Genomic DNA, 71,563 nt, shown 5'->3' with positions numbered 1-71,563 from the left:
ATTAATTAATTCACTGACTAATTACACAATATCTGACTAATAAGTTTACACAAAGTATGCAACAGAACAATGTTTCCCTGCCACACAGAAGCCTTTTTAAAATATATGATTTTTTTTGTTAGGAGTTGTAATACGTTGAGAATCTATCAGTCTCCTTCACTCACCTTTAATTAGTTCATGACGGATGGTCTGGCAGGCAAGGCCTTCAAAGTGCAATGGGCACAGGCATATGCAATTGCCATCTACCTGGGCCACAGTGCCACCATTCTGGCATGGCTGGCACTTACACACACTGTACTCTGCCATGTATTCATTCAAGGCCCTCTGCAAGTTCTCCCTCCTTGGTTGGGCATCAGGGAAGTTCAGAGGGATCGCATTGTAGATGGGCTCAGGCTGCAACAGAGAATTATAGTCAGATCAAATGTACATATATAATAATTAGATGAATAAGTTGTATCATCTATGTACAATTTGGGAAGAAATGTAAATGGTGCTCTGCAGACATGTGCACATTTTAAACATAGGGATGAATTTGCAAATTACTTGCCGTGCATCATACAGAATCACATTTGTGTATATGTATTTATGTAAGTGTATTTTACAAAAAATAAATAAATAAAACAAAAAAGCTCATCTATTCACCCCCCCCCAAAAAAAAAAACAAAAAAAAAACAATACAAGCCGAAAGACTTATTAATCTAAAATAATATAAAATGCAATTTAAAAAATTTAAACTCCTACAAAGTATGAAAGTTAACAGTGGCACATAAGACCCAGCAAAGACTGTTTTCCAATCAAGGAGTGTGTTTACGTCACTGTGGATGAGCGCAGGCAGGTCTGAGAGTGTCGCTGCCCACTCCACATAATGACTCCAGTCTAGCACAATGTCTTTACTGAGCCCAGACTTCATGGCCGCTGCTGATTTTGGGGAGCCTCCCTTCACTGCACTGATCACCTTATCAATCAGTGGCTCACTTTCATCTGCCACTGTTGGACAGAGACAGAAGATTTGATTGAATTTGTGTTTTTTTTAAAAAAAATTACTTTTTAGAGAAGACCCAATGGCATTCAACAATTTTATATAATACAGGTTATAGTTTATTTATGCAGATAGAGACGCATACCTGTGTAATCATGTTTCAGCTCTGTACATTTGTCTGAATTGACTGTGCCTGGATCTAGACCTCCAGTGACCTGGAAATTTAGGTTAATCCCAATTTTCAAGCAGTCCTTCAGCAAAGATTCTGTCTTCTCTGCAAGCCCAAAGAGAAGCAGCACTAAAATTAACTTCTCTGTGATATGCCACCTTTATAGTGGTGCTTGAAAGTTTGTGACCCCTTTAAAATTTTCTATATTTCTGCATAAACATGACACAGAACAAAATCAGATTTTCACACAAGTCCTAAAAGTACACAACGAGAACCCAATTAAACAAATCAGACAAAAACATTATACTTGGTCATTTATTTATTGTGTGAGTGAGCACCCTATTTTATTTAAAGAACAGGGATCTATCAAAGTCTTATCTTCACAACACATTTGTGGAAGTGTATCATGGCATGAACAAAGGAGATTTCTGAGGACTTCAGAAAAAGAGTTGTTAATGCTCATCAGGATGGAAAAGGTTACAAAACCATCTCTAAAGAGTGTGGACTCCACTAATCAACAGTCACACAAATTGTGTACAAATTGAGGAAATTCAAGGCCATTGTTACCCTCAGGACTGGTCGACCAACAAAGAGCAAGACATGTAAGGTCATGACCATGAGGTCATAAAGGAACCCAGGGTAACTTCTAAGCAACTAAAGGCCTCTCTTATATTAGCTCATGTTAATGTTCATGAGTCCACCATCAGGATCACACTGAACAACAATGGTGTACATGGCAAGGTTGCAAGGAGAAAGTCATTGCTCTCCAAAAAGAACTTACTCTTGTCTGTGATTGCTTTATTATTGAGGACGTATACAAGTTCATATTCTCCCCCAACTCTTCCATTCTTGGTGTAATGAGTCCCGTAATCCTCCAAGAAGCCAAAATACTGTCCCTTCTCATATTCTAAAGGCAGTGCATCTACGTCATCCAAGAATAACTGAGAGACCTCCAGACCTCGAGACCTCATTCTATATGTGCCTAGTTGCACTTTGCCCTTCACTCTGAAGAAGGACTTTTCCTGCAAAAGGACATGGTGTAGAAAACAAAAAGACAGATCATGGTAGTTTAAAACAGAATGTTAGTACTGTGTATCTGCGTACAGGTTAAAAAAAAGTTACAACTACATTAATTAATCCATAGAAAACCTTCAAATCCCTGCAGGACAATCCATGCATGATAGCCTGCTATTTGTTTATATGGACATCATGGGGAAAAGAAAGTACACCCTTCTTCATATATATTTTAGTTATAAGCCTAAATAACAGTTGTGTGGTTCTCAACAACTTCTATAAACAAACAAACCAAAATATTTCAATATGTAGTCATTTTTTCCCCAAAAAGTAAACCAACACTCAGAAGTAGACTTTTTCTGTAGGAGTTTATCAATCAATTTGAAGAAATTTGGAGCCACTCTTATTTAGAACTTTGCCTCAGTTCATTGATGTTTGAGGGCATTTGTTTATGCACAGTTCGCTTAAGATCCCACTACAGCATCTCAATGTTGGTCAAAGGTCTGGACTTTGACTTGGCCATTCCAACACTTTGATTTTTGTCTTCTTTCACCATTCAGATGTCAATTTGCTTATGGACAAGTACTTGTGGCATCTCATAGAGCAGGAACGAGCCTGATATGACCATTTACTCGGAAGAAAGAAACATTTGTGTGGGGGGAAAAAAAACAATTTAAATTTTTTTTTTTTTTTTTTTTTTTTTTTTTTAGAACTTTTCTCTAAATATATTGCCCCTAGATGGCTAGGTAAAAAACAGAAATACTTATGAAAAACTGCTAATTATTAAAGCCTTGAGTGTCTACTTTCATATGAGCCATTAACCACTACTGTGGAGTGTGACATCTCAAATAAATTCAATGCTGAACACAGGTACCCCCCAAAACAGATGAAAATTCCATTTTTTGGCTAATGGTAAAAAGAGTTAATTAAACAGTTAATAGCTCTGAATGTCTACCCTTGGTTTGAACACTGGGATTGCATTTGTTGTTAAAAAGGATAAACCAACATGAAGACCAGAGAGCTTAAAATATAGCTCAAGGTGCAGACTTTCAGCTTTAATTTCTGGGTATTTCTGGGTCACCAATCAAGAGAAGCCTTTAGCAGAGTAAATACAGAGGGTTTACCCAGGGGCAGGTTTACCATTTTGGGGGCCGTAAGCAAAGTCAGGACATGAGGCCCAAATCTTCTCTCTCCTGAGGCAACATTGATATTCAATGTCAACAGTAAATACAAGGCAATGATTAAGTTTTCAAAAGGTCCAAGAGGTTCTCCTTGTAGATATAATCTAACATCTCTGCAGATGTAGATATGTGATCTGGAAAAACAGAGCTTCCATTACTTCAAGAATTATGTACTAACTGTCAAAGTCTCTCAATGCTCCAGTTTCTTACATGATTCATCCAGGGTGCTCTCTTGAACTGCATTCTTCATGTTATCAGCCGTATACAGAAATCCAAACAGAGAAAACAACACAAAGAACAAACTGCCAGGATGTCAGATCCTTATACAGATTCTGTGCCAAACACAATGTCTCTCCATCCTTCTTTTCTGATGCATGTTCACAAAGTACAGTTGAGGCCTCTACCATCTCAGACAACTGGTGACATAGTGCTTTTATACTGTCAATGCAACATTCCCATCTTGTTGTTGAAAATTTTTGGCAGTGAGTTTCGCATGGCTTTGCAGGATTGATCAGTATTGTACTGATCCCAAAAAATGTCACAGAAAGCACAAATGACTTAGCAGCATCAGCCACAACCAAGTTCAGTGAATGACTGCTACAGAGAACACACAGAGACTTGTTGCTGATCTCAAGCAGTCTTTTCTGGACTCCCTGCTTGTATCCCATCATGTTACTCCCATTATTGTAGGACTGACCACAACAATCTGAAATGTTCAATTTGAAACTGTTAAGCTGCTTAGTTACGGTATTAAACAAACCTTACCCTATGGTATCATTCACAATGACAAATCCAACAAAGTGCTGTGCAATGTTTGCTACCACCAACGACTCACAATTCATAATGCGAAGCACCAAGGTAAGTTGTTCATTGTGACTAATATCTGGGTATGCAATATGCAGTACATTATCACAGAAAAGTACTATGCCTTTTTGGCTTTCTGAAGAATTGCATACTTTGTTTTCTCTCCAACTAATGCAATGAGCTCGTTTTGGATGATATTATTGAAATAGTGATCTTTGATCTTCTATTTCTCAATTCTTCTAAGGTGTTCACTCATTATACTCCTTATATTATTATATTCCTTTCTACTTATCCAGACTGGTAATAAATGAGGTCAAAAGGAGTCATCAATTGAGTTAACCGCTTGTGGCCAGCAAGGGCCCCCCCAAGCCTGCAGGGCCCCATGCATTTGCGTGGTTTGCATGGTGGTTAACACCACTACTGAGTTTATGACAAGATGTACAACATTGTTAAGCTTCAAAAACATGATTAGTTCACCAAAATCATATTTAAAAACCTGTACTGTTGAGACAAAGATCACCAGATAGTAGCAGAATGATGGGAGGACGAAAATATAGAAAAGGGAAGGAACAAAGTATAAAACCTCAACAATAAAGCATGTAGTGTTATGGCATGGCCATGTATGGCTGCCGATGGAATTGGTTCCCTTGTATTTATTGATGATGTGACTGCTGACAAAAGCAGCAGGATGAATTCTGAAGTGTATAAGGCTATAGTATCTGCTCAGAGTCAGCGAAATGCTTCAAAACTCATTTGACAGTGCTTTACAGTGCAGATAGACAATGATCCGAAACATACTTTGAGCAAACCAAGAGTTTTTTTAATAAGTGAAATGTTCTGCAATGGGCAATTCGGCCACTTGACCGGAATTCGATTAATTAGGAATTTCACTCGCTGAAGGCAAAACACCAACAAGCAGGAACTGAAGACAGCTGCAGTAAAGCTCTGGCAGAGCATCACCAGGGAAGAAACCCAGCATCTCATATGGGTTCCATACTTCAGGCAGTCATTGACTGCAAATGACTTTTTGCAACCAAGTATTAAAAGTGACACTTGTAATTACCCTCCAATTAAAACTGAAAGTCTTCACTTTGTGCTCATATTATTTATTTGATTACAACTTGTATATACTGTAGTACACAACTGAAATAACAAGAACTTTGTCAATGTCCACACATTTCTGTACCTGAATTTATTATGATAGGAGCAGCACAATGCATAAAATCATGCAGATACAGGTCACCAACAACCAAGCTACTGTCAATGCATTGTGCTGCTACCATGATTGGCTAATCGGATAATTGCATTAATGGACAGGTGTACAGCCATTCCAATGACATTTGATATATATGATTAGAATTATATTTAATTATTATAATTTAGTTATTAAATATATAAATAAATTATAATATAATTATAATTTCATTGTTTAGAATTATAAAGATATTTTGTATAAATTCAGCTCTAAATCTGTATAATTGGGGAATGTGTATAACAGATTTTTTCAAATAATTATTTTTACTGTAAGATTCAATGAGAACAGCTTTGGTAAAACTTACTCTCATGTATGTCTCATCCAAGAACATTCAGAGTGTAACTGTTGCAGTTTTGAAATACTGTTATATAGTTAAATGTTAATAAATGTTTATTGACAGTGCAGCAATTATCATTTCATTTTAAGTAAGTTTCAACAGTGTAATTTTCTTTTCAGTACAAGGAACGGAATTCATGGAATTCTTACATGGTAATCACACATACATACATGCTTATATTGAAATCTTACTGATTTATAAGTCAATTTGGATAAAAGTTTTTGCTACATGATTAACTAAGAATGTAAGAAGCATTTTACTTACCTTAGTGGTGCTGTGTTCTGTGATAGTTTTGATCATTTCTCTCTTTTCAGTCCCTCTGTCAAATCCAGCTGTGACACTCACAGGTTGTGTTAAATTATTCTGAGCAGATGAGTCAGTAGGTGTGAACTTGAAGGATAATCCTATGCTTGTTTTGGAAGTGATATCTTGGGTGATTTCACTCAGCAGTGAGTGAGTGTCTTTGTAGACCTCTTTAGAAGTAGTCTCTTCTACTAATGTCTGGAGGTAAAAGAACCAGTATCAGCATAAATGTTTCACATTTACTGAGATGGGTTATGTTGGACTGTTTGTCTGTGTCTGTTGGTTTCAATGTGCTGTGTATTTATTTATATAAATACACAGGGCATTTTAAAGGTTACATCTGATTCTTTTTAAAGGAATAATAATTCAGTGAAAAATCGAATTTTCCTGGTTGTTATCTATATAAAGCATGTGAACTTTAGCTTCAGTGTAAAGCTAAAGTTCATGTGTGTTAGCTTCAGACTGAAGCAGGGTCATATGAAACTTAGCTTCAGTGTGAAGGCTTACAGTTTGCCCTGTCACTTGTGTAGGTTCTGAATCTTTTATATCATGAATGATTACTGTGTATGAGCCTGCTTTGTCTTGTCTATTCTCTGTTTTGTTCTGTCCTTTTGGAATTAATGCTATCTTTGATTACTGACTCTGCCTGCCTTTTTGACTTTTGTTTTCAGATTGCATATCATATGAAATTTATTGGTATTTGACCTGGAACATTCTAACTCTGCCTTTTGTCATAATAACCTCCTGCATATGGGTTCTTATAACACGCCTGAGAGCCCTTTGTTAAAGAAGGCTTCACCTAACACTGGCTCCAGCAGATGTAAGTGATCTGCCATCTGCTGTCGCTTTCCAAAGTCACAGCTCCAGCAGTTATCCTCAGACTTTGAAGAATTAATCTGGGTTGTTAGAGAGGAACAGGGAGCACCCCAAAGTTAACATCTGGGAATGCATGTGAGTAACACAGTTACTTCCGCTAACCTGGATGTTTTTCAACATCATATCCTTGTCGCTCTACCAAGTATAATGGTTTACCTGGAAAATGTAAAGGCTTTCTAATGCAGTGTGCCAATCTTATATGCAAACTCACCCTTCCTGAGATGTGGATAAAATCCCTATAGTGCTTACCTTGCTAAATGGGTTACCATAACCGCTGACCTGATGAATCTCAAACAAACCTATGCCGAAAGAGTTTTTTTTAATCACTCCAAGTGTGAAAAGGATACTCCCACTAAAGTCAGGTAAACATTCTACTGCTGATTTTGTGCTAAAGTTTTGCACCCTCGCATGGATTCAATGAGCCAGTGGATTCAATGAGCCAGTATGAAAACCATGTTCAAACAAGTCCTCACCGACCCACTCTAAATGGAATTAGCCTGAAGAGGTGGATTTTGCTCTTATAATCAGATTATTCAACTCGCCATTTGGACTGATGATAATCTGCTCAATGTCATGAGGGAGAGTCCAGGGAGAGGGATGCACAGAACTTCTTTATTACTGACAACACACAGAGGAAACAGACTCAAGGAATAGTAAACACGAAGGAACCAGGACAACCAGAAACTAGTGATGGGTACTTTCAAAACTTCATGAACCTTCCAAAGGTTTGCGAATATTTTGTTTCGAATCAGTGGTTCAGCATGTGTATCAAATTGAGCAAGTCACGTGATTTCAGCAAACGAGGCTTTGTTACGTCGTTACTGTTTCGAAATGTCCATATTTCGTCACTAGGGGGTGTTGATCTCCAGGTAAACCAATGAACCAGTGTTTAATATATAATTTGAACTGTCCTCTGGTCAGTTTTATTATGAAGGTTTATAAAACTGAAATGATTCAATAGTGTTTGTACTGATCCATGGTCAGTGCTCGCCTCAGGATGCCTTGTTAATCATCTGACAAAATCCCACCAAATTTCCTGTGGGTTATTACGTAGGCGAGAGAGAATTTGGACAGCTTCACATTTATTAATCTTCATTTTTCATGACCAAAACAACCTATAGTTATTCACAATGAGGAGCCTACAGGTTACAAAACCAAGCTCAAGTAGTTGTCAGACAGATGTTAAAAACACAGCACATTAAAAAACAACAACAACACAACAATAAAATCAAAATAAAAAAACCCCCCTATTTTTAAATGGCACTTATAACAATGTGGACAGGGACCCAGAATGTGAACCCAAGACAGCAGCATGCCAGTTGAGAACACTGTCGGCTCCCCGACATACTTCCTTGTTTGACACAAACAACATGTAGGTTATAATTTGTCAACGCTTGTCTGAATCGTTGTCAAGGATGTTTCGGATCAACACATGCAAGTGACCACTAGGTGTCACCGTGGAGAGAGTTGTCAGATTGTTTCGAAGCTTCGACACTATATGGCACATTTGCATCAACTGCTTCATTGTTCCACGAAGCCTCGGTCTGCCCACCACTACCAGAAACTACTACAAAAACTCAGAAGCACAAACATAACCTAACTTGATGCAATGCTGCAACAACTGAGGAGGAAAAACCTGAACTTATATAGAGCACCAATCAAGCAGGGAAAATAAAACATGGGTATGGTTAGACAGGAAATGAGGGAGACTACAGAAGAAGTTGTTCTGCAAGGACAGTCAGTGTGCCCTCTGGTGGCCAATGGTGGAATTGTCCCTAGGGGGCCATGACACTCAGGGCAAGGAAATAATGCTCACAACTCTCAGCCCCAGGTCATCCACTGTCATGGCAGAAGTCAAAAAGATGGGAATTTCACAGGTGAATCTATTTGCTGAAGAGAGGGGCACCATCGAGCAATGTGCACACTGATACTCCAAAATAAGGAACAAAGCCAGGTTAGCAAACTTGTTACTCCAATGATAAATGCATTACCCTGACCATAAAGCTATCATTTACATTTATGACTTTTGGCAGATGCCCTTATCCAGAGTGACTTACAATTATGTAATGTTACTAATTTATACATTTGAGGGTCAAGGGCCTTGCTCAAGGGTCGAGTAGTGGCATCAGATGTCCAATGCCTTAACCACTGAGCTACCACTACCCCTATTTCCCTGCTCTTGTTGACTATGGGGCTGCAGGGAATTTTATGGATGAAAATGTGGCAAAAATATTGAATTAACCTCTTGTCCCTCTCACAGGTCCCAGACTGTCAAGGCTCTTGATGGAACACCATTATGCATGGGAAAGTTTTCTAAGTGCACCATTGCCCTTCAAATACAGATGGAAATCATTGAGACGTTCATATCATTATCATGTTGAGACGTTCATTCATTATCCCTAAATCACCTAATACACCTTAGATTTACCCTGGTTATCAGATCTCCTGGAAATCTGATGAGTTGAATGAAGGAAATGAAGATGAGTTAACCGTCTGGAGTCAAACATGTTATACCAACTGCCTTTCTTTCAGGTTTTCATCAAGGATGTCTCTGTACATTGCTGCATTCATCTTTCCCTCAATCCTGACTAGTCTCCCAGTTCCTGCTGCTGAAAAACATCCCCACAGCATGATGCTGCCACCACCATGCGTCACTGTAGGGATGTTATTGACCAGGTGATGAGTGGTGCCTGGTTTCCTCCAGACATGACGCTTGCCATTCAGGCCAAAGAGTTCAATCTTTGTTTCATCAGACCAGAGAATTTTGTTTCTCATGGTCTGAGAGTCCTTCAGGTGCCTTTTGGCAAACTCCAGGTGGGCTGTCATGTGCCTTTTACTGAGGAGTGGCTTCTGTCTGGCCATTCTACCACACAGGCTTGATTGGTGGAGGGCTGCAGAGATGGTTGTTCTTCTGGAAGGTTCTCCTCTCTCCACAGAGACACGCTGGAGGTCTATCAGAGTGACCATCGGGTTTTTGGTCACCTTCCTGACTAAGGCCCTTCTCCGCCGATCGCTCAGTTTGGCCGGGCGGCCAGCTCTAGGAAGAGTCCTGCTGGTTCCAAACTCCTTCCATTTACAGATGATGGAGGCCACTGTGCTCATTGGGACCTTCAATGCTGCAGAAATGTTTCTGTACCCTTCCCCAGTTCTGTGCCTCGATACAATCCTGTCTCGGAGGTCTACAGACAATTCCTTGGACTTCATGGCTTGGTATGTGCTCTGATATGCATTGTTAACTGTGGGACCTTATATAGACAGGTGTGTGCCTTTCCAAATCATGTCCATCTATCCATCCATCTTCTATACCGCTTTATCCTTTTCAGGGTCACGGGGAAACCTGGAGCCTATCCCAGGGAGCATCGGGCACAAGGCGTCATACACCCTGGACAAGGTGCCAATCCATCGCAGGGCACACACACATACGCATTCACACACCCATTCATACACTACGGAGACTTTGGACCTGCCAATCAGCCTACCATGCATGTCTTTGGACTGGGGAAGGAAACCGGAGTACCTGGAGGAAACCCCTGCTGCACGGGGAGAGCATGCAAACTCCGCACACACAGGGCCCCAAATCATGTTCAGTCAACTGAATTTACCACAGGTGGACTCTAATCAAGTTGTAGAAACATCTCAAGGATGGTCAGTGGAAACAGGATGCACCTGAGCTCAATTTTGAGTGTCATGGCAAAGGCTGTGAATACTTATGTACATGTGCTTTTTTTTGTTTTTTATTTTTAATAAATTTGCAAAGATTTCAAACAAACTTCTTTCACGTTGTCATTATGGGGTATTGTTTATAGAAAAGTTGACGAAAATAATGAATTTAATCCATTTTAGAATAAGGCTGTAACATAACAAAATGTGGAAAAAGTGAAGCGTTGTGAAAACTTTCCGGATGCACTGTACATTTATGGGGTGCTGGCACAGGCCTACATTTGCCCATCAGTGTCACCTGCTGCAGCTGGTTTCTTCTTCTTTCTCATGGAAAAGAAGGATTATGGGTGTAGAATCATGGTGTGGGAGAGTGTGGAGATAGACTCAGCCAGAATCTTACCTGAGCACACTTTCAAAGCACAACAGAAAACAACAAAAACTTGTGGCATTCACTCTGTCAGGATAAGTAAGTGCACATCTCTCCCAGTTTTGGACATACAGGAATTCACTGAACCCAGAGGTTAGTGGAGAATCAATTCTGGTGGAGGACTCTGAAGCATAATGTACAACAGTGTGTCAAAACTTGTGCAGTCTGTGTCCAGACCTGGACCTCCCACCAACTACCCATCAGACTTCTTGAACCCCTTCCATTACCCCAATGATCCTGGTCACACGTTGTCATTGACTTCATTGGTGACCTCCCGACATCTCAAGGTAACATGACCTTATTTACTTAGGTACTTACTTACAATACTTACTATTATTGACTGCTTTTCCAAGGCATGTCACCTCATTTCTCTGCCTAAACTCCCCACTGCTATGGAAACTGCAGAAGTAATGCTCAAGGAAATCTTCAGATTCTATGGCTTCCCAGAGGATGTTGTCTCTGACAGGGGGTTCAATTTATGTCCCGTGTTTGGCATGTTTTTTGTAAACAACTGAACATTACTATCAGTTTCACCTCAAGCTACCAACTACAATACAGTGATCAGACCGAGAGGCTGAATCAAGAGATTTGGAGGTTTCTTTGGAGGTTTCTTCCTAATGTGCTAAGAACCAGCAGGACTGGAGCTGATACCTGCCATGGGTGGAATATGCACAGAACTCCCAGGTCCATTTCTTGACAGGCCTCAGTGCCTTTCAGTGTGTCTTGTGTACTTGTCTTGTGTTCTATGTACAGAAGCATCTAGCAGGACGTCATCAGCTCATTGGACCTTCACTAGACCTTCAAAGTCCTTAGAGGCTCTAATATACTTCGTTTTTTCATGCATATGTCGTATGCATAGCCTTTCAAAGTATACTCCATTTGACATGTACGTGTACAGATACGGTTGATGCATGCACATTACAACAACTTGCACTACCCCTCCTGGCCTGGAGTCAGTAAATAGCATTAAAGTAGGTCTTTTGTTGTGAAGGATGACAACAAAGAAGAATCACAACAACACAAAGAAAAATTTTTTTAAATCAGTAAATATGTTTCCTATGAGGTTATTCACATGAAATTTTCAACAGACATCAGTTTTAACTCAAGAAATCTCGTCTACACTCAGACTACACTCTCCCAGTATTTCATAGGCTTGTCCAAATGAGTTGTAGCAAACTTTAAACAAGCTTTGACATGCCTTTTCTTTAGTAATGGAGTCTTGCGGGGTGAGCATTAGCAGTGGAGTGCATTGCCTATTGTTTTCTCTGTGACGATGGTACCTGCTGCCTCCAAGCGTTTCTGGAGCTCTTTCTGAGTGGTTCTTGGCTCTTGGGCTACTCTTCTGACTATTCTTCTGACTCCCTGGTCAGGAATCTTGTGAGGAGCTCCTGTGTGTGGCTGTTTGATGACAGAGTGATGCTGTTTCCACTTGTGGATAATGTTCCCAATGGTGCTTACTGGAGGATTCAGAAGATTTTAAATACGTCTGTATTCGATTCCATCAATATTCGATTCCATATGTTTTGCAACAATAAGGTTGTGAAGGTCTTGGGAGAGCTCTTTGCTTTTATCCATCATGAGATGTTTCTTGTGTGACACCTTGGTAACGAAAAACCTTTTTATAGACCATCAATTTACTAACCCAGCTGATATTAATTTGCACAGATAGAGGGTATAATTACTTATGGATTTCAGCTGCTTCCTTGCCTTACCTTGCCTTTGAGAACTGTTTATTCTTAGCCTGCTTTTTTCCTGTCATTCCACTTTATTACATATAACTTTATTTATGGACTTTAATGTTGTGAATTCTTTATATTTCCGGATTTCTTGAGTTAATACTGATGTCTGGTAAAAATTTAATGTGAATAGCCTCATATGCTGTACAAATCCTTATACACTTTAAGGCTAGAATTATACAAATGCGGGTACTTTCTAATCCGCACTCGTTTTGTTTCTGTCTTTTCCATTTATTCTAGGGTTTTTTTCAACTACCTTGACAATCAATGGCCCTGGGTCACTGTTGCCACTTTGTGGAACAACTAAATAGTGCAAAAGAATTAATGCACATGTGCGATCTGCACATACAAAGTACGTGCGGTTAGAAAAATCAGGTGGCGCACATACAGTATGTGCGAAATTTGCGTCGCATGCTTTTGAAGCATGCTTTCTACTTAAAAGTGAACCCAATATCGACAAAGTAGAACTCCCACCATATTACCATAGTGAACCAACTTTCCATATCTCACTACTCAAACCCTGTCGCTCTGTACCATCTCACCAGGTACCCAGAGTTAAACATATTGGAGGTTGAGGGAGCACCTGCATACAGTGGCAGAAAACTCCTCAACTCCAAGTTCTAGGGTAACACAATGCACTAACTGGTTGCCTGCGAGGGACACAGGCCTAAGGAACTATCATGGATCCCTGCTAAGGACATTCATGGGCCCTCCCCAGATCTCAGACTTATACTTCCAGAACATCGTGATCATCCTGCCCCTAGACGCAAATGAAGACCCCACTGCAGGTTTGGCTCAGCTTCAAGAGCCACCTGTAACATCCAGTCTAAATAAATTCCTGGCAGACTGCCAGAGGGTGCCCTCTCCCAGTTTTGAATGTTTTATATATTACACATTTACATTTGATTTTTCACAAAATCATTCCTTTAGAACGAATGTACCTCATAGTTAATGACAGCAACATTCCAGGGCAGCCTGTTGTAGCTCAATGTGGATGGCTCCTTGACACGGTCACATATTCCTTTATATACTTTGTTATTAAATGGGTTCATGCGAGGGCCTGTGCCTAGAATGTTGATGCTGTTGGGTGAAAGCAGAGATCTATTTAGCACATTTACAGTATGTGTAGGACATGTGATCAACAAGTAATATAATTCTAGCCTATCATGTTGTACATATTTTTCAATGGGTTTTGATGTTTTTGTTCTTCGTTCTATTCTGAGAGCAAAAAAAAACACTTTCAATTGTAAGAGCATATTTGGTATGTATGCTGTCACATTTCTGTTATATTCTGCTGGATTCTGATTCATATTGCTTGTTGTTTCCACCCTGGTGTATGTCCTACTTATGTTCTAAATACAGTTGTCATATGTTCTACTGTTATTTGCTGCTTACCCGTATCCTGCATCCAGACCGATGTCTGACTCAGACACGGCCACATTGCCACATGGAGAGCGGATCTTATCACACTCATCCTCATCAGTTGAGTCATCACAGTCATTGTCCCCATTGCAGACCAGCCGCTTTTTAATACAGAAGCCTGTGTGTTGAGACAGTGAGAGAGGATAAGGAATCAAGCATGCCTTAAGCTGATCAATCTTCTAGGCTGGATAATTAAAAGAATACTCTGCTGTTTATTTCAACCTAAATTGTATCTACTTCACCCGTAGCATCTTTGCAATTAACACAGACAAGTATTTTGATACAGTTGCCTGTACTGAAAAAAGAACACAAAAATTGCTTACTCAGAACTCACTCATAATAGAAAAATGAGGTCTTTGTACTTAGGGTTTGTCACGATCTCGCCAGCAGAGGGCACTGCGGCGATGACATGCACGAGCAGCTGGAGAGCGCGTGCACGTGCTTGAAGTGCGCATGGACGCTAATACTGTGTTTACAATGGACATGTGCACTTGTTTTGGTTCCTGTCCTGTCTATGGCATAAACACTCATTTAACTATGGCAGGAACACTCTTCTAACTAGAGCATGAACCTAGGAACAGGAAACTAGACAGAGCATGGACACATTACCGCCTGGCACCATTATACATTCCGTCTTTCCTTTAATCCGTCATTAATCTACGCTAATACTGCCCGTCGTGCGCAGCAACGCGAGGGGTTTAAATAACCAGTCACAATTACCTTGCTGACATCTGGTAACATTTCACAACACAATCCTGTCCCGTTAGAAGAGTGTTCCTGCCATAGTCAAATGAGTGTTTATGCCTGAGTTAAAGGAGGGTTCATGCCTGAGTCAAACGAGTGTTTCATGTCCGAGTTAAATGAGTAGTTAATGCCTGAGTGAAACAAGTGTTTCATGTCCGAGTTAAATGAGTAGTTAATGCCTGAGTGAAACAAGTGTTTCATGTCACAGTTGTGTTCTAAGTGCAGTGCTTTATTCCTAGTTAAAGGATAAGTAAGTGTTTAAGTTTCATGTCCTTTGCTTAAGTCTAAATAAAGACGTCACTCCTGCGCTTACTTCCTGTTTTGAGTCCTGTTTCGTAACAGGGTTGGGCAATAATGCAATTTATGAATGAGTATTGATTGCGATTTAGATTTTTAAAAAAAAATTATTCTTACATAATGCAATTGAAAAATAATGCAATGTATTTGAAACAAAGTTTTTTTTTAATTAGAATTAAATGTAGATGTGCAAAAATAGTAACAGCACTATCTATAACAACTGGTTCAAACAATGGTTCTTATAAATGAACAATATTTAAATAAAGAATATTTAAAAGAACCATTGTTTGAACCAGTTGTTATAGATAGTGCTGTTACTATTTTTGCACATCTACATTTAATTCTAATTCATTTAATTCCTGGGAGAAAGAAATTATTAATGTGGTGGAATTATCATATTCATGTCACAAAAAACATGGTGCCCATTTACTCCATCAAGAAAGAAGGGCTCGTTAAGTTGTGCAAACAATGGTTCTTTTAAATATTCTTTATTTAAATATTGTTCATTTATAAGAACCATTGTTTGCACAACTTAACAAGCCCTTCTTTCTTGATGGAGTAAATGGGCACCATGTTTTTTGTGACATGAATATGATAATTCCACCACATTAATAATTTCTTTCTCCCAGGGGCTCTTGTCATTTGGAACAGAGTTAGAAAATGTTTCAGCTAATGGTGCATTTGACTAGAGGTCACAATTTGTAATTCCCAAACTCCAACCAGTAAAAGTCAAAGAAAACGCCCACCCAATTCCTAGTCATCAACTTGGGGTAGTCTCTCAAATACAAGTTTCTTCCATGTTGACGGTGTGATGTCAAATCAATATGGATTTGACGGAGGTCAGTCAAATGTAGTATTATATTTTACATGAACTTATTCAGCTGTCTTTTCAAATTCATACCATTTGCATGTCTTTCAAGTGATATTTCCACCTTTCTTTGCTATGAGCTTATTCCTCAGCAAAGTGCTGCCTGTTCATCTAACCGTTTTTTTGTCTACTTGCGCGCAGTATCGCAGGCTGTAATATGCGTTTATCATATTTATAATATTGCTTTGTATTGGTTTAAAATTTTGATTAGCATTTATAGATTTTTTTTTTCAAAAATTAAATAGGTATATGTAAACATGTACAATCTCTATTAGAACATTCTGAAAATCGTGTTAAAACATTATTAGAATTAACGTAAAACATATACGTGAAAATTGCCCAGCAATAGCTGTACTACACAATTTATATTTCTATTCTTCATTAAAACTGATCACAATCACACCGTAAACAAAATTTGGTCAATATATAGTATTCCCTCCCACTAATCAGGCAAGAAATATTATTCTGATCGGCCTGGTATTTTTCCTTGATTACTTGGATTCAGCCAAACAAACAAAGCAAACATTTCAAAAACAGTGCTGAGCTAATCTGTATAAAATGCAAAACCTACTTTTGTGAACTAGTCCAAGGATGTTTGGACTTTCTTCATAAAATTGATGCCAAAATACTCAGGAGACTCTCACACTTTAACTATCAAAAACATGTAGAGATTTGTAAACATAATGGCTGTCACATGCTGATCAATTTAGGTTACTCAGATTGCTATATCTCATGTATTGTATGGGTTTCAAAGTCATACCAGGTTGCATGAAACCTGAAACTCATGTTCAAGACAAGATTGTGAGGTAGCAAGTAAAGCTTTAAGTGTGGTTCTACATAGGCTAGGGGGGTAGGTTCAAATAGCTGTTTCTCAGGAACTCTAGGTCTGATCAAGCTTGTACAGATCTGTAAGTGGATTTTTAATGATGACAGGATTACTTAAAAAACATGGCTGCCATCAAATTTCAGCAGGTATTTTACAGGCTTAGCATTGAGCTAAGAACATATGGAACATATGACCACATCACACCTATCTTATCCACCCTCCACTGGATCCCAATCAAATTTTGTATTGATTATAAAATATTACTATTGACCTATAAAGTACTTAATGGTCTTGCACTGCAATACCTGAGCTAACTTTTGGTATTTTATGATAAAGGTGCAGGCTGTTTGTTGGTACATCAAATAGTGAAGGCTACAGAAGGGGCAGAGCTTTCCACAAGAGCCTTCCAATTAGTGTTTGGGACTCAGACACAGACTCAGTGTTTAAGTCTAAGCTGAAAACATATTTGTTTAGTCAAGCCTTTTGTGAATATTTGTTTCTTAGGTAAAGCAGCATATCTAGAGGTTTTGTCATTTGATCAATGACTCATTTCTGTGCTCAAGAGCAGACTATGATTCAGCCACATCAGCTATACTCTTGCCAGTAATAACCTGATTCGCAGAGGAACTCATTTGTGGAGCAAACAGGTAGTGGATCTTCCACACATTGAGTCGTTGGTTTGCAGGGTTTTTTTTCTCCAATGGGTTGTATACATCTTTGACCTCCAAACTGCCCAAATATTTCAATACCCCTGGAACGATGCTAAAACAAACATGGGAAAAAACAAACAAACACACAATTTACATCTGTAAAACTGATTCCTCTCGTCATCCTTCTCATGACGCTTTTTAAGGCATTGTAAAAAAGCATTGTAATGCTTTTTAAGGCATTACAATCAAGATGATAAATTATTTCTGATAAAAAATTCATTCTGTATGTAATTCACAGTACTGTTTAATATTTTATTAGTGTGTGTGTGTGTGTGTGTTACCTTACCATGGTTTTAGTGCAAGGGTCACAGGGCGCCCACACAGTCCAAGCTGTCATTTTACAGTCAATAGGTATTGGTTCTCTTACCTCCCTTGCTTCTCTTTTGGACCCTTGCCTTAACGGGAAAACAATATATTTATAAAGAGAATTTCAAATCCTGATAATCCATTCAAATGAATCAAATGTTAAACTTTACCATTCTCCAATCTGAAACACATTTGCAAAAGTATTTTAACCTACTGCAGCCTATATGTAATCTAATCTTTGTAAATGTGAATCTCATATTGGGATAAACAGTGAACCATGATACTTGGATAGACGGTTATCATGATATACCTCCCCACTCCTACTATATATTACAGCATACATGTATTTGACAGTTTGTATAAGAGAAGGCATACATACATGAAATCACCCACGCTCATTCCAGCAGTTAGCTGCAGGAAGCAGTATGTAAATAGAGCTGTTAACATCAACATCCTCATTGTGAGACTTCAGCCAGGACTGGTAGACTGGTGTCTGTTCGTGTGTGGGGGGTCTTTAGTACATCTGGAGATTGGACTTAGTGTTAATAATTTACCAAAGTAATGCAGAGTTACTGGATAAAATGTAGGCATGCTGACTTTAGTATTATTGCCTAATTTCATGATTTCCCAATCTCTATGCAGTTATTTTTCCAAAGGTTATGGGAACATGAGCAAGTACTAAGTACTAAGTGCTAAGAATTAAGTATATTACTGTGAGTTTTAAACATTTTAAGTAATGTGTTTAGTAAAACAATTTCAAGAATCAGTTAATTTAATTGCCAAATAAAATTTAAAAAATAGATAAATAAAAAATAAATAAAAAATAAATCAATAAAAAAATAGTTTTGAGAGAACTTACCTACCTACCTACCTACCTACCTACCTAGTCTTCCACCCACCCACACTATATGGCCAAAAGTATGTGGACACCTGATAATCACACTGATATGTGCTTCTTGAATATTCCATTCCAACACCATGGACATTAATTATCAGGTCAGTACAAAAAAACAAACAAACAAACAAAAAAAAAAACATTTTAGATTTCCAAACAAAATTAACTGTTACAGAAAAATGTATGTCAGTAAAGAACTTAATATATTTTATAGTCAACTTTTCAGACAAAAAAAATAATGCTGGCTGTCAAAATTTACCAGCCAAATTCCTTATAAATCAGCACAAAATGAAGGTTAAAAACATGTCTTTGTGGCTCAGAATTTTGCACAGTACTGTATATACTATATACACTTAAAGTATGTATATCTAGACTTTTGCGTGCTTGAGTTGTTTCTACTGCTGCACCAATGCTGCATGTTTGGTTTTGTCTTTGCCCAGTAATGACAGTGATGTGACATCTGGGACTGGGGAAGGGTTTAAGGACAAAAATGACAACAAAAAACATTATATGTACAATATACTGCATGTATGTATCTATTACACACACACACACACACACACACACACTCATATTGTATATGTGTAACAATTTTTGTCCTTAAACCCTTCCCCAGTACCCAGATGTCCCCATCACTGTCATTTTTGGGAAAAGACAAAACCAAACACACAACATTGGCGTAACACACAAAAGTCCAAAAGTCATTGAACTATTAGGTTGCCCAATCTTATCAGGGGCTTCTGTCTGCATGTGTTGTTTGTTTAATTTTCTTTTTTTAAACACCCTTTTTAAGTTTGAGATTTTGAGTTTAATTATTTCCTTATGATTATCAATGGTGATACAGATCTGTCAGAACTACGCCTATTTCCTGTACAAAGATAATCAGGTTGAGTGACTGTAGAAAAGAGTAATAATATCATGTAAAGGTAAATGTATACTTAAACAATATTACTGTCAGTATCATATCTAAACAAACATGGACATGTGTGATGAGGAGAGAATTTCAGGGAGAATTTCAAAAGCATCTAAAACAAAAGAAATTTCTTCACAGTATTACATGACCACTGACGATCCAAACTGACTTATGTATGCATAATATGGTAGTGCAAATGCCTATGTTAACACGTAAATAGAATTTTTATGTGATAGCAAACAAATACTTTAGATGTTAAAATGGCAATTGCCAATAGAACACAGTCAATCCATATCTGTAATCTGAATTCATCTGCTTTTAACTTCAAATAATTAAAAAAAAAATAACACCAGAATACACTCACAGTTCCAAAGAATCATATCATATGGTCACATCTCCTTCAGGAGCACTCCATGAGTTTCATGTTTGCTGAACCTAAAATTAATATTACTTAATTAATCAACCTTAATGACAATTAACCAAATCTCAACTATCAGAAGCCCCTTATTGTCATGTATATCAGAGAAGGAACTCTGAACTACAGTTCCCAGCAGCCACTGCACCTCACCACATGTTCATAGCTTCTTTTGTTATTAAACTCTTTATCAGCACTTGCATCTGTCTCCCTCTCCGAATCGTGACAGAATGTAAGACCTCAACATGGATGTAGCAGAATTTTCAAGAGTCCAAAAGGCCCTATATGAAAAGGAAAACCGAGGTGGGAGAAGGAGGGAAAATACTCCCTAATTAAAAACAATGGCTTGACGTGATGTACTCCATTATGGGGTATGTCAAAGGGGAGCCTTCCACCAGGCTGGAACCATCTCCTACCCCCCCCCCCCCCCCACACTATGGATCTGGTTCAGCTTGCAGAGTCGACGGACAACGTTGCTCAGTCTCCCTGCTTATCTGAGGATGCCGCTCAGTATCCCTGTTCAGCTGAGGACGCCGGTCAGCATCCCTGTTCAGCTGAGGACGCCGCTCAGCATCCCTGTTCTGCTGAGGACGATGCTCAGCATCCCTGTTCTGCTGAGGACGACGCTCAGCATCCCTGTTCTGCTGAGGACGACGCTCAGCATCCCTGTTCAGCTGAGGACGACGCTCAGCATCCCTGTTCTGCTGAGGACGACGCTCAGCATCCCTGTTCTGCTGAGGACGCCGCTCAGCATCCCTGTTCTGCTGAGGACGCCGCTCAGCATCCCTGTTCTGCTGAGGACGCCGCTCAGCATCCCTGTTCAGCTGAGGACGCCGCTCAGCATCACTGTTCAGCTGAGGACGCCGCTCAGCATCCCTGTTCTGCTGAGGACGCCACTCAGCATCCCTGTTGTTCCACCTCCCAGTGCAGCCAAGAGCTCTACTTTTCTTTCCTGCTCTGCCTTGGACGTCACTAAGCCAGGCTCCGCTTCAGACGTCGCTCCACCTTCCTATTCGGCTGAGGATGTCGCTCCTCCTTCCTGCTCGGCTGAGGATGTCGCTCCCCCTTCCTGCTCGGCTGAGGATGTCACTCCCCCTTCCTGCTCGGCTGAGGATGTCACTCCTCCTTCCTGCTCGGCTGAGGATGTCGCTCCGCTTTCCTGCTTGGCTGAGGATGTTGCTCCCCCTTTCTGCTACATGGATGACATCGCTCCCCCCTCTAGCCTCGCGAAGAACCTTGCTCCCCCCTCTGGCCTCGTGGAGAACATCGCTCCCCCCCTCTAGTTTCATGGGGAACGTCACTTCCCCCTCAGGCTCCACCTTGAGCTTCGTTCCTCCCGCTGGCTGTGAAGTAGCCATCGTTCCGTATTCAAGACAGGCCAGGGATATCATGTTATCTCTCTGTGGTGCGGAAGAGACCGCTCCACACCTGAACCAGTTCCTGTCTGAAGTCGACGTCACGGCTGACCAAGTTCTGTTCACGCCAGAGTCTGCTGAAACGGCCGACCGAAGTTTTGCTTCCCTGTTCCGCTGAGGACCTCGCTCTGCCTTCTTGCCCTACTGAAACTGAAGACCCAGCTTCCCACACCTGGGTGCTGTCTAGCGACCCTGGCAAGCCTGCCTCAACCTCAGGCCTGCCCTGCGGCTCCTTGAGGAGCCTGCTATCTGTTGGACAATGCCTGACACAAGATCCTGTGAAGACATTTTGCCCAGATGGCCAGGACTGCCAAGGGAGGGGGTGTTTTCTGGTGCTCCGGGAGTAGCACCTTTTTGTATATGTGTGTGTGTGGGGGGGGGGGGGGTTGCTTCTGTCATGTATGTCAGAGAAGGAACTCTGACAGTTCCTAGCAGCCACTGCACCTCACTGCATCAGTCACATGTCCACTTTCACCTGAATCTTTCTTGTTAATGAGCACTCATGTGTATATAGCCACAGTTTGCACTGCACTCCTTGTCTTACATTTGTTTTTCTTTGCCATTGTCTCTGTTGCTGTGTTTATGGTCTTTGTTTCACGATTAGTTTTTGCCTTGATGTTTTGCTACATGTTCATAACTTCTTTTGTGTTTGTTTTCATTGTTATTAAACTCTTTTTATCTGGACTTGCATCTGTCTCCATCTCCAAATAGTGACACTTATAACTTTTCTACAGTAAATGTATAAACTGCAGCATTTAAAGCTTAGTTTACAAACACAAATGATCAGACTTTTAGGGTGCTTAGCATGACATGCAAACATGCAATGCACTAGCTGGTTTTCATTATGGTAGTTGAATGATTACAGTTATTTTCCCAAAACACCACAATGGTAATCTCTTTAAATAAACACAAAAAAATGCTACTTTTATGAAAAATGCTTTCTGAAAAATCGCTCTATTTTTTAGGTTTGCAAATCATGGTCTTTTCGAATTTGATTGATAAATGTTCATTAACTGCAATAACTCTTTCTGATACCTAATTACAAGTGTTTTTGTACTTTGACTCCAATAGAAATATAAAAAGAAAACCTCTAATTGTATTTAGGTACAATACTTTTTGCATTTTGTTAGATTCTGAACTTATAGCATAGAAATGTGACTACAGGAGCTACTGTTATGAACAGACATAACGTAAGCTAGCCAATCTTATGGTTATTTCCAAGAACAAACAACTCCTGAAATAATGTAATACTTGTCTGCATCAGCTAATGTTTAGGGAACACCATTGGACTATCGAACAACTAATCATAGTAATATTTAACTTTGTTTACAATCAGTTGAACTTACATTTGTGCTGCTATCCTCCTGCCATAATGGCACCGCTGAGTACAACATCAGCATCTAAAACCCCTCTGTAGGGCTTATTTTTTACAGAGAAGTGAAAAGAACAAACGTATGGTTGCATCTGTGGTTTTTTTAAAACTCAAAGCTTTTAATCAAAGCCAAATGAAGAGTTTCTAGGAGGTGGTGGAGATCCTATGGCATCTTACATCCACACTCAACTCTGGTCCACAGTTTATGGTCAAAACACATTTGCTCTAAGGAACCTTTTGTTTGTTCCATTTGTTATGACAACCCCCAAATGCAGTTGGCCGGGTCAGCAGCTGTAGACCTCATGTCAGATGAGGAAGATGGAAGTAAAGATGAATAGTCAGTGTCTATCACTGATGAGTCCAGAGTTATCTGCACTGTTCCTCAAGCTGCAGTAAAGACTGAAGGTTGCATCATGTTGGCCTGTTACGTTTCAAGGTTGGAGTTCGGAAGCAAATCACAGATTTTCAAAATAGTTTATTAAACGAACAACAAAACAAAGACACTAAGACAACTTGGAATAATACTGTGGCAAAACTAAACATAAACTAACAAGATAAAGAAACATGGTAACATGGAACACGGAAGTCTACGACAAATGAAAGACAGAAACAGTGCAGACAATGGCTATATACACAAGTGTGCTCATTAACATACGGGAATCAGGTGCAGGTGGTCATGTGACATGTAGTGCAGTGGCTGATGGGAACTGAAGTCCAGAGTTACCTCCTTGATATATGACATGGCCAAAATAAGTGTGCAACATACAAGTTCATTTATTGTTTTCAGACTTTTTGAAGCCCCAGGGTGCTTCTCCTGGAGAGCCCAAAAATACACACCCTCCATCTGGTGGTCCTGGCCCCCTGGGCAAAATGTCCCCAGCAAAACTAGGAGGCTGAGCGGCATCCACAGTGGAGCAGGGAGGCAGAGGGACATCCTCGGCGGGGCAGGAAAGCAGAGTGATGTCGGTGGGGCAGGACAGCCTCCTCAGCAGGACAGGAGAGGGGAGCGAAGTTCTCTGCGAGGCCCGAGGGAAGCTCCAAGATTTCCGCGAGGCCATAGAGGTGAGCGAGGTTCTCCGTGAGGCCAAAGGGAGGAACGATGCTCTCCACGGAGCATGAAGGGGGAATGATGTCCTCTGTGGAGCAGGAAGGGGGAGTGACATATGGTGCGCAGCAAAGAGGAACGACATCTTCAGCGGAACACGGAGGCAGAGTGATGTCCTCCGCGAAGCAGGAAGGCAGAGCGAGGACCTCAGCCGAGCAGGAAGGCAGAGCGACGACCTCAGCTGAGCAGGAAGGCAGAGCGGCGTACTCAGCGATGCAAGAAGGCAGAGCGACGACCTCTGCTGAGCAGGAAGGCAGAGCGACGACCTCAGCTGAACTGGCAAGCACAGCGGCGTTGAGTGAGGGGTTGTTGAACAGAGGGGTTGTTGAACAGAGGGGAGTACTTGGGTATGTCAGGACACGGAGCAACGTCTTCAGCCAACCCGGGTGACTGAGCGGCATCCTCAGCTGAACTGAAAAGCTGAGCGGCGTCCTCAGACAAGCAGGGACGCTGACTTTCGTTCTCTGCTGACTCTGTTTGCCAAACTAGAGCCATTATAGGGGAGGGAGGGTGGGAGATAGTACTAACCCCAACCACAGACTCCCCCTTGTACCCGGACTCCTCCTCCTGTTGGCGTGGCGTAGTCCTCTGTGAACATAGGAGGTAAGTTGAAGCCCAGATAATTCCTGGCAATGTGCTGCTTTCGTAGCACCGCTTGGTAATCCTCCGCCTGTTGGCGTAGCGTAGCAAAGTATTCCACAATCATCGGTGGCATCCTGACGCCCCAGTTCTCCATCCTGGTGATCTGCTGCTTCCAATTGTAGGTCTTTCGTTCGGTCACGTTTAAAGGTTGGAGTTCGGAAGCAATCGCAGATTTTCAAAATAATTTATTAAACGAACAACAAAACAAAGCCACTAAGACAACTTGGCATAATACTGTGGCATAACATGGTAGTCTAAGACAAACAAAAGACAGAGAAACAGTGCAGACAATGGCTATATATAAGTTTGCTCATTAACAAACGTGAATCAGGTGCAGGTGGTCATGTGACATGTAGTGCAGTGCAGTGGCTGACGGGAACTGAAGTCCAGAGTTACCTCCTTGATATATGACACGGCCAAAATAAGTGTGCAACATATGAGTTCATTTATTGTTTTCAGCCTTTTTGTTTTTTTTTTCTCACTTCTTATGTTATTACAGTGTATTTTTATCCCTAATAAAAGAAAAGATTACATTTTATACAACCAATCAAATGTATGGCCTTTGCCAGACACCCTTATCCAAAGCAACTTACATTTATCTCATTTATTCAATTGGGCAGTTGAGGGTTAATAGCCTTGCTTAAGGTCCCAACAGTGGCAGTTTGGCAGTGCTGTGATTTGAATTCATGACCCTTTGATCAGTAGTCCAACATCTTAACCACTGAGCTAAGACTGCCCATTGCTGTCATCTGAAAGTAATGAGTGGCCCCATAAAAAGCTGTTGAGTAGAGGTGGGTTAAACTTGAAGGTATCCGATCCAGGATGAGAGAAAGGACCAATAAGGGAAACTCTTTAATCAGCAGGGTATCACAAAGGTGAGTAAAGCAATTGTATCTCAGGTGTCAAAATGCCAAGGCAGAATACCACAGGGGATTACTCACTATGGTAACCAGTGCTGTTACATGGGAGTTTCCTCTTCAGTATATGTCCTTCTGTAAGTGGTATATAAGACCTATCTAGAGCTTTGCAGACCCATGGAATTAAGAGTTTCTGGGCTACAAATGCCTGGACAGCACTGTAATTTAGCATTTACAGGTCCAGAAACACCCCTTTTCATGCAGTGCTCCAAATAATATACCAAATAATATATTTCCTAAATATACTTAAAATTTGGCAAAGAATTGCAAGTACAGTAACATCTGTAGAAAAGCATTTATGCATTTAAAAAAAAGAATTTCTCTAAGTCATGAATTTTTGGGATTTCTTTGTTTTTTTTAAACCAAAACCACTGATATAAAATGTACAAGACTAGTATCCACTTGAGCACACTGTATCAGTGATTAATATCAGAGACACCAAATGTAAATGTTTTATTTTGAATTTTAATACAGTTATTGGTATTATTTGTTACTCCACATGATGAGAACATGCATAGTTTAAAAAAAAAAACTATGAACAACTACCCACATATGGCAGCTATATAACTTAAGTAGATAAAAGTTCTAAGAAATGAACAAAAATCGACATGCTTACAAACAATTTTAGAGGTTTCCAATGTTCTAGAACTTTTTCTGTTGAATTATTTGCAATATAAAAGTCTCAAAATAGTTGCACTAGAAGATGTCATAAAATGAGCACCTTTTGTTAGTGTATTATGAAATAACTATAAATGCAAATGCTTGGCAGTTTTGGTCACTAATTAAAAATACTTTTGAAATGATAACAAATATGGCAAAAATAAAATGATTTGGAGCAATTCTTGTTAGAATCACAGAAATGGTTGGATATTTGTGCTCATTTGTGCAATTATCTAATCAGCTAATCATATACTGCGACATGCAAATGGTAGGGCCAGAATAATGTCAACATCATAAATCCATGGACATCAACTTGTTCAGGCTGCTGCTGGTGGTGTAATGGTATGAGAAATGTTTTCTTGGTACACATGGGGGCACCTTAATGCCAACTGAGAATCAATTACACACTGATCCCTTTATGGTCACAATTTACCCATCTTATCATTGCTACTTTCAGCATGATAATGCACCACGTCACAAAGCACAAGTCATCTCAAACTGGTGCTATGAGCATAACAATGCGTTCAGTGTACTTTAATGACCTCTCCAGTCACCACATCTGAATCCAAGAGAGCCCATTTTGGAGGTGGTAGAACAAGACATTCAAAGTGCAACTGACAAATCTGCAGCAATTATGTGATGCAATTTTGCTAACATGTATACCAGAATATAAGAGGGATGTTTCCAACACTTTGTGGAATCCATGCCATGAAGAATTGACACTGTTCTAATGCAAAGGTCGGTCCTACTCATAATTCATAAGGTGTTCATAATAAAGTGGTTGGTGAGGATACAAGTGATGTGTATTGTGTTTTATTACACAATTTATTATTTTTTAAAATATCTATTATATTCTATTAGTACTCTTGCCTTTTTTTTCCTGGCTTAGACTGTTCTCTTTAAAGCTGCTGCCCTCACCAGCACTTCCTTTCTGCAAGGTCAGCATTTCAAGTAGAAACACAGCCAAACAAAATGACTCTGACACAGTTGAAGATTGGGGTCAAAGAAGAGGATCGGTCTGCTCTAGCTGAGGCCCATGGACAGAGATCATGTCATTTATACATCTACCTTGTGCTGAGGACACCACTTTTTGATTTGAGCCACTTCCCTTCAGGAAATGTGAAAGGAAACAAGCTGCCCTGGACCAGTTGTACTCCAAAGATAAGTTTCCTGTTTTTCTAATATTTAGGAATGCTCTTTAGACACCTCTTCACTGTTCTCACCCACACATGGCTATTTGTTTGTTAATCTGCAGCTATTTGTAACTGCTTTCAGATATTATATGTAGTTTCAACCCTCTCTTCTTTACCATGGATTTCACCATGTAAACAGTCATCTTCTGTAGAACTGGGACTGCTTTGTGTATCTGCAGTGTTGTAAGGGCAGTTTTTATTGCTGAGTCAGGTATTTAAATTGCAATTTGAGTGATTTGACATCACATGAAGTTCTATTTTTTTAACTAATCACTGCATATTACAGTAAAATACAATCAAATCCATAACAAAACCCAGTTTCACAATTCAATCAAAAATCAATTTCTGTATAACTAACAACCACACAAAAGGTATTGCTATGGCTCTTTCCTTTTATCTTATAGTTTAAATCCCCATGGTTAAATTTTAATAGAGACCTACTCTATAATAATCATGAATTTTGACTAAATCCTATATAATACGATATTTTCCTCTTTAATATTCTCTTTACCATTCCTGGCATTTCCTGACCCCTCCCCTGACAACTAGGATGTGTAGTCAGCATATCAGCAGAAACTGGACAGGAAGGATAGGAAGGATGGACAGCGCACAGATAGAGGAAGAGAAAATTTTTTCACCCACCACGAACAAACTGAATTGCATGCATTATGTTTTTATATTCTATAGACTAACAATAATAATTAATAAGCTGAGAAATCTCCAAAACTTAACTTATGCTGAGGTTTTTGATACTTAAGAATAAACATATTTATGAAAATATAGGTACAAATTAACTACAACTACAACTACATTATGGGTATTCTGTGGGGTACATTATTTGTACATTAGCACAGTGTTTGGACGCAATGTTGCAGTGCATTGTGGGACTTAATAAGGACGTGGTATGATTGTACAATATCGTGTAGTCTACTTACATAAAACGACTAAAATGTGTCCTTGAGCTCGTTGATAGCCTATCATTTAGACTGCTTGTACTCATTATTTATAGAATTTCTCATGGTTTAAAATTGATCATAGAAAGCTTTTTTTTCCCCAGGAACAAATTTCTGTCGATTAATTTGTTATAGATCTGATGCATTCAATCCAAATCTGGCAACCAAACAACTAGCCCTATCGCAGCCCTATAAGTACGACACCTGTGGGGGGAGGTGTCGAGTCTTCAAATCAGTGCATCTGGAGGTGTGGGTCAGTTGGGCAAGGCGTCCTGATCTGTGGAAGGTGGTCGTTTTTGGGGGTTTGGGTCGTAAACCAGTAATTATTCCATCTGGGTTTGTGTAGCAGCCATCCATTATCATCAGTGTTATATGGAAGTCGGCAACGCCTAAAACTCAACAGGTAAATGGTGTTGCAGCACCTCTGCTACCTTCTTGTAACTGTTTATTTTATAAGCGTTAAATTGAATTTTGTTAAGTGTTGGACGTATCATGTGTCAGGGATGTCTTAAACTTTTGCAATGCCACAGTTCAACATGAGTGATTTAAAGGGGTCCAGAGTGCTTAAGGACTCCTACATTTAAACCAAAGTCAAATTTCTTTTTGTTTTTTGCTCGCCTGAATTCAAGGTTTCATTAATTCATTACTAATTTCCTCCGGGTATCTCTAACATGCGGGTTTTACTTCACTTTGTACTTCACATTTAGTGTCTTCCTGATAAACTACAGCTGACTTCACTCAGTAGCTCATTAACACCCCCTGAAGGTATTACTGAAGAGAAAATGCGGTGCATATGGAGTTAAGGAGTAAGAATTGGGGACAGTGTAATAGAAACCACTGCGCAATGGAGAATATTACAATATCCTCCACAGTAGTATCCTGTATGATCAAGTTTATACCTGGAAACTGTATTAAAGTTAACTAATCCGGTCTGTTGGCTCACTCAAATAGCCTGTAATCATATTTAATGTCAAACGATCACCTTCCTATCTCCCATCGTATTTAAAAAAAAGAAGAAAAAAATTGAATGGAAGATTTTTGGAAATCTAAGTTTATTGTGCCGGTGTTCTCAGGCAGCTTACTCTACAAGAGCCACCTTTCTTCATGACTGCTGATATTGAGTCTAATTTGCCCTCATAAACTTTTACCATACTGTTTTTAATGGCAGTGTTTCTCCCTTTGTTTTGCAGATTTTCATTCCACTTGTCCATGTATTATCTTTTAATAGTTTTGAGTTGTTTTTATCTACTTGCAGTGGTGATGTAACAAGTGGCTTTGAGTTCTTCACACTGGCCTTTCTGTATTATTGGCTCCAAAAGTATGCTGTGGTCTTCAATAACATGTATTTCTTCTGTTTTGAAGCATTTGTGATCTCCACTACTTTATCTATACTTCTAAAACATCTTGTATGCTTACCACTTTTAAAATTGATGGCGGCAGGAGCAATTTCAACATTCGTAAATCTGTTAACATGTAACGTTCTTGGGTAAACATTTCTGTTTAGCCTGCTGATGCAGAACTGTGGGGTGGTGTTTTATGAACACTTTTAAACTTTTGCTGACTGCTGCAATTTAATGGAACTGAACTGGTACACATTGTTCATCTTTGTTACTGAACAGCCAGAATGATGAGCCAAGCAGAATATGCACAGATCTTTACTGTGCTGTCAACTGGTTAAACAAATTAATTATTATTGTCATCAATATACTGTACGTGATTGTAGTGGGATAAAATGTTGAGCATACCATTCAGGCTAAAGTACAATAGTAAAGCAAGTGTCCAAACTAAAGTTCTGGTAAAAACAGTGCAGTGCAATAAATGCAGAGCCTGTGCGTTATGTATAACTTTGCTACCAGCACCCACTGTTTGCATAATATTAAAATACTAAAAGGAGACTTGGACATATGTGGATAAGCAAATGTTATGCATTCTAATAGTTACATTGTTAAAATGGTTCTTGATTTTATTTGTTAGAAATGTATAGCTATTGTGATTTAGAGCAGTTTGTATTTCACAAATGTGGTTATTAATTAGCTGGCTGCTATCTAAAGATACTATGTGTAACTATATGTAATATGTAACCTCTGATGGACTCAGTCCACACTGAAGAACATGTAATATTTTAGCTATGGTTGCTACTTGCCATCAGATTAATCCACAACTGATGTTAGCAAGTGTATGTACTTTACAGGAGTATTGAAGTAGCACCTAAGGTTGTAACCTGATGCTTATTTTGACCTAAATTTTAGGCTTTCCAGTGTACTGCAAGAATTTTTTTTTTTTTTTTTTTTTTTTTTGTTTTGTTGCTCTACTGGGTTAATCCTGTTGCTACTTCTAATGTATAATGGAAAAATAAATATGTACTGAGGTTTTAAGTTTGTTTTTGTGCCTGACCTATGAAATTTTTGTATGTACTTGCGGTGTGTGTGGCTGGAATAGCTCTGTCAGGGAACATGTTATGTAGTAATGTTTGGTATACAAGTTATTGGGGATATTAATAACAATGTTCTGATTGAATAAAGCTAATGGAAAGTGCCCTGCTATTTCCTTCTGAGCTTAATGTTAACATAAGTTCCCTAGTTAGCGTGACACTGATGAATGGTGGTGCTCATGTGATGGAGCAGAAGCCTGGGTTAATGTTAAAGCCACAGCAAATAAACATCACAAGATTTAGACATGTTCAGGTTATTTTATGGACCTGTGTATACGTGTTCACCTGCTATTGCTTACTCCTTATGTTGCCTTTTAATGATCAGTTGAAGTACATGCATCACATGCAATGTGCTAGTATTTGTGTACAAAGTAATTATCCCTGGACAATTCATAGCCCAATGTACTGTAGTAGTCTAGCAGGAAGATACTGACGAATGCAATTGAACTTATCAGCTAGTGACTGTCAATAGACTGATTTTGATGAGGCTGAGAATCGGAAGGCAAGTAGTTGGAATAAGATTAACTGGATTTAATTGGCCAACCTTTGACCATGGACAACCTTTGACCATGAAATTCTTAACACTTCTCAATACACTGAACAGCCAAGCACATCATCTAAAGGTAGGTCTTAAATGCTTTTTTTCCCCCCTTTCTAACAGTTACAAAGTTGGATACATGTTTGATTGTGTATATGTACTGTACATATTACTAGTGTGTGTGTGTGTGTGTGTGTGTATATATTATAGATTTCTAGTCCTTACATGGATTGAGGTTTAACTGACTAGAATTTAATTTATTATTCCATTGTAGCTGGAAATTGTGAAACATTTTATTTATTTTTTAAATCAATAGATGGCATTTAAAGATTCATGACTTAATATTCACCTGGCTCCTATCTAAAATGTATTTTTATCAGTACTGGTCAAAGCAGTATTAAAAGGCTCTGTGATGCTTTTGTTGAACTTCTGTGGAAGGCGGTTGTAATTTTACTGTTTATAAGGGGTTAAACAGGAAGAGACTGTCAGCTTTTCCACACATCGATTCTTTGAATCATATGGGATTTTTTTTTTTTTCTTCCTTTGCCGAAAAAAGCAGGAAACCTTTTCTTGCTGACTCTAGAAATGAGCATGAACTGCCTGATTTCATGCTCACACTTACAAGTCCCATTGCTAAGTGCTTTAGTGTGTGGGGGGGGTGTGTGGTGGGTTTTCAAGTCGTCAAATTATTCAACACCGTCCTCTGTTCACATCACTACATGCACTACTATAATTAACTTTGTTCTAGGCCCAGTGCTGTGGATGTGTGGTTTAACTGCATGTGTTCCTTTGTTTTGAGGAGCCTTGTGCCTTTTTTCTTCCTTACTCTGAGGTGCCCCTACCATGTCAACAGAAGTACAGCCTGTGCCTGTAGCCCCTGTAGGACCCACCGCTGAGCCTACACTGCCAGCTGTGGTCAATGAAACCAGCACAGTGGTAACTGAAAACCCTACGGCCACAACCGCAGCTTCAACACCAATCGCAAGCAAATTTTTCTCAAGAGAGAAGAAGAGAGGTACACTTAGCTTTGTTTCTTTTAATATCTCATGCAGGAGTCTCTTAAGCTTTAGTTTTACAAAGCGCTCTGTGGAATCTAGGCACTCATCTGGGTGACTGCCTTCTCACCCTAAATGTTTCAGTTTTTTTCACTCACTATGCATTGTTAAAGATCTTCACATTGATCTTTCTCTCCTCAGCTCCAGAGAAGACAGATGAGTACCTGCTGGCCAGGTTTCAAGGTGATGGTGTTCGATACAAGGCCAAACTGATTGGCATTGATGATGTGCCTGAAGCCAGAGGGGACAAAATGAGTCAGGACTCCATGATGAAACTGAAGGTACAGATCCAAAATGGCTGACCTAAAATTCTAGCCCTATAACTTAGATCTAGAATTGAGACTTGGCATCCCAAAGCCAGCAACTTTGCTTTCCATATCAGCATAGTACATATGGACCTCTTTAACCCTTCAGTTAATTAAGTGTACGTTTGTGTAATTGTATGTAGAATTTCTGTGGCATTGTGGTTTTTGAGACTGCTTGGGGTGTGGGGTGTTTTTTTTTTTTTTTTTGTGTGTGTTTGTAGGGCATGGCTGTAGCTGCTCGTTCCCAAGGCAAACACAAGCAAAGAATTTGGGTGAACATCTCTCTAGAGGGAATTAAGATAACTGATGAAAAGACTGGGGTAAGAAGCACAATGGAGTTTTGTCACTGAATTGTTCCTGATATCCACAACTGTGTTTTTGTGACTGCTCCTGTTGCTGAGGATTTTTTAAATTTATTTTTGTTTTGTTCTTTCTGCAGGTGATTGAACATGAGCATACAGTGAACAAGATCTCCTTCATTGCTCGTGACATCACAGATAATCGGGCATTTGGATATGTGTGTGGGGCAGAGGGCCAACATCAGTTCTTTGCTATCAAGACAACTCAGCAGGTTTCTGATGGCCCATAAGCTGTTGCATGACCTCCTATTTTATTTTTTATTTATTTAATATTTTTTAAAGGATTGTTCAATCTCTGTAGTGGAATGTGACCTTAAAACAAAAGTTTGGGCAAACTAAATGGAAAACTCCCAATTTCCTCAAAGGTGTTTGGGTTTTAGTTTTGTACCAACACTAGAAGGATATTAAAGCTAAAGGAAGCTTTTAGCTGCCAGTTTAGCAGTATATCAAATGGCACATTTGCCACAAACTACATTGGCTTTTATAAACTCAAATGGAATTGCTTATGTGGGTTTTTAAACTTGTATGACATTCTTGGCTTGGAGCAGAAATCACATTTTTCCCAAATGCTAGCATCAGCCTCCAGTTGTACCAAAGTTAAAATGCTGTTCCCATTTGATTTAAAATAAATAATTTTTTTTTATAATACATCAGCCATAACGTCACAACTGCTGAGGTGAAGTGAATAACCTTGATTCTCATTACACCTGTAAATGGGGTGGGATATATTAGGCAGAAAATGAAGTCAGTTCTTGAATTGATGTTTTGGAAGCAAGAAAAATTGGCAAGCGTAAGGATCTGAGCAAATTTGATGAGGGCCAAATTGTGATTGCTTGATGACTGGGTCAGAGCGTCTCTAAAATTGCAGATCCTACAGGGTGTTCCTGGTATGCAGTAGTTGGTACCTACCAAAAGTGGTCCAAGGAAGGACAAATGGTGAACTGGTGACAGGGTCATGGGCACCCATGGCTCATTGTGTATGGGGATTGAAGGCTTAATGCTGGCTATGAGAGGTTTCAGAACACGCAGTGCATGGCAGCTTGCTGTGTAGCTGTAGAACGTTCAGAATGCCCATGCTGACCCTGGTCCACCACTGAAAGCATGTGCCATGGGCACGTGAGCATCGGAACTGTACCATGGTACAAAGTGGCCTGGTCTGATGAATCGCATTTTCTTTTGTATCATGTGGCTTGCTGGCTGTGTATGCATTGCTTGCTTGGGGAAGTGATGGAACCAGAATGCACTATAGGAGAGAGTGAGAAACCTTGGGTCCTGGCATTCATGTGGATGTTACTTTGACATGTACCACCCACCTAAACGCTGTTAAACACTTTCAGACCAATTACACCCCTTCATGGAAACGGTATTCCCTAATGGCAATTGCCTACTTCAGCAGGATAATGCACCCTGCTGCACTGCAAAATTTGTTGAAGGTGTTGACTTGGCCTCAGGTTGAGGTGTTGTGGGATGTGCTGGACAGAAGTCCGATACATGGAGGCCCCACCTCACAATTTGCAGGACTTGAAGGATCTGCTGCTAACGTCTTGGTGCCAGATACCACAGCGCAACTTCAGATGTCTTGAGTCCATGCCTTGATGGGTCAGAGCTGTTTTGGCGGCATAAATGACCACCTCAATATTATGCAGGTGGTTTTAATGTTGTGGCTGATGTGTGTGTATATACAAATTATGTCTTGAGGTGATGTTAAACTTGTGGCTATAAGCTTCCCTTACTCATTAGCAACTTTATTCTAGTGACTCCTGTGGGAAAACTGAAACTTATCTGCAGCTTATCACCTACAATTTAGTCAAGGAATAAACAATTTAAGTCTCCAAATTACACCTTCCTGTAGTTTTATTAAAACACTAGATGCATCTCTTGCTGCTTTTCTTCAACGCTTCAGGCACAACCACTGGTCATGGATCTGAAGGATCTATTCCAGGTGATCTTCAACACAAAGAAGAAAGAAACTGAAGCTACACAGAAGGTAACACCGCTTCTAGAACCTGGCAGGGAATGTGTGTTGCAGCTGAAGCTTTTATTTAATGGTGTTAATACCTAAATATAAAACATAAACAATGTTAATCTCATATTGGCATATCTGAACCTTTATTTTTTTTTTAAGCTTAGGTCACCCTAAATTCCAAGAGCTTTTTTTTTTCCACCCACTTTGTAGAGCAGAACTTGGCAGCTGTGTGTATTTTTATACATGTGTGCAAATTGAGGGTGAATATCTTCTCTGCCAATCACTTACCATGTCCCTTTTTTTATTGTAAATAATGTAAACATAAATTAATATCCATATAGTATCAATTTGAACATTAAATAGCACTGGCTCTCTTTTCCTTTTACATTCAGGTTACCCATTTGATTTAGCTTTGTCCTTGAATTTCAAATTGTCTCTGCAGCATAAAATGAATGAAACACAACATGGACAAACAACTGTTTAACCTTTAGCTGTTTATATCCCCTACAGTAGCTTGTTGCTATGTTAAACTAGTGGCCATCTTGCATGTCAACACAATCCAGAGACTTTAATTGCTTGGCATAACCTATGGCAAAGCTGCTTGTCTTATGCGGCTGAACTTGCTGGCTGCTTTAGAGTTTTTCTTTTTTTGAGTTAGTTTTCACATACTTTTTCTTCTGAGTGAGGTCCATTAAGAATGTAGCCTGAACAGTAATATAAGGTTGGCTTCAAAATGTTGCACTTGAAAAATGGGGTTATATTGCACTCTAGTGCTTTTTGCAAAAATTGTTTTTAATTAAAATGCATCCTTTTCTCTTTAAAAACTTTAAGATAATACTTTTATTAATCCCTAGATGGAGAAATTAGGGAATTAATCTTTTTCTTTCCTTCTTTCTTCAGGATGGTACCAGTACCATTGTTGAGGTAGGTATTCTACACTTCTAAGTGGTTCCAATAATTCCAATACACTGGTATTTGACAGGCTACAACTTCTCTCTTTAAAGAATGGAAGTGATGCATTGCTCAGTCTGGATGGTCAGGTAGAGGCAGTAAAAGTAAGATTTCTAAAATTAGTGAACAATGAACTTTACTCAGAATAAATAAATACTCCACAATGTCCGTTTTAAAAAGTATGAGGCTGACTAAAAGTATTGACTGTCTCTCTGCATACAGAATGTGGAACAGACGGACCTTTTTGGAGATATGTCCACACCCCCAGATATCAACTCTCCCACGGTAATGCATGGCTATTCCTCATTCATACCTCACTAAAGGTGTATCCACAATATGCTCTTAACTGCATCTACTATCTATGCATCTTAACTGCACCCCCCCCCCCCCCCCCCCACCAACACACATTGTTCTTGAACAATTATCCCATCAATATTTGTGAAAGAAAGCTGGCAACACTTCTAGTCCAAAGTCTGCTCATTTCACCAAAAACATGTTTGAGATTTAATGAAAATATGTATTACTTTAACTTGTACACATGGGAATAATAAACATGTTGAAATGCATGTCATTATTTTGAAAACGCAACCAAAAGACCTAAAGGGGACTGAGCACTTCTTGACTTATTTAAATTGCAAAGATCAGTCCATCACAGAACACTTCACTTTCCTAGTTTTGTTAGCTCTGTAAAATCTTGTGAATCTTTTGTAGCGCAGCACCCCAGACTGAGGTCCATCAATGGCCACCTTTTTCATGATCTGTAAATCAAATAAGCAGACTCAAGAAACTTGCCCATTTAAAAATATGTATTTTTAAATGATGTTTAAAGTTTATATATATGCCAATCAGCCATAACCACCCGCCTAATGTTGCGCATTGTGCTGGCATAACAGCTCTGACCCATCGAAGTATGGTCTCGAAAGGTGTGGTATAATGAGTATTTATTGGTCACACATGCACAGTGAAATTCTTTTCTTCACATACCCCAGCATGTCAAGAAACTGGTGTCAGAGCACAGGGTCAGCCATGATTCAGCACCCCTGGAGCAGGGAGGGTTAAGGGCCTTGCTCAGCACTGGCAGCTTGTTAGTGCTGGGGCTTGAACCCCCAACCTTCCGATCAGTAACCCAGAGCCTTAACCCCCAAGTCACCACCACTGCCCCTACAGTGCCAAGACATTAGCAGCAGGTCCCTTTAAGTCCTCCAAGTTGTTGGGTGGGTCCTTCATGGATTGGACTTGTTTGTCCAGCACATCCCACAAATGCTCAATCAGATTGAGAGCTGAGGAATTTGGAGGCAAAATCAACACCCAGAACTTTCATGGTCCTCAAACCATTCCTGAACAATTTCTTGCAGTGTGGCAGGGTGCATTATTCTGCTGAAAGAGGTCCCTGCCAAAAAGGGGTGTGCTTGGTCTGTAAGAATGTTTAGGTGGTATGTGTCAAAGTAACATCCACAAGAATTCCAGGACACAAGATTTCCCAGCAGAACATTGCGCACTGCATCTTGGCACCATTTCCCCAGGTAACCGATGCATGTGCACACAGCCTTCCACGTGAGGTAAAAGAAAATGATTCATAGGCCTAGTGTACTTTCTTCCAATGCTCCATGACTCAGTTGCTCATGACTTGTATCCAATTTGCTGTTTTATTAGCTTGGCAATGAACATCTGCCCCAGATTAATCACACAAACATTCATCCAATCACTGACTGTTGATTGGCAGGTCATTCCTGTTGCCAGCTTACCTTTCCATTTGAGATCTGATAACCTCTCCTGGGTTGTCGTCAGTGCATAGAGCTCACTGCTGTTTTTACATTCAGTCCGATATGTCGCCAAAATGCCTTTTTACGTTCATTTGACATAAGGCAGTCCACAAAAACACTTGGGTGATGCACTGAAGACTTCCTATGGTAGGGAAAACCCTGTTTTTATTACTTGCTATTGTGCTTCAGAAGTATATTTGATCTACATTCATGGGATGTCATTCAGTTTTTAGAACTCTGAAATATGCCAGATTTATAAATTAAAGGTCAGGTATGAATATACTGTATACTTAAATGAAAGCTCTCAAAAAGGAAACCTTAAGATATGCCAGGACTGCAAAGTGACCTATTTCACAAAGGATATTTGAAGTCAAATAGTTATTACTTTGTGTATGATGCAGCAGTATCACTGGACAACCATCTGATTTTACCTAAGCAATTAAACATGGAGGACTAACCAATAATTTTCTTTCCTCTCCTGTACTTTTTTTTTTTTTTTTTTTTTTTTTTTTTTGTCCTCCCCCCCCCCCCCCTCCATTCTCTTGCCTCATCTTTATATTTTCTGATTCTTCTTTCCTAATTCAAACTTGGCAGGACAGTGTTTTGTTGCTGGAACTTGCTTCTGTGATTGATGCCAATCAGAACCACCTTAAAAGCAATCCTTTCATTTCCTATCCAACAGTTCCTTGCAACACACCCAGTGATGCCCCTTTCTCTTCCTCATTAGATATAGTTTTCAGTCCTAGTCCAGTCCCATTCAATAATGATCCCTTTGCTCCACTTGGTGGCCAGTTTGGCTCTTCTACTGTTTCACCCCTGTTGTCCAATTGTGCAACAGTCCTTTCAAGAGGCAGTCAGGAAGAACAAGTTGGACAAAACAGCTTAAGTGGTGACTCTGCATCCAGCAGTCATGTTTTTAATGGACTAACTGATGGTCAGTATCCAAAGAAGGGCATCAATCAACCACTTGAGTTTCCTTTAATGGAGATGAATGGAAAAAGTCAGACCCCTTCTTTTTCCAGCATACTTAATCAAACAAGCCCCCATCTGCCCCAAACTTGTTCTCCACTGTGTAATGGTCTCAGCAACTCTTTGCTTCCTATGTTTCAATCTCCACCCCTCTGTAAACATGAAACCATGCCACCTATTGTGCAAAATGGCGGGTTGATGGCCCTTTGTCCCCCACCACCAAGCTCTAAATGTGGTCGTGTACAGAGGAGACAGAAGGTGAACTTTTTTTTTGTGCACTATAAATTAACTTGTAATGGTGTTTGGTGATGGGTGGCGTTTCACAGTGCTTTTTGTAGAGGGTGCAGTTGACTTCACAAACCAGGAAGGTGGGAATGTCTTTTACATGCTAATCTGTGGTCATTAATAAGATTTATTTTGGAGATGGAAGCTCCTTTTCCTACTATTCCTGCATGGGTTTTTAATTTAAAGAAAATGTACAATGCTTGAAGGAGCAGCTAGCATTGCTGTCACAGGTTTGGTCCTGAGCTTGGATTAGTGTCTGTACAGTGTCTTGCATATTTCCCCCATGTCTGAAGGTCTTTCCTCCTGGATTTTTCTCCCACGTCACAAAAACAGGCAAGTAGGTGGCTTGGATACACTAAATTGTCCCTTGGTGTAAATGAGTGAATGTGTGCACCTATGGTGCCCAGTGTAATTTGGGCCCTTGTACCCTTTTCCAGGAGAAAGACTTTCATATGTTTCTACATAAGGGGGTTGAAACATTGAAATACTCTTTAATGCTTGTTAAAGAGCTTGTTGATGGCCACAGTTGAGTGTATTAATATACCTAATTTGAATGTGCTGTCTGTGTCCATATAAACCTAATTTGGCTTTAAATGTGGAACTGTGTGCTTTGAATGCTTCAGTAATGGGGTGTGAGGTTCTTTTCTACAAACATTTTGTATGGAAAATATGGGTTTTTTTTTTTTTTTTGCTGCATTTGAAATATCTTGTGTTGAAATACCTGTGTATAATGTGTGTGTGATACTTTGCTCCCTCTGTAGTCTCCTGGAAATGAAATGTTTGGGGCCAATATATTTGGATCGCCAGCTCAGGGAGAGGGTCCACATACGGCTCAATCCAGCTCTTCTATTCCAGCAGATCTGTTCAACCCTACAACCACTCTTGGTTAGTGACCAGTTCTAGTTCTTTAGTTGTTAGTCTAACCAGATGTTTTTCATTTTCTGAATGCATGTGGCACTTTACTATAGTAATGACACTAGGGTACAAAGTATCAAGAACAAAAGTTTGACCTTTAGATTGGTCTTAATGAGAATTATCGACAGTAAAAAACATAATTTATCAACTAAACAAATTTAAGATGGTGCTATAGAAGTATGCATACATCCAGAACAACCACTAGACTTGATTAATACTATATAACAAAAAAGAACTCATTGAATGAATCACTTCAAAGGAAATTATTGCAACTCGCACTCCACTGTAAGTTACTCACGTTTCGTAATATCAGTGTATTATCACACTCGGTACTGAAGTGAGATTTGTTCGCCTGAGATCCTTATGGAATTCCAGCCAGTAGAAATAATTGCAGTGGAGTTAAAGAACTTTTATTTACATTCTGAACTGAAGCTTGGTACATGCATCTTTGTACATGCAGATGAGTGACAAATTAAATGGATAAAACCCTGCTACTTCGTAAGGTGTTTAGTCCGTGCAAACTGCCAGAACAGCTTCGGTGTGCCTTGGCATGGAGTCCCTGTAATTGTACTGAAGGACTGAACACCATTCTTCCAAAAGATATTTAGCCAGCTGGTGTTTAAATGTTGGTAATGGAGAGTGCTCTCTAACACATTGGTTCTAAATCGCTAAATACTTCTGTTGACTGTGAAGGCTATAGCATGTGATTTACACCATTTTCATACTCATTAAATCATTCAGTATGCCCTTGTGCTCTGTACATGGGGACATTATGATCACTCTTCTCAGGATAGAAACGTTTTGTGATCAGATAAAGGTGATCTGTCAGAATACGGTCACGTAAACAAATTGGGGAAAGCCCACAAATTGTTGGCTTTTTTTTGATGCATTTGGACAGCAAACACTTGATCATCTTTGAAACGGTGCCTATTAAATGTGATACTTGAACAAAACCACAAGGTTTATCATTTTATTCAACAAATATCAACTGAGGTGATACTCTTCTGTGGAACATGTAAGTACACCCTTGGCCTCAGAAGCTAGTATTTGCCCCCTTTAGCTGAAATAACTTTTAGGCATTTTGCATAATTGTCCACCAGTTTCCAACATAGGCTTACTGGAATATTTGACAACTATTCTATGCAATGTTCTTTTAGTTCTTTTAGGTTCCTGCACTCCCTAAGCAGGTTCCAATCACTGGCACCCAATCCTGAACACCTGATTCTAATTTTATGTATTTGAAGGTGTGATAACTGTAGGGGTGTACTTGCACTTTGCATGTGACCAATCTGTTTTTTTTTAGGTTTTTTTTTTTTGGGGGGGGGTGTAACTTTGTATTGATTTGCAGTGACCTTTCCTCTAAGGGGGCAAGTGGACCTAAACTATGCTATCAAAATGCCATCCACACCAAAAAAGAGCCACTGTTTATCATCTGTATAAATATTGCCATTGTGGTGGTAGTGATGTAGTACATAAAATATTCCATATTTATTCAGGACTTTATTTTAAACATTGTTCCCTTCCTGCATTTTAGCGTCAATGTCATTGGGACCACCATCTGTTCCTCAAGCTCTTACGACAGGTCCGTGGGGCCAACCAGTCCTGTCACTGTTTCCTCAGCAGGGCTCTGGCCCCCAAGTACCAGTCCAAGGTGCACCATTAAATTCTCTTCCCCAGCCCTGTGCGTTTGGGGGAACACCAGTACCTCAGTGGGGACAGCAGATGCCCTCTTCTTTTGCCACTCCAGCTGCCACTCAAGCTTGGGGAAAACAAGCAACCACAGCAGCCATGAGTGCCTGGCCCCAATCTGGCACTGTGTCCAACCCCTTTCAGCCCAGTGCAATTCCTCCCATGATGACTCTTCCTGGAGGAATAACAGGGCAGGCATCTTCAGGGGTCCCTCCACTGCCTCGCCGGCCACCTCCTGTAAAAGAAGAGGTACCTGCTGTTAAAAATGCTTTCACAGCTTTGGACCCCCTTGGTGGGAAGGAACAGAAAACCGGGAAGGATATGTTCAAAAACTTCCAGATTGCAAAACCTGGAAGTGTCCCCCTGTCAGGCCCAAACACCAATGGCACATTTGAAGAGTACTTTTCCAACAAAGTTGGTTTAGCCCAGGAAGCAGCTGACCATGATGACTTTGACATTAGCCAGCTCTCTGCCAAATCGATTGGTAATAACCTGGACATAATTTGACTTGCTTATGTAGTTTTAAGAAAAAAAACAGAACTACACTTAATGTGGGGTGTTTTCTTTTTCCCTCTTTCTTCCCCCCCAGAGCCTCCTAAACCTGCTCTTCAGCATGCCTCTACAACTACTGCCCCAGCTCAGGCTCAAAGCTTGACCCCGTCCTTGACAGGAGTGTTCCTGGATGCTGCTTTCTCTCCTAATTCAGCTCCAACCCCATCAGGCCCAGATCCTTTACCAGCTGCCAATCTTTTTGATGACACTTTTGGAAGCAGCTTTTTAGCACCACCTACAAATACAGTAAATGGATACAGTACTATGTCAAATAAGCAAATCTCTTTTAAGTGATAAGCAACAGATCTAATTTAAATAGATCTGGACAATTGGTATAAATGTGTTCACATTTGGCCAGGATTAACCAGACCTAAATTTTGTTAACATTTAAAGGTAATGTTTTAACGATCAATTTTGTTGAATGGACTGCTGACTTCCTTTTAACAAGACACTTCCTTGAGTGGCTATGTAATATTGTAATCTTTACTTTGCAGGGTGGTCCAGCTACACAGACCACTGTAAAAGCTGATACTTCTGTAGACCCCTTTGGAGGAAATCCTTTTGCCTAACCTTTCTCAAATCCTGCACTGTTCAGGTATGTAACTCTCATGTTAAGTGTTGGGACAGTAAAACAATAAGCCAAAAGTTGCCTGGCATTTTGAGACACTCAGGAGGTGTTGAATGCATGTTACTTCAGAATACCGGTGTGCTGTATATTCTTTAATATGCTTATGACATTAAGGTTTTTGGTTAAAAAAAAATAGACTTGTATAGAAAATGTTAATCATGCTATCTTGGTCAATGAACTGCTTCAGTTGAACTGTATATATGAATTTGTGTATATACACTATGGCCATAAGTTTGGACACCTGACCATTACACCCATATGTAGACCTGCCCCAACTGTTGACAAAGTTGGAAGCACACAACTTGATGGGATGCTTTTGTATGCTGTAGCATACAAAGGCATGAAGCCGGGTCCAAAATGACCAGGGTTGCCAAAATCTGAGTGTGAAAGCTGCGGTGGCCTGCACAGAGCCTGACCTCAACCCCACTGAACACTTTCAGGAATGCTGACTGCACCCCAAGCTTCCTCACCTGACAGCAGTGACTGATCTAATGCTCTCGTGTCTGAATGGGTAAATCCCCACGGCCACACTAAAATCTAGTGAACAGCCTTCCCAGAAGTGTGGTGTTTAAGGGCAAAGATGGTCTAAATCTGGAATGGGCTGTTGAACTATTTTGGCCATATAATGGAGATGTTGGGTTTTCTTTTTGAGGTTTACAAAGTCACTGAAGATTAGTGTTGGTGTGATTTCACCCATGTTGATCTATTTTTTTTCTTTCTTTCTTTTTACCCCCCCCCCCCCTCTTCCTCTTCTTTATACAGAAAGTGGGAAACCATCTGCAGCAGTGTCTGCTCCACTGTCCACACTGTCTTGCATGTTTCTTTTTTTCTCTTGTATCTGATCTCAGGTTGGTTTCTCTCTCATTAAATTGACTTGATCCATTTCCCAGCGTTACAATCGCTTGAAGAAAATACAAATTGTGGGAAATGAAAATGACTGAGGTGATGAGAAGGAGTTGGGTAAATTGGCATAGATCTTATGTTGAGAAATTTCAAATACTTACTGGATGCAAGATGCTGTTTTGTCTGAAATTAAAGTAAGCATGAAATGATGCCTGTCTACTTTCTCTTCTTTTGAAAATTCAAAAAGCATTATTAAATGCTTTACTTTTAATGTCAGGTTATTAAAATGGTTACACAATGACTGTTTCAGCCCATCTGCTCTTCAAAATGACCGCCTTTTTTGTGTGTGAAATGCATTTGTTCTAGGTCTGTTTTGATAATGGCCAAATAATAAGTAAGGAATAAAACATCTGGGCAGGCCATGTAACAATACATTTTGTAATAACTTTTTTTTTTTTTAAAAAAAAGGTTTTATTCCTATTTTTACTCTTGTACAACATGCTTGTCAATGAAAAGGGTTTTTATTATTTATCTTGAAATTGCTCACTTGTTCCAAAAAATATTTAATGTAAATACAAGCTGAAATTTAACATGTGCAAACAGGTTCCTTTTATCACTTCTGTTAAAGCTGCTATAAACACTCATTGCCTCATCAGTCCATCTTTCTCTCTTGAAGTTAAAATAGCAAACGTCTGCACTGTCATGTCATGAACTACTGTTGGAGGGTTTTGTGTTTTTTATTTATTTATTTTTTTAATTCACTCACTCACTATATACTGGTGAATCCTTCCACACATTAAACATCTTGCAGTTGTCTTGCAATAAAACAACTTTAATACCTCAACAGTTGTCAAAACAGCATTGGAAGAAAAATCTTATCTTGGACTATTATCCAAGCTTATGAATGAGCGGTCATCATATTTGAACAAGTGCATTAATATAATCCTGTGCTTTGCAGTTGGGACTGTTGTCGGAGCTGCTTTTTATAGAAGTTTAATCAATGCCATCCTACCATTCAATGGCTTTCCCATCTTAATTTAAAACCCCCTTTTTACAGTGTACATAAGTGTACTATATTGCAATAAATATACTAATATTTGAATTTTAATAACATTTAAATTAACATTTAATTGGTGTTTAAAAAAAAAAAAAAAAAAAAAAAGCACAATTCCACTGTGAATTGCAAATTTCAGTTAAAACCTGAAAGTGGTGCTGAATTGTGTACTGGCATCTTTAGCATTTTCTATGCAGTCTGTGTTTGGCTCTTAATGTTGTTTACAAGGGAAACGAATCCCTTCACTGATGAAGGGCACATACTGTTTCCAGCCAGCTAGGGAAGCTTGCAGTTACTACAGTGAGTTAAAGAGCACTGAGATGTGACTAGATTACAGAGGCCATTGAGAGAACACCATCACCAGTGTACCTATTGTCATCTGCCAAGAATTTGCCATTATCCCTTCAGAGCTATTAATATGGGGAGGATTGCGTCGCTGTGGGTATGTCAGACTGTAGCGTCATTGTGAAAACTTTACCTCACCCTTTTGTTGATGTTTGGGGCAGTGTTTGACCGGGCAAAACAGGCAGCCACAGTATAAAAAGAGCATGTTGTGGAAAAAAGTTTATACAAGGAGGTGATCCTACAAAAAGCATTACATTATCTTTCTGCTGTAGATCTAGCTGTATTGTAAAATCTGACTAACAGATTTGTCTGATTTAAAAAAATGTCTCGTCCTTTATTCAATCGGAACGCTAGCTGGGATACTCTCCAGGACTGGCCGAAGTCAAGTATTTCAGATCCGTGCATGGGAGCACCTTTTGTACCTGAACCAGATGATGGTAGCTGGTTGAACACAGTCAGGAGAACACTGGAAACCTCTTCTTGGCCTGGATTTCTATCATTTCCTTTGGTAACTTCTGTTTGTCCAGAAGTCTCGTCTTCATCCAGAGACGGACAACCATTTTCACATGTGAAATGTGACAAGATGTGGAGAATCTCTTTAGATGTCAGCCATTTTTGTCCAAAGGAACTTTGTGTCAAAATAAGCAAGGGCTACTTAGAAATAACAGGTATGTCATGTACTCTTCACCTTTTCAAGAAAGGCGTTGTGGAGCTTTTAATGAATGTTTGCAAATGGACTGTTCAACAAATTGTCTTCAGTGCTTAGAATAGTTCAGGATAGGGATTTAATACTGAAATTTTTATTCAAAGGTAAACATGAGGAAAGACACTATGACCATGGGACCATTTCCAGGAGTTTTACAAGGAAGTACAAGTAAGTGTTTATATAATATTATAATAATAAATACTCAGCAAAAAAAGAACTCTCCTCACATTCAACTGCTTTTATTTCCAGCAAATTTCTTAACATGTCTCAATATTTGTATTAACATGAAAAAGGTTAAACAACTGACATATACTGAACAAGTTTCATAGACATTTGATGAACAGAAATGGAATAATGAGTCCCTGAACAAAGGGAGGGGGGGTCAATATCAAAAGTAATAGTCTGGTGTGGCTATCAGCTGCTTTAAGTACTACAGCGCATCTCATCCTCATGGACTGCACCAGATTTGTCACTTCTTGCTGTGAGATGTTACTCCACTCTTCCACAAAGGCATTTGCAAGTTCTCAATCATGTCTGAGGGGACGACACATGGTTACATGTAATTTTCCACTACAAGGATGATCAGCTGTCCTTCCTGTCTCCCTGTAGCACTGTCTTACGCATCTTACGTTAGACATTGCAGTTTATTGTTCTGGCCACATCTGCAGTCCTCATGCCTCCCTGCAACAGGCCTATGGCATGTTCACGCAGGTGAGCAGGAACCCTAGGCATCTTTCTTCTGGTGTTTTTCAGAGACTGTAGAATGGTCTCTTTAGTGTGCTAAGTTATTTTAACTGTGACCTTAATTGCCTACCGCCTGTAAACTGTTTGTGTCTTAAGGACTGTTCCGCAGGTGCGGTGCAATAATTGTTTATGGTTCATTGAACAAGCAGGAAAAACATTGTTTAAACCCTTTCCAATAAAGATCTGTAAAGCTTATTTTGATTTTGCTAAATTATCTTTAAAATGCAGTCTCCTGAAGAAGGGGATGTTTCTTTTTTTTTTTTTTGCTTAAAAAAAAAATAAGGATTAGCTATAATCCTGACAGAGAAAATAATGTGAGCTCTATGAAAATTCATAGATTCATAGAGAAAATTGATTAACTTGCTTTTCATGTTGCAGGCTGCCTCCAGAAATTGATTTGCAAAAGATGAGCTCTTTGCTTTCTCCAGAAGGGGTTCTCTTGGTTGAGGTACCTGTTGGCATTTCTTCCAACAGATGTCCCACAGAAACTGTTATCCCAATACAAATGAAGGAAAAACATTAGGTTTGTCAAGTATATACGACATTTACTGCTTGTAAATGTTAAATATTGTAAGTTTCAGTGTGTGAATTCTATTTCTTTTACTTTTTTCACTGCCAACAGAGTGCATTCACTTTTTTTCTTATGAGTTTTCTTTCCTAAGTAAATTTTATCAGAAGTTGTTGATTTAGCTGTTTGGATTTAGGTGACACAACAATAACTATTGTGCAGTTCAGAATTATATATATTTCCATGCACTTATAAAGTTACAGTTAACTCTTCACTCTTACTTGTACAGGACTACTTACAAAATCAGTAATTTGTTATCCTTGTGCCTCTTTATATCAGTAATTATTAATGCCAACTATATATATTAAATAAAAATTGATTACAAGTGTGATTTGCAGCTTTATCATCACATTATTAAAAACATACCTGCTGATTATTGTATAGTGCCTCTTTAAGCTCCTGCTCTTTGACATCAGTAATATCACCACCACCATATTTGTATTTTGATGGAGTGATAACTTTACACAGTTAAGTATATACACTTATTTTCCTAATTTTCATCATGCTGTATTTGTAACTGGATGTGTTCAAGCTTAACATGTCAACCCGCCATGGTAAAATATTCTGTTACTTAATACAGTTTTCCAATATTAAAATATGTTTGTGAAAGAGTATGGGGTCATTGAACAATTCAGTACTTTGCTAACTTTATCTGAAAGTCAACCATTTGTTATACAATCCTGAAGGCACCCTATACTGATACTGATCCTAACATCTGATTAACAGCTTTGCAACCACCCAGTCAGGCACATGGCAAAATATTGCATTGACCAGCAGGGGTCAGGATTCTACCAAGCTTAAAGCTGGATCCAAAAATAACTCCATAAATCAAAAAGTCTAGTTAAATTTTGTCACTTGGCACTTGAGTTGTCTGCCAAGACATTATATGATGTTTATTGGGACATTTGCTTGTTTGAGCACAGTGAGCACTCAATCTATGGACTGCAACTAGTTTAAATATAATTCAAGTCAGATTAGACCTACAGTATATTTTTACGGTATATATACCAAGTTAGTGGCCTGTATGGTACTTTGGTTTACATAATAAAATCGTGAATGAATATGATGTTTTATATGAAAACAAATTTCATCAAATAATTCATGCAAATACTAGCTATCTATAGGCCATGCATAGTTACATATTACCTATAATCTGACTCAATGAAATTAGATGGAAGTCCTCACCAAACAAATGCACAGAAAACTTTGAGCATGACCCTGACCATACATTATTATTTATTAACTGATAATGGGTCAGTAGCCTAAATGTAATTCGAGCATGGCTCTTTAGATACAAGTTTTTTTTTTTTTTTTTTTTTTTATGAGGACCCTGCCGGCCATCTGGTTGTCAAACAAAATGCTTATGTCAAAATTTCCACCATGTTGATGACCATATCAGGATGATCAGACACATGGGCTGCAGGGTGTACCTTACACACATACTGAATTATGATTGACAAGCTATTTTTGTAAATATTTTAACTATCTTTCCACTCCTACCTTGAGGAGCTGAGCACACGATGTATCAACAAAATGCAATAGAATTTGGAAAGTTTTTATACAACAGATAATTCTGTGAAGTAATGTAAAGTTGTTAAACATTTTTCAAAATGACATCCAAATTCCACTTAATTAGCATCATGAAACGTCTTTAACATTAGCTCTATTCATAATAGAAAAAAATAAATTTTAGATATCCTAGATCTGTGTTTCATATTTCTAAACTAACATGCCTAATATGACTTTTAGTTAACATATCAGTTAATACATTCCAACTTCCACAATCAGTGTTATCTAAATATATCCATGTCCATACATAAGGAGCAGGTCTATGGCCGGGTACACTAAAAAAAGAACCCCCCCCCAAAAAAAAACAGGTTGGATAAACATGATTTAATTGAGGGCAGGATTTCCATCCAATAAATATGTATAGCCCCAACTAATAAAAAACTGATTCATGCAATAAGATGAAATTGAGTTGGGCCAACTTAATTTGATCAAATACAGTTTAAATGAAATGGATACATTTATAAAGTTACACTTTTTATGCTTGTCAAACTAAAACATTTCATTGGAAAATATATTAAGTAGGAATCCTTCTAATTTTATTCCCCCTATATAGAGATAAAAGAGACAGAACTTGGTTCAGATGTTTTTATTTAAAACGCATAAAAACATGTATAAAACAGGTATAGGGAGAAAGAAAAAAGTCAATATGCTACATAAACATTTGCTGTTTGTTGGTGACTTATTGTATTTAAACTATGAAAAAGTATTTAACCAAACAAGCTAGTAATTGCAACAGTGAAAGCACACACATATACATATATACATATACATACATATATATATATATATAAAATAAAATAATAAATTTTGGTCTTGAAATTTGCATTTCTCTGTATGAACGACACATGAACAGTCAGTGGAAAGCCAAAGTTGAAGTAACTTGACTATCACTAATAATACAAAGACAAGATAAATTTGGCCATCAAGAATAAAATTTAACAAATACAGTACTGCTTGAAAGTTTGTGAACCCTTTAGAATTTTATAAATTTCTGCATAAATATTACCTAAAACATCATCAGATTTCCACACAAGTTCTAAAAGTAGACAAAGAGAACCGAATTAAACAAGTGAGACAAAAATATTATACTTGGTCATTTATTTAGTAATTGAGTAAAATGATCCAATATTATATATCTGTGAGTGGCAAAAGTATGTGAAACACAGATTAGCAGTTAATTTAAAGGTGAAATTAGAGTCAGGTGTTTTCAGTCAATGCAATGATAATTTATTTAATGAACAGGAGAACACTGAACAACAATGGTGTGCATGGCAGGGTTGTAAGGAGAAAGCCACTGCTCTCCAAAAAGAACACTGCTTCCCTTCTGCAGTTTGCTAAAGATCACATGGACAAGCCAGAAGGGTACTAGAATAGTGTTTTGTGGATAGATGAGACCAAAATATAATTTTTTATTTAAATGACAATCGTTATGTTTGGAGAAGGGAAAATACTGCATTTCAGCATAAGAACCTTATCTAATCTATGAAACTTGGTGGTGGTAGTATCATGGTCCACGTCTTAATTCGATTTGAGTTTACTTCGAGTATGACTTTAATCGGATTAAGGTAATAAAAAACTGCTGTTTACATGGTAGTTTCTTAATCACAGTATTGTCTTAATCTGGCTAATATTGGATTATTGTTGTCCATGTAAACATACTGATCGATGAAACAATGAATTCTGAATTATACCAGTGAATTACAAAGGAAAATGTCAGTACATCTGTCCATGATCTGAATCACAAGAGAAAGTTTGTCATGTAGCAAAATATGTTAAACACACAAGTCGTTCTACCAAATAATGGTTAAAGAAGAATAAAGTTAATGTTTTGGAATGGCCAAGACAAAGTCCTGACCTTAATCCAATAGAAATGTTGTGGAAGGACCTGAAGCAAGCAATTCATGTGAGAAAACCCACCAACATCCCAGAGTTGAAGCTGTTCTGTACTGAGGAATGGGCTAAAATTCCTCCAAGCCAATGTGCTGGTCTTATCAGTTACCTGAAACACTTAGTTCAGTTATTGCAGCACAAGGGGGTCACACCAGATACTGAAAGCAAAGGTTCACATACTTTTGCCACTCACATATATGTAATATTGGATCATTTTCCTCAATAAATAAATGACCAAGTATAATATTTTTGTTTCATTTGTTTAATTGGGTTCTCTTTATCTACTTTTAGGACTTGTGTGAAAATTTGATGATGTTTTAGGTCATATTTATTCAGAAATATAGAAAATTCTTAAGGGTTCACTTTCAAGCACCACTGTAGATGTATGGCCTAATGATTTTTCTACGTATTAAACGTGCATGGGCAATCTGTGTATGGACATGGATAGCGATAACTGCCCCTAAAACACACTGTCTAAAATGCTGCAGCAACAAATACCGTCTAGCTAGTTGCATTCTTTACACTGCCACATTCACAATCCTAAAAAGAAAATAAAAAAGTATTATTAGATACCATATTTAACAAATGACATAAGTAAATCAGATTATTTGATCAGATATGACTTACTATCACTAGGAAGTTGTCACATTCACATGGTGACATTCATCAAACTGTGAAAGAGACGATTTATATTAGAAGTGGGAACAAGTACTTGAAAATTTATAGACTTCCTCTAAAGTGCATTTGAACACTCATATGAAAACAGATGATTTTGTTTACATGGTTCTATTTTCCCCAACTCTATATTCACTTAATATGACACACTTTACACTTCTCACAAATAATTAAACTGATTTCAAACGAATTTAAAAGGTTTATTTGGTACCATTGTCAGATCAATATTAAGCTGGGGATTGGAATAGGGAGAAAAACACTTATAACATATATTCTTTTGCCTTTTATGTGTGTTTATCTGTTTTTAATATATTTTATGTTGTATTCAACTGTTTTTGAACACCTTTAATATTTATTTAGTGATTAACCACTTTATTGTGCTTGTGCATGTTGAAGATCATTAAAAAAACTACAGTTAGATTTGGTTTATCATGTTATTCTGTTGGATTTCAGCCGCCTTCAATGAAATTTGTTCTTTTATTCAAATGTATGTTAACTGGTGTACTATACAGTAAAAGGTATCACACTGGGCACAAACACAACTGCAGATATATTACTAACGTTTAGCACCAGTATGTTTTTGTGCATGACTATGCATGCATTTAGTGAACAGCATAACATAATACATATTACATATACTCCCCATAATACATATAGAAAATAAATGAAAAATGAATTACACAAAATTTCACAGAAGAGACAGATCAATCACTTTAACAACTAACGTGTTAAATCTTAATATGTTGGGTTTGCAAGGTTACTGTATAAAATGGCGAGAATACCACAGAACTGGCTAAGCTGAAGTGTGCAGCACAGAGGTTGATGAGCCAAGTGGCTGTCCAGCTAGCTAGTTTTACAAGTTGGAAAAAGGTGCTGGGACAAAATACGAGGCATACTCCCTTAGACTCTGACATCTTGCTAGCCAGAAATCAATCTGTATTACTAACATTTGTCCCCTGGGCTAGCAAACTTCAAAAGTTGAACCGAGTACTCACTGACAATGCTAATTTGCACTTTGAGTGAGCCTGAATTTAAGCAAAGGGAGGCTTGGAACAATTCACCTCTTAACTCTCTCAGCGCTGTTGGGTATTTCGCTCAACATTATGATATACACATTCTTTGACAGCAAGGTCAATGCTTAACTACAAAAAATCGAATACTTACCAACAATGAATATCCAACAGCAAGACCATTAGCCGCATCAGTCCCTTAGAGACAGCATGAGAAAACAGCGGTCACACTGTGAGCACGGTGTCTGAGCTTGTCTCGCACATGCGCGAATGGCGCCCCCAATGAAACTAATTTGTGTTAGACAAATTGAAATAAATCTCATAGATGACACTATGTTAGACTAGTTAAATATACATACGTATTACTCCTAATTAGATATGCTTAATTAAAGTGAACAAAAATTTAGTGTAGTAGTTATTGTATATTCATTATATGACACGCATTCTCTTTGGAAAATTATCATCCATTTAGATGCTCAATGCATATTGAACACATTTATATTTAGGAAAAACTTAAGTGAGCGCAAGAAAAAAAATGTATGGATGTATGCAACAGCCAAAAATATAGCCAGGAGCCTCTTTACTTACATGACAAGGCCAGTTGTCGAAGAGAGAGGGAAATACTGGGAATGCTTTCAGCTGCAGGGTGCCTCACTCTCACCATGTATGGAATGAGCAAGAGACATGATCAAAAGATTTACAGCACCAATAAAATCTGAAGCTATAATCTGTAAACAATACCACATTAAACCATTTATGTCCTAGGAAGTGTGGATGTCTCCTAGGAAATGAAGTAAAATTATCACAAAAAATGTACTGAATGAACAGCCCATTTAATAAATCACCTAACCTGAATTCCACTTACCACTGCATTTAAACTATGAGGTGCAGATTTCAGACAGACACAGATTTAGTTGGTATTTTTAGGCCTCTACAATGAGAGGAATATGTAACCACAAAAAGTCATTTTCAGATAATAATCTTAATAATAATTTGAATATCCATTCACAGTAATTTAATTTTAATCCAATATACTGAGTACTCAAAATAACCCAAATTGTTCTTTAATAATAGTCTTTACAGCTTTTACAGAAATTGCCCTGTGGTAGTTGTGGTGGTAAATACATATACTTATTAAACTGAAGTTTCAAAATGCATATGCGAGATAGTGTGTTAAATGTTTATATTACTTAATTTTATGTAGACAAATAACTTTAGATCAGCAAATCAAAGAATAACAGGTATATTTTGGGGGGGAAAAAAACTTTGGAAAAATGAGCAAAAATGATCTAAATATAAACACAGAAAAGAGCTATACATATCAGCATCTAATGTTTCATTTCTAAGCCATATTAATGTGACTTGACCATATATAACTTTTGCTTGGCTGGCGAGATCATTCCAATAAAAGCAGCTGTAAGGACCAGGGGGAGACTGCAGTGAAGACCAGTCAAGTCCTTGAGTGTGGTGAGATGCATCTTCATTTATTCTATATTTAAAATTTGTATTACATTAGCTTTTAGCTATTAGCTATAGCTAAATTAAACTTTTAAATAAGTGCTATATAATGCTACTGTAGATGATAAGCACAACAAGTCAGTAGGGACCAAAAGCTTGAAAATGTGAAAATACTTCTTAATAATTTTGCATTATTTTTTAAAAATAATTAAAAAAAAATTCATTACAAATTATATTATCAACAACTTGAGTGAAAGGTAGTATCTAAGAAATATTTACATGAATTTCAGGATTTCTTAGTATTTGGTATCTTCCAATTTTTTGCCTTAATGACAGTATGCATTCGAGAGATGATTATTATTATGGTTATCATATTTGATCTTTTTATCTTACAGGTTTGTTAGAAAATTCTTCAGCTTTGGGAGAAGAGACAGGTAAATTGAAAACTAACAGCTAAGACGTTCTAAACAGTGCTCCAGACTAACATTTGTGAGGGGTGGCACTGGCCCTTAATTTGGTAGTACCAGTCGCGGGGTGGCGCAAGGAAAAACAGAAACAATGAAATTACACACAAACATGTTTAATGCATTAATAAATACATTACAAATAAAATAATAATAATAAATTTTATATATTTTTATATATATATATATATATATATATATATAAGTCAATTTTTGTCAACTTCAAAAAGGTCGCAATGGCAGGAAAAATGCTCACAAAATGCAACCATTTGGTCACAGTCTGGAGCCCTGTCATTCTCAGGGAGTTTTTGTCTTTCCGATAAGAGAATGCAACACAGATAACTTGGCATGGATAGCTATAATTCATTTTACAGTAAAATGGATGCTAGAATTTTAACTTTTATCTTTAAAGACATGACATGTTTTCTTGTTATTAGAAGAGTTTGGTGCCATCATATTAAACTAATATTTTCTATATAAGTAGTACATTTTGTATTATGTTAATGGTTTTTATTTATTTATTTTTTACTACTCTGATATATTGTCTTCCTTGCAGTGAGCTGCCATCATGAGCACGGACGCAGAGATGGCCGTTTATGGCAAAGCTGCCGTTTACCTCCGTAAGCCTGAGAAGGAGAGAATTGAGGCTCAAAGCAAGCCCTTTGATGCAAAGGCCGCCTGCTATGTAGCTGATGACAAAGAGCTATACCTTAAGGCTACAATCAAGAGCAGAGATGGTGGCAAAGTCACTGTTGAATTGCTTGAGAGCAAGGAGGTGATAGTTAATTATGAAATGCATAACTTTCAAACTTCATAACATTATATATAGATTATATATAGGTCATTCACACTAAATGTGCATTATTTGAGTCTCTTATAGTCAAGAACAGTTAAGGAGGATGATGTCCACCCCATGAACCCTCCTAAGTTCGATAAGATTGAGGACATGGCTATGATGACTCACCTCAATGAAGCCTCTGTGCTGTATAACCTCAAAGAGCGTTACGCAGCATGGATGATCTACGTAAGTTAAGCAATAGTACTACACCACATAGTAACTTCACAAGCTAGTAACAAAAGCGATTATTTCTTCCTATGAATTTATGACCAAAAGCTGCTTACTTGATAGGATTACAACACTTCTTTAGAAAATCTTGTATGTAATCATCCCTGTCCATATCTACTTCAGACCTACTCTGGACTTTTCTGTGCTACTGTGAACCCCTACAAGTGGCTCCCAGTGTACGATGCAGAAGTGGTGGCTGCCTACAGAGGCAAAAAGCGCATGGAAGCCCCACCTCACATCTTCTCTGTGTCTGACAATGCCTATCAGTTTATGCTCACTGGTAAGACATATGTAATTATTAAGATATTAGATTATACTACTAACTGCTTTTTTAATATAAATTATATAGAATTTGATTTTATTTTATTTTCATCTCACAGATAGGGAGAACCAGTCTGTCCTGATTACGTAAGTACCTGTGAGTACATAGAAATAATTACAATTCTCTTTTTTAGTATCATTAAACATTTTATTTAATGTACACCAGTGGAGAATCTGGTGCTGGAAAGACTGTGAACACCAAACGTGTCATCCAGTACTTTGCCACAGTTGCAATGCAGAGTGACAAGAAGAAGGAGCAAAGTTCCGGCAAAATGCAGGTATGAATTGAACTCCATTCAATCTTCACGGCACTCCTTTTTTGGGGGTTAGGATTTTTCGGGTTTTTATATTCTTTGTTCCTCTAATTAAAACGGAATGTCATAAAAAACACATTTAACACAATCAAAATTAACTTGTTGCAGGGATCTCTTGAAGACCAGATCATTGCTGCCAATCCTCTGCTTGAGGCCTATGGTAATGCTAAGACTGTGAGAAATGACAACTCTTCTCGTTTTGTAAGTTTGATTCTATTAAACTCAATACACTTCAGCTACACTATTATATAAACTGTGAAGTTTATATACAGTTTATAACATCTCATGTTGATGCTCTGATTTCTGGTAAAACTGACACTAAATCATTTGTTTTGCTAAACCAGGGTAAATTTATCAGAATTCATTTTGGCACATCCGGCAAACTGGCTAGTGCTGACATTGAGACATGTAAGTTGACTAATTAATACATCAGTGATGGTAGTTCTACTAGTCTACCTTTTGTAGATAACATGGGCACATTTTCCTAACAGATCTGCTGGAGAAGTCTAGAGTATCATTCCAGCTTCCTGATGAGAGAGGATACCACATCTTTTACCAGATGATGACCAATGAAAAGCCTGAGCTGATTGGTAAGGAAATATAATATAAATGTTGTCTTTGCTCAGCCTACTGTAGCCGAAAATTAATTTTAACCACCATCCTTGTTCCACAGAAATGACGCTCATCACCACCAACCCCTACGACTTCCCCATGTGCAGTCAGGGTCAGATCACAGTGGCAAGCATTAATGATAAGGAGGAACTGATTGCCACAGATGTAAGGGATTCTTGATAATAGGTCTTATGTTGAAATACTTTATGAATCCTTATGGCTCTAAGTACTGTCATTATTTTACAGACTGCTATTGACATCCTGGGTTTCAGTGGTGAAGAGAAAATGGGCATCTACAAATTTACTGGAGCTGTTATTCATCATGGTAATATGAAGTTCAAGCAGAAGCAGCGTGAGGAGCAAGCTGAGCCTGATGGCACAGAGGGTGAGACTGACCTTTATTCAAGAGTTCCATTTATTATGGTCTCATAAATGAAAGCTCTGGTCCTATGATTCAAAACCCACAACATCTCAGCCATATTTTTGTCTTACTTAGATTAAAGTGTATGTATAATGTGTATAATTTTGCTACTGTTAACAGAGGCTGACAAAGTCGCTTACCTTCTGGGTTTGAACTCAGCGGATATGCTGAAGGCCTTGTGCTACCCCAGAGTAAAGGTTGGAAATGAATTTGTGACAAAGGGTCAGACTGTGCCGCAGGTACGTAATCAAAAGCATTAAAAAGCTTTTTGTAAATGATACAATAGGGTCAGTAAAAGAAAGCTGATGAACAATTTGTGCTTTTAGGTATATAATGCTGTGAACGCATTGGCCAAATCCATCTATGAAAGGATGTTCTTGTGGATGGTCATACGTATCAACCAGATGTTGGACACCAAACAAGCCAGACAGTTCTTCATCGGTGTGCTGGACATTGCTGGATTTGAAATCTTTGATGTATGTGTTATGTAATTTTAAAATGTTCACTTAAAAATTTGTTTGAATCAGGTTGAAAACCTACAAAGTGTTAACTTCCATCTTTCCAGTTCAACAGCATGGAGCAGTTGTGTATCAATTTCACCAATGAGAAACTGCAGCAGTTCTTCAACCATCACATGTTTGTCCTGGAGCAAGAGGAGTACAAAAAGGAGGGCATTGTTTGGGAGTTCATTGACTTCGGCATGGACTTGGCCGCTTGCATTGAACTTATTGAGAAGGTGTGGTTTCCATGCAGGTCATTATGTCTTGTACGACGTTTGCAATATCTAGAATGTCTCCTCAAAACTACTTTTCTTGTACTGTAACAGCCCATGGGTATCTTCTCCATCCTTGAAGAAGAGTGCATGTTCCCCAAGGCTACAGACACCAGCTTTAAGAACAAGCTGTATGACCAGCATCTTGGCAAGTGCAACGCTTTCCAGAAACCCAGACCTGCCAAAGGCAAAGCTGAGGCCCACTTCTCCCTGGTTCACTATGCTGGTACTGTGGACTACAACATCGCTGGCTGGCTGGACAAGAACAAGGACCCACTGAATGAGTCTGTTGTGCAGCTGTACCAGAAGTCTTCTGTCAAACTGCTTTCCACCCTCTACCCACCTGTTGTTGAGGGTAACTTCTTTTATTTTAAAGACAGACTTAGACTAGTTACTTAGATGTTTGCTTAAAAATGTAATTGTGTTTCTAATTTAATGTGCACAGAGAGTGGTGGTGGCAAGAAGGGAGGCAAGAAGAAGGGTGGTTCTATGCAGACTGTGTCCTCACAGTTCAGGGTTTGTTACACTTATAGTTCTTTAATATCAAGTTAATTCCATTTTAAAAATGAATACCAATAGTATGTTTACTACACAGGAGAACTTGGGCAAGCTGATGACCAACTTGAGGAGCACCCATCCTCACTTTGTGCGTTGTCTGATTCCCAATGAATCTAAGACTCCAGGTAAAGTTTGAAACCTAATGTCTAAAAGATAAAACTGGACTGATGTTATTGAATATTAGCAGAACTACTCCAAAGAATTTCAATGTCAGTATAGCCAGTGTGAGCTGTGCAAACAACAAACACTGTTGACTTGATAATTACCCCAATTCCTTTATGGTCTTTATCAGGTCTTATGGAGAACTTCCTCGTTATCCACCAGCTGAGATGTAACGGTGTGCTAGAGGGTATCAGAATCTGCAGAAAGGGATTCCCCAGCCGAATCCTCTATGGTGACTTCAAGCAACGGTACAAAAAAAAAAAACAAAAAAAACCACCATATTATTAGTGTGTCTAGTTGTGTTTTTTTTCTTGTCTTATAATGTTGAGATGATACATTTTATTTTTACAGATACAAAGTGCTGAATGCCAGTGTTATTCCTGAGGGCCAATTTATTGACAACAAAAAGGCCTGTGAGAAACTTCTGGGCTCCATTGACATTGACCATGACCAGTATAGATTTGGACACACTAAGGTGAATATCCTTAAGTGGCCAAAAAGAGAGTTCTTCATTTTCTCTATCTGTACAAATTTAAAATAACAAATTGAGGGCCAAGTGATACAATATCCTGCCATTTAATTCAGGTGTTCTTCAAAGCTGGTCTGCTGGGTACTCTTGAAGAGATGCGAGATGAGAAACTGGCTTCTCTGGTCACAATGACGCAGGCTCTTTGCCGTGGTTTCCTCATGAGAAGAGAGTTTACAAAGATGATGGAGAGGAGGTATTTTATAATGTTATCCATACCTTTGAATAATAACTATTTACTGTACTATTAATGTCACCAGAAACTGTTTTACACTATAAAAGTAAACAATTCATACACACACGTACTTCTGTGAACGAAATATGTAATTATTCGGTAGACCCTTTTTTTTTTTATCCCAATGACTTTTAAATCAGATATAAATTCAGATAAAATGTAGAAAAGAACCATTTGTATTCTCCAGGGAGGCCATTGACACCATCCAGTACAACGTCCGCTCATTTATGAATGTCAAACATTGGCCATGGATGAAGGTGTACTACAAGATCAAGCCCCTGCTGAAGAGTGCTGAAACTGAGAAGGAGCTGGCCACTATGAAAGAGGACTTTACAAAATGCAAGGAAGATCTTGTCAAGGCTGAGGCCAAAAAGAAGGAGCTTGAAGAAAAGATGGTGGCACTGCTGCAAGAGAAGAATGACCTGCAGCTTCAAGTTGCATCTGTAAGATTTTTCATTAATCTGCGAATTTAGCTAACAGTAAGTTATGTATGTCTAAGGCCATTTTACTTCCAAAATGTTAGGTTATCTAATTAGAATTTTTATTGCACAATATACAGGAGGCTGAGAATCTCTCAGATGCTGAGGAGAGATGTGAGGGTCTGATTAAGAGCAAAATCCAGCTTGAAGCTAAACTCAAAGAGACAACTGAGAGACTGGAAGATGAGGAGGAGATCAACGCTGAGCTGACTGCCAAGAAGAGGAAACTGGAGGATGAGTGCTCTGAGCTGAAGAAGGACATTGATGACTTGGAGCTCACTTTGGCTAAAGTGGAAAAGGAGAAACATGCTACTGAAAATAAGGTTTGTACTATTTGTACAGACAGCATAAAAAATAAACTATTCCCACTTTCTCTGTTGTTCTAATTAAATGATTTCTTACAAAAACAATAATTATGTTCTCAAAAATGCAGGTTAAGAACCTCACAGAGGAGATGACCTCTCAAGATGAGAGCATTGCCAAACTCACAAAAGAGAAGAAAGCCCTCCAAGAGGCACATCAGCAAACCCTTGATGATCTTCAGGCAGAAGAGGACAAAGTCAACACTCTGACAAAATCCAAGACTAAGCTTGAACAGCAAGTGGATGATGTGAGTTACTTGATACAGAATTGCAAAATTGGTTGCTCACAAGTGATTCTGCACAAGGTACTTAAATAAATATTTTGTGTTTTTACAGCTGGAAGGTTCTCTTGAGCAAGAGAAGAAACTCCGCATGGATCTAGAGAGAGCCAAGAGAAAGCTTGAGGGTGACTTGAAACTGGCTCAGGAATCCATCATGGACCTGGAGAATGACAAACAGCAGTCTGAGGAGAAGCTGAAAAAGTAATTATATAGCAAATTAGAAGCACTAATAGCACTAATAGCTCTATCATCTATATATATATATATATATATATATATATATATATATATATATATATATATGAGATAAAGGTATGATGAAGGCAATTTAAATATTTTATTTGATAAATTTAATATATATTAATTTTATATAATAAATTTAAACATGATAAAGGCAATTTTTCACGCTATCGGCCATAGGCCGATAGTTTAAAAACATCCGATAATCAGGGCCGATTGTATCCTGTCAATCAAAAGAGGGTGGGAAAACACTCTTGTGTTGAAAGATGACAAAACTGCAGTTTGTAAGCTCTGTAAGCTCTGCACTGCTAAAATTTTACACCAGAAGTGAGTAGCAGTGAAGCAGGAGTTTCGGTGTCGAGTCTAATTTTTTTTTTCTCACGCTGAATTTAAGGGCCAGTACACCGTTGAAAGATTTAATTGAAGATGAGTTGACAAAAAGTATATATTGCACAGAAAAGTATATTTGTAGAGTAGTATATTTCATATCCAGTTAATGTTAATATATTAAATGTTTATATTATATATTACCAGTTTGATGTCAATGATGAAGTAAAAATGCTTTTGTTTCTGGTGAGTGAATGTGAACCTAAAAGTTTTTTTAGATTATATATATATATATATATATATATATATATATATATATATATATATATATATATATATATATACATACACATACATACATACATACACACACACTGTATATATTTATTATATATATGTGTGTGTGTGTGTGTAGAGAGAGAGAGAGAGAGAGAGAGAGAGAGAGAGGAGATATATTGCTATGTACGCTGAAACAAAGTTATTGTTTAATTCTCTCAGGAAAGACTTTGAAGTAAGCCAGCTTCTTAGCAAGATTGAGGATGAGCAATCTCTTGGTGCTCAGCATCAGAAGAAGATCAAGGAGCTTCAGGTATTTAAAAGTCGTTGATACAAAACCAAATGAAATAAGTGTGCAGCCAATAAGTAACTCAATTACCTCTACTTCATTATATGGTTCTTTACAAATGCGTGGTTTTCTGTCTATAATAGGCCCGTATTGAGGAGCTGGAGGAAGAGATTGAAGCTGAGCGTGCTGCTCGTGCCAAAGTTGAGAAGCAAAGATCTGATCTCTCCAGGGAACTTGAGGAGATCAGTGAGAGGCTTGAGGAGGCTGGTGGAGCAACTGCAGCTCAGATTGAAATGAACAAGAAGCGAGAGGCTGAGTTCCAGAAGCTACGTCGTGATCTTGAAGAAGCCACATTGCAGCATGAAGCAACTGCTGCTGCCCTTCGCAAAAAGCAGGCTGACAGTGTGGCAGAGCTGGGAGAACAAATCGACAACCTGCAGCGAGTCAAGCAGAAGCTTGAGAAGGAGAAGAGTGAATACAAAATGGAGATTGATGATCTCTCCAGCAATATGGAAGCTGTTGCTAAAGCTAAGGTTGATACTTTTATTCAATATGTGCAATACCAAGGTTACAGATTGGAATGTCCAGAAAACTAAAAGTATATTTGTCAATAGGCAAATCTTGAAAAGATGTGCCGTACCCTTGAGGACCAATTGAGCGAACTCAAGACCAAGAATGATGAGAATGCACGCCAGGTTAATGACATCAGTGTCCAAAAAGCCAGACTACAAACTGAAAATGGTAATATTGTTTCACAGGTTGGCAATATATTACTTCACCCAAATGTCAAGCTACCTTCATGGGAATCCACTGTCAAATGTCTATTACATGTTAATTACCCAGAACAATTACCTCTCATTACATTTAATTACATGAATCTAAAAAACATAACTAGTTTAAAGTTTGATCTGCAATCAAACAGGTGAGTTTTCACGTCAACTGGAAGAGAAGGAAGCTTTGATTTCTCAACTGACCAGAGGCAAGCAGGCATTCAATCAGCAAATTGAGGAGCTCAAGAGACAGCTGGAGGAGGAGGTTAAGGTAAACATGTAATGAAATTCTTCCACATTACATACATTACAGGTGTTATGCATTTATTAAGGAATAATGAACAAATATATTTTTCGTCACAGGCAAAGAATGCCCTGGCCCATGGTTTGCAGTCTGCCCGTCATGACTGTGATCTCCTCAGGGAGCAGTTTGAGGAGGAGCAGGAGGCAAAGGCTGAATTACAACGTGGAATGTCCAAGGCCAATGGCGAAGTTGCTCAGTGGAGAAATAAATATGAAACTGATGCTATTCAGCGCACTGAGGAACTTGAAGAAGCCAAGTAAGTTCAACACAAAGTGTTCATAATACTGGAAGAATGGCTACAAAATCACACCTAAGACAAAATGCAATTCTTAACAGGAAGAAGTTGGCACAGCGTCTGCAGGAGGCTGAGGAACAATGTGAGGCTGTGAACTCCAAGTGTGCCTCTCTGGAAAAGACCAAGCAGAGACTGCAGGGTGAGGTGGAGGACCTTATGATTGATGTGGAAAGAGCCAATGCCTTGGCTGCTAACCTTGACAAGAAGCAGAGGAACTTTGATAAGGTAAACTGTGACTTTTATTGAGAACTAATTGAGAAGTTTCACATTTCCATTGGTTGTCTTTATATAAGCTTTTGCTAAATAACTGTTGCATCTGTATCAAAGGTCCTGGCAGAATGGAAGCAGAAGTACGAGGAGGGTCAGGCTGAGCTGGAAGGAGCCCAGAAGGAGGCTCGTGCTCTGAGCACTGAGCTGTTCAAGATGAAGAACTCCTATGAGGAAGCTCTTGATCAATTGGAAACACTCAAGAGAGAGAACAAGAATCTGCAGCGTATGTGAAAACAATCTTCATTGTCTCAATGTCAACAACTCTTTCATTGTCACTAAACACAATTTTTAAAATCGTAGTTATGCCCAGATCCTTTGTTTACAATTTTATGCTCCATATTTTTTTCTTTCAACAGAGGAGATTTCAGACCTGACTGAACAAATTGGTGAGACTGGAAAGAGCATTCATGAGCTTGAGAAGGCCAAGAAGGCAGTAGAGACTGAGAAGGCCGAGATCCAGACTGCTCTGGAGGAGGCTGAGGTATACAGAGAATAGCACACATGAGGACAGTTGATACCACTTAAAGATTTTTTGTCAACAACTTGATTTTGATGATCATAATTAAACAAATCTCTTATATCTTACTTCAAGTAAATTTTATTTCATTTAATTCACAGGGCACACTGGAGCATGAAGAGTCAAAGATTCTTCGTGCCCAGCTTGAGCTTAACCAGGTTAAGAGTGAGATTGACAGGAAGCTTGCTGAGAAGGATGAGGAGATCGAGCAAATCAAGAGGAACAGCCAGAGGGTGACTGAGTCCATGCAGAGTACTCTGGATTCTGAGGTTAGGAGCAGGAATGATGCTCTGAGAATTAAGAAGAAGATGGAGGGAGATCTCAATGAGATGGAAATTCAGCTCAGCCATGCCAATCGCCAAGCTGCTGAGGCACAGAAACAGCTGAGGAACGTCCAGGGACAACTCAAGGTTAGATGAAATTAGTACAATTCAGTGCTTTATTAAAACTCCACATATATGAAAAATGATATATTTGTCTTTGCTTTCAGGATGCCCAACTGCAACTTGATGATGCTTTGAGAGGACAAGAGGATATGAAGGAGCAAGTGGCCATGGTGGAGCGCAGAAACACTCTGATGTTGGCTGAGATTGAGGAGCTCAGAGCTGCACTTGAGCAGACAGAGAGAGGCCGCAAAGTGGCTGAACAGGAGCTGATTGATGCTAGTGAGCGTGTTGGATTGCTGCACTCTCAGGTATTACAAACTAACTTGTTTTTAAAAATGTGTATGACTGCTTAGAAAATATAATAATATAATTTATACTTTCTTTGCAGAACACAAGTCTGTTGAACACCAAGAAGAAGCTTGAGACTGACCTTGTTCAAATCCAGAGTGAGGTTGAGGACACTGTACAGGAAGCAAGAAATGCAGAAGAGAAGGCCAAGAAAGCTATTACTGATGTGCGTATTGGTACAATTTAGAATGCACATAGCCAGTAGATTCTAAAGGTTCAAGGAGAAAAAAATCTTGCAATTTCACACTAGGCTGCAATGATGGCTGAGGAGTTGAAGAAGGAGCAGGACACTAGTGCTCATCTGGAGAGGATGAAGAAAAACCTGGAGGTCACAGTCAAGGACCTCCAGCACCGCCTGGATGAGGCTGAGAATCTGGCCATGAAGGGAGGAAAGAAACAACTTCAGAAACTGGAGTCCAGGGTAAGTCTTTTTTTTGTGTGTGTGTGTGTGTGTATATATATATATATATATATATATATATATATATATATATATATATATATATATATATATAATTTTAACTAAAAAGCTTTTCAAGATGTCCAGGTCTCAGTGGCCCATTTTTGACACAGAGCAGGATTTGTATGGCAAGGAATGTCTCAGAATTTTATATATGAACTCTTCCAGGTTCGTGAGCTGGAGAGTGAAGTTGAGAGTGAACAGAGACGTGGGGTTGAGGCTGTTAAAGGTGTCCGCAAATATGAGAGGAGAGTAAAGGAACTCACGTACCAAGTATGTATAAAGTGTGTCAAATAATAAGAACACTATTCATATTAAAATGTAAACTAATAAAATAATTGTGTAATTTATAGACTGAGGAGGACAAGAAGAATATTACCAGGCTGCAAGATCTAGTTGATAAGCTGCAACTGAAGGTCAAGGCTTACAAGAGACAGTCTGAGGAAGCGGTGAGGCAAATCTGCCTAAGCATATAAGTGAGGAACGTAATGCCATTTCTAAAATATCAAGAAGTATAACTATCTATAACTGTTTGTATTTAGGATGAACAGGCCAATGCCCACCTGTCCAAACTCAGGAAGGTGCAGCATGATTTGGAAGAGGCTGAAGAGCGTGCTGACATTGCTGAGTCTCAAGTCAACAAGCTCAGAGCTAAGAGTCGGGATGCTGGAAAGGTAAACATACATGTTAAAAAAATATTTAGTATTCATTATTCTTTACATTTGGTTTAACAGGTAATTAGACCTGGTCTAACAGGTATAATTTTACTAAACATGCAGTAATCACTCCCTTTCTCTCTCTCTCTCTAGGGCAAAGAATCAGCAGAGTAATCACCAACTTAGTAATGTTTTACTTATGGAAACAAACTTTAAATAAAGGCATTGTTCAAGAAACTACATCTGATTCTTTTTTATTTATAAAATACCTGCAGTTAGTTATATATATATATATATATATATATATATATATATATATATATATATATATATATATATATACACACACACACACACATAACACTGTGTTATGGCAGTGGTATACTAAACAACAGATAATAGTGGAAAGTCACAACTGGGACATAGGTTACAATGTTTACTATAATTACACAAGTTTCACATGTCAATATCTGCAAAAAGGTTCTTATGCCAGATAATATGTCTCAGGTAATAATAATCAATAAAATTTTAATCCATGTCCAGTTGGATTAATTTGGATTACAGCTAGTAAGCACTCATGGGGCAAACTTATTTGATTTTGTTGTGATGAGCTATGATTCTTTTCATTTGAGTTTTATTTGAAAATGTACTACTTATTTAGTTTTAGTAGTTAGCATATGATTAGCAAAACAGATGTCAGAAAGCTGTTTGAAGGTAACCAAAAAAGCTTGAATCTCTATGATTTGAGTAGTAGTAACTATTATAGACTCCAGTACATAGTAATAAATCTGAAAGTGAAATATGAAGGATATATACCTGCCTTTAATCTGTACTAAAGACAATGAGTAAAACACAAACCCATGCCTTCCCTGAATAAAATAACAGCATTATCTTCCTGTAATGTCTAACATGGTTGCAGAGGACTCTTGGTTGCATAAAAGTACACGCTCCCTTATACATGTGGGCTTCACTCCACAATACAATACATGTTGTCAGCAGGGTTCAAATCTGAAGTCTGAGACAACTGCATCCAGGGTTTAAGCCCATTCCCAAGGACCACCCATGCTGTGTTAATTATCCCCAATAAGGCATATGTGAATATATCCATATCTAAACCTGACTCTATAATCACAGCAGCTTTTGATAGGATCCGCACATTAGAAAACAGTCCATTATAACAACCCATGTGATCTCAATGAATGGACACTCCTGCATTTGTATCCTCATCAGTACCCCTCGTTGCATCAATGTCGAGTAACACTGCAGAAGATTGAATGAGGCCAATAAATGTTTTGTGTGTCGTAATTTAATGTTGTTGGTTTTTTTTCCAGATTGACTGCTATGCTGTCCATGGTATGACAGATGACCAGCTAATTAAATACGTGCCCAAAATTGGAGATTAGCTATTCGGCAGTACTGCAGAAGAGAAATGGCTGCACTGGAAGGAACCACCGCAACTATCTCTAAGGCTACAGAAAGCCTAATGGCAAAAATAAACCAAAGACGGGCCTCCAAGAGAATTCATGGGGATGGTCATTCCGAAAAACTGTCGGGAAACTCTAATGCTCTCAAAATGGAGCGTTTCTTTTCAAATGGGATTGTTTGAAGAAGTAGGGGGCACTTGTATTCAGGTAAAAGAGAAAAGGGGGAGGAGGGACCATACATTTGAAAGCATTGAAGACTACTACAATGGCACAGCTGTTGGAGACTAGCAAAGAACTCTTTTTTTCCAAATGTAAAATAGGCAATGCCAGTGAATTTGAATTCACCATGCGAGATTTTACTGAAAATGAGCTGGATCCACTGACCACACTAGCTCAGCAATATGAGAAAAGAAAAGTTAAATTGTTGAGACTGTATCTATCTGGCAAAAAGATTGACATTGAAGCAATTGAAACACTGAATGCTGCTACCTCACCTGGTGAATCACAAAATGCATCAGCCCTCACAAGTGAATCATGCTGTGCAGCTGCTGCTTCACATGGAGCTGTTTCCATAATTGGATCTCCCAGTGGAACTGCTTTCACAACTGGAACTCCAAGTACAAGTGAATTTGCCAGTCCGATGTCGAGTGCAATTTGAATGCAGTAGCTTACGTCTCAACAGAGAATTACATGCTGGATAAGGAGGATTTAATTATTGTACCAAAGGCATCAATTTTAATTGATGAGGAAATTGTGCTCGGGATATGCTTTCTTGATGATTGCCAGGATGACCTTGATGATACCCTTCCAATGGACCCAGTGCAGGAGGAAAGTTCATTTACAGGACAGGAACTTCGTCAACCACCAAAGACCACCAGGCTAAGGCTTCACAGGGGAAATGTTTTCAATGGACTAAATGCTGCTTTTAAAAATGGTTGTGTGTTTGTAAATGTGTCTCTCTTCGAGATTGGGATGGTCTTACCCAATGGTAACACAGAGAAAGGAGAAGACAATGGTGGAGTTTTGCGTGATGCGCTAAGTGAGTACTGGAAAGACCTTTATTATGAAATGCACTGCTGGAAACTTACTTAAAATACCAATACCATACGTAGTTAAAGTCATGGTCCTAGGCTACAAAATGGTGAAGTACTTTCCCATTGTGCTGGCCTAGCCCTTCCTCTCTAACTGTCTTGGACTTGAAATCATGGATGATGACCTTTTTTTAACATTCTTAGAGACAGTTCCTATTGAAGAAAAAGAAGTTGCAGAGCAAGCGATGAAAGACTTCCAAACCTTCTCTGGAAGAGACGAACGGTTGGATTTCCTTGAGGCTCATGATGTCAAACTTCTCGTCACAGAAGCAAATGTCAGAAAAACCTTACTTGAAGTGGCACAAAAAGAAATAGTTCAGGATCCTGCATATATAGCAGAGTGTTAGAGCAGTGTGCTGAAAGGGCTGAAACTGCCCCCAGGAGGATTGGAAGAAGTGCTGGCCAGCCTCACTCCTACACCCAGGAAGGTTGTTGCCATGCTACAACATGAGATCCTCAACATGAGAGAAAATCAGATTCTTGATTTTCTCAAGAAGTTTATAAGGAATTGTGGTGAACTTTGGCTGCGGAAATTGCACGGGTTTTGTACTGGTAATCGTTTTAATTGATTACAAATATTTGATCATATGGCTTCACATAACAGAAACATAGTTAAGAGCTAAAGAAATACTCTTTTTACCAATACAGCAATACAGATTTTGTTAATTAATCAATGATGTATTTAATCAAACAAATCCAAATTTGTTATATTTTTGTCCTTTTAAGGGGATAGTTTGGATTTTTGTACATTTAAGTGGTAATACTCACCAGTAATATAGTTGATGCTGTAATAATGCCATCAGTGTAGTTGATGCATAAGAATTACTTTGCTTACCAAGTCCCCTGGTCAGAGTTCTGTTCGGGTTCCAAGTGAACTGAGGTTGGCACTGGTATGACTAATAACTTTAAACTAAAAAGTCTTAGCTGACTGAGACCTTCAGTAAAAAAAAATGGACTAAATCCATAACATTTAAATAGCCACATTATTTTTGTCATGTCTTCAACAGGCGCAGACCTCCTAGTTGCCCAGAATATCCAGGTCTGATTCATGGAGCTGGAGAGTATGTTTACTAGAACACCCCAGGCCCACACATGCGGCTGTGTGTTGGAAGTCCCAAAGAACTATGCATCATACCCAGAGTTGGCTGAAGAGTTCATTAATGTTCTTGATGCAAACATGCGGGGCATGGACATTATTTAGTGGTAAGTGACTGGTGCGAGTTTAAGTCAAAATTACATTTTGTGAATTTGATTGGGAAACCCATCTGCTTGTGGCCAGCTTTGTAGAGAGATAGAGGGGATATCAGGATAAAACATATTGTCATACATGCGGCATATATAGATGACATGCATGATTCCATGAAACATAAAAGATGGTATGATACATACAAAAGGGAGGTTGGATATAGGCCTGTAATTTGCCAGGTTATAATGATCGAGGTTGGGTTTTTTGAGAGATGGTTTGATCACTGATATTTGACAATTGTGGTACATATCTGGGATTTTTAAATACTTTAAAGGGCTCATCGTATGCTTTTCTGTGTTTTTCCATTGCCTTTAGTGTGTTATATATCTTGTTGTGCATGTAAACGGTCTGCACAGTTACAAAGCCCAAAGTACACTCCAGAGGGAGTAGCTCTCTCCCGCAGAAACAATTTTTCTCAGTTGCCTGAAAAGCCTTTCCTTCCACTTCTTCCATGACATGATGATGCAATCTCATAACACTATTAGGGTGAGCTGACCAATCAGAGCAAACTGGGCTCATCAGAGGTGGGGTTTTAAAGACACAGGAGCAAAAGGAGCACTAACAGTGTTTCAGACATAGGGTGGATAGAGATATGCAGTACAAGGAAACATACGGTGTTTTGGGAACACTGAAGCATGTAAATCTATTCTAGTAGATGCCCCAAATAAAATTATAAACATTGAACATGAGCATACAATGGGCTCTTTAATTTGTTTCATTTTATAAGGGCAGTGCATGCATAAGTAGTTTAGTAGGAATGGGGCATATCGATGATCTAGACAAGGATGTCAGAGAAGTTAGTATAATAACTGAGGTGAAGTCAGTATAAGTATTGGATTTGTAAGATAAAAGTGTAAAGCAATCAGCAGTGACACTAGACGCCATGCCATGTATGGAGAGCCTCTTCAAAACTCCAAACCAGGAAGTGCTTATCTATTACTCAGGACACCAGCACAAACTCCATCTGCAGGAGACACAGGTAGCTCACAGAGAAGAGGAGGAGCTAGGCAGGGCTGTGACAGTCTGTACATCTGTACTTTCATGTGTGTGTTCATATCCATGTCTTGTTTGTCTGTTGTAGGTGGTTTGATGCCTGGCTGCCTGGGGAATCTCTGAGGGACAGCATATTTATATTTGCTTTTCTATGTTTGTAAATGTTAAAAGAGATAAATGAGTTATTTAGCAGTGATGGTTCTCACTTTCTTCTTGTTCCATGTTTTTTTTGCAAATATATATATATATATATATGTATATATATATATATATATATATATGAGAGAGAGAGAGAGAGAGAGAGAGAGAGAGAGAGTTGTGTGTGCAGATGCTTTTCTTTTTCAAGCTGTCTAGGGATAAAAGACCAAAGGAGTTATTTCACAAAGCAAATTTTCAAGATAACTTACACTTAGCAATTGTCATTTTGGATTTGAATATTCCTGATTTCAGAGTTATTAACGTTCATGTCTTCATCTGCCACTACATGGACAGTTAAAAAAAAAAAAAAAAACAAAAAAAAAAACGACCAGTCAATGTAGTGAATAAGTATTTTGTTGAATAGGGCTCAGTGCTGGACTTGGCTAAGTTGCCTGTTTAACTGCTGACAAGTAGATTAAACAAGTTTCAAAAAACCTCTGAATTGTGACGTCACACCCGTTTGAAACCACAAATGGTTTCAGCAGGTCTATGAAGCCACCTTTGAAACTATAGGCAAAGGAGTGTATTACCAGGCAACATTTATATTGTTTTCATAAAAACACACTCCATCATTTTTGAACATTGTTTGTCAGGTGCTTTACACCTTATCCCACAAGTTACTGTAATAAAGACAGACTCTGACACAATGACATTTAAAAATGCCCTGACTGAGGAGGACAGATGGTTGTACAATTTCACAAGTAAGTAAGGGTATGTATTGGAGACACAGCAGGAATCACATTTACTTTCTTCTTGCAAAACAAGCATGCAAATTCAGACCCTGTATGTAAAGGCAGTCAATAACATTGCTGCTTTGTATAGGTTTATAAAATAAATTAAATATGCACACATGACCTACGTACAAACAAGCAAATGCAGGGATTATTACCACCTTGTAAAAGTAACTACAGGCATAAGAACTATTGAAAAACAAGCAATGCAGTGAGTACCAATGTCACATTGTATAGCTTTGAAAAAGCAACTCTAGACATTTAACTGTGTACAAATAGGGAGTTGGTAGGTGCAATGCTGTTGAGTATACTCACAAAAACAAACAGGCAAAGCAATGTGTACTAATGACAGTGTAAAGGTTTATAATGATAATGAGTCTTTATTGATCACATATACACTACAGCACACTGAAATAATTTTCTTCACATACCAGAGCAGGTCAGGAAGCTGGGGTCAGAGCGCAGGGTCAGCCATGATACAGCACCCCTGGAGCAAAGAGGGTTAAG

General features: G+C 38.6%; 4 protein-coding genes and 1 long non-coding RNA gene across 7 annotated transcripts in view; 3 read left to right on the top strand and 2 right to left on the bottom strand.

Annotated features, from left to right (window-relative positions):
• The window catches only part of c9 (complement component 9), an 18,707-nt gene extending 275 nt beyond the window's left edge, over positions 1-18,432 (bottom strand). The window contains exons 1-10 of the mRNA XM_053617645.1: positions 18,294-18,432; positions 17,895-18,003; positions 17,510-17,660; positions 14,137-14,281; positions 13,683-13,821; positions 6,004-6,240; positions 1,930-2,170; positions 1,125-1,253; positions 812-987; positions 165-393 (exon numbers count right to left, since the gene is read on the bottom strand). Coding sequence (XP_053473620.1) covers positions 165-393; positions 812-987; positions 1,125-1,253; positions 1,930-2,170; positions 6,004-6,240; positions 13,683-13,821; positions 14,137-14,281; positions 17,510-17,660; positions 17,895-18,003; positions 18,294-18,373 — 1,636 coding nt within the window. The 5' untranslated portion in view covers positions 18,374-18,432. The remainder of the gene's footprint in view (positions 1-164; positions 394-811; positions 988-1,124; positions 1,254-1,929; positions 2,171-6,003; positions 6,241-13,682; positions 13,822-14,136; positions 14,282-17,509; positions 17,661-17,894; positions 18,004-18,293) is intronic.
• A 9,848-nt stretch (positions 18,433-28,280) lies between these two features.
• dab2 (DAB adaptor protein 2) lies at positions 28,281-43,852 on the top strand. 3 transcript variants are annotated; one of them, XM_053617642.1, is made up of 15 exons: positions 28,281-28,797; positions 29,585-31,448; positions 32,196-32,378; positions 32,560-32,699; positions 32,945-33,043; positions 33,163-33,294; positions 34,986-35,069; positions 35,949-35,972; positions 36,053-36,103; positions 36,222-36,284; positions 39,778-39,901; positions 41,466-42,104; positions 42,210-42,418; positions 42,667-42,767; positions 43,563-43,852. In XM_053617642.1, exons 3-14 carry the CDS (start codon positions 32,207-32,209, stop codon positions 42,739-42,741), a joined length of 1,812 nt encoding a protein of 603 aa, XP_053473617.1. In that variant the 5' UTR covers positions 28,281-28,797; positions 29,585-31,448; positions 32,196-32,206; the 3' UTR covers positions 42,742-42,767; positions 43,563-43,852. The 3 variants fall into 3 exon arrangements, with proteins under 3 accessions (XP_053473617.1, XP_053473616.1, XP_053473619.1); XM_053617641.1 differs by lacking the exon at positions 29,585-31,448 and having other exon boundaries at positions 28,282-28,797; XM_053617644.1 differs by lacking the exon at positions 29,585-31,448 and having other exon boundaries at positions 28,297-28,797; positions 32,217-32,378.
• A 150-nt stretch (positions 43,853-44,002) lies between these two features.
• Positions 44,003-47,465, top strand: hspb15 (heat shock protein, alpha-crystallin-related, b15). Its single transcript, XM_053617647.1, has 3 exons — positions 44,003-45,710; positions 45,853-45,916; positions 46,871-47,465. Exons 1-3 carry the CDS (start codon positions 45,365-45,367, stop codon positions 47,013-47,015), a joined length of 555 nt encoding a protein of 184 aa, XP_053473622.1. The 5' UTR covers positions 44,003-45,364; the 3' UTR covers positions 47,016-47,465.
• Positions 47,466-50,971: 3,506 nt separating this feature from the next.
• Positions 50,972-52,432, bottom strand: LOC128603335 (uncharacterized). Its single transcript, XR_008385003.1, has 3 exons — positions 52,359-52,432; positions 51,147-51,190; positions 50,972-51,059 (listed from the first exon to the last, which is right to left on the bottom strand). It is a non-coding gene; the product is annotated as an uncharacterized LOC128603335 (long non-coding RNA).
• A 2,047-nt stretch (positions 52,433-54,479) lies between these two features.
• On the top strand, positions 54,480-65,489 carry LOC128603482 (myosin heavy chain, fast skeletal muscle). Its single transcript, XM_053617950.1, has 38 exons — positions 54,480-54,901; positions 55,007-55,150; positions 55,316-55,472; positions 55,573-55,600; positions 55,680-55,791; positions 55,936-56,028; positions 56,172-56,235; positions 56,319-56,417; positions 56,501-56,604; positions 56,686-56,824; positions 56,981-57,099; positions 57,187-57,336; positions 57,426-57,596; positions 57,687-57,987; positions 58,078-58,148; positions 58,228-58,315; positions 58,483-58,600; positions 58,704-58,827; positions 58,938-59,074; positions 59,301-59,556; positions 59,673-59,915; positions 60,026-60,202; positions 60,291-60,436; positions 61,301-61,391; positions 61,511-61,900; positions 61,982-62,108; positions 62,290-62,408; positions 62,501-62,697; positions 62,778-62,961; positions 63,064-63,229; positions 63,363-63,487; positions 63,625-63,933; positions 64,014-64,217; positions 64,298-64,423; positions 64,508-64,678; positions 64,886-64,990; positions 65,071-65,166; positions 65,260-65,489. The coding sequence occupies exons 1-38, from the start codon at positions 54,695-54,697 to the stop codon at positions 65,446-65,448; spliced, it is 5,847 nt and encodes a 1,948-aa protein (XP_053473925.1). The 5' UTR covers positions 54,480-54,694; the 3' UTR covers positions 65,449-65,489.
• The last annotated feature ends 6,074 nt before the right edge of the window (positions 65,490-71,563 follow it).

The sequence above is a fragment of the Ictalurus furcatus genome, chromosome 28 (assembly GCF_023375685.1).
Source record: "Ictalurus furcatus strain D&B chromosome 28, Billie_1.0, whole genome shotgun sequence".
Classification (NCBI taxonomy): Eukaryota; Metazoa; Chordata; class Actinopteri; order Siluriformes; family Ictaluridae; genus Ictalurus; species Ictalurus furcatus.
Note: the sequence above shows the minus strand (reverse complement) of the source record. Positions and strands in the feature narration are given on the sequence as shown.

Bases quoted from the DNA above. Each gene is read 5' to 3' on its own strand.
- hspb15 (XM_053617647.1), top strand. From the start codon at position 45,365: ATGTCTCGTCCTTTATTCAATCGGAACGCTAGCTGGGATACTCTCCAG. The intron at 45,711-45,852 runs GTATGTCATGTA...TTTTATTCAAAG, and splicing joins GGGCTACTTAGAAATAACAG to GTAAACATGAGGAAAGACAC. The intron at 45,917-46,870 runs GTAAGTGTTTAT...TTCATGTTGCAG, and splicing joins AGTTTTACAAGGAAGTACAA to GCTGCCTCCAGAAATTGATT.
- LOC128603482 (XM_053617950.1), top strand. From the start codon at position 54,695: ATGAGCACGGACGCAGAGATGGCCGTTTATGGCAAAGCTGCCGTTTAC. The intron at 62,698-62,777 runs GTAAGTTCAACA...AATTCTTAACAG, and splicing joins GAGGAACTTGAAGAAGCCAA to GAAGAAGTTGGCACAGCGTC. The intron at 65,167-65,259 runs GTGAGGCAAATC...GTTTGTATTTAG, and splicing joins AGAGACAGTCTGAGGAAGCG to GATGAACAGGCCAATGCCCA.
- dab2 (XM_053617642.1), top strand. From the start codon at position 32,207: ATGTCAACAGAAGTACAGCCTGTGCCTGTAGCCCCTGTAGGACCCACC. The intron at 35,070-35,948 runs GTAACACCGCTT...TTCTTTCTTCAG, and splicing joins AAACTGAAGCTACACAGAAG to GATGGTACCAGTACCATTGT. The intron at 35,973-36,052 runs GTAGGTATTCTA...CTCTCTTTAAAG, and splicing joins GTACCAGTACCATTGTTGAG to AATGGAAGTGATGCATTGCT.